At 37.3% G+C, this 72,089-nt stretch overlaps 1 protein-coding gene across 3 annotated transcripts; it reads left to right on the top strand.

Annotated features, from left to right (window-relative positions):
- The first annotated feature begins 35,805 nt into the window (after positions 1–35,805).
- On the top strand, positions 35,806–66,508 carry LOC122022436 (uncharacterized protein At2g33490-like). 3 transcript variants are annotated; one of them, XM_042580437.1, is made up of 11 exons: positions 35,806–35,939; positions 36,026–36,223; positions 36,877–36,949; positions 51,317–51,391; positions 51,897–51,958; positions 52,052–52,120; positions 55,410–55,438; positions 55,516–55,723; positions 55,790–56,014; positions 62,369–63,353; positions 66,165–66,508. In XM_042580437.1, exons 2-11 carry the CDS (start codon positions 36,107–36,109, stop codon positions 66,173–66,175), a joined length of 1,854 nt encoding a protein of 617 aa, XP_042436371.1. In that variant the 5' UTR covers positions 35,806–35,939; positions 36,026–36,106; the 3' UTR covers positions 66,176–66,508. The 3 variants fall into 3 exon arrangements, with proteins under 3 accessions (XP_042436371.1, XP_042436370.1, XP_042436372.1); XM_042580438.1 differs by having other exon boundaries at positions 35,836–35,931; XM_042580436.1 differs by having other exon boundaries at positions 35,820–36,223.
- The last annotated feature ends 5,581 nt before the right edge of the window (positions 66,509–72,089 follow it).

The raw sequence follows: 72,089 nt of genomic DNA, 5'->3' as shown, positions 1-72,089 counted from the left end.
CAATTTTAAAATGCTTTTAAAACCATTTGAATTTAGGATCATAATCTTAGGGCTAAATGTACATGACTTGTACACAAGCTTTCCCTATGATCCTCCATTTCTTGAATTAGGCTCATCTAGGTACAAGAACTATGCACCTTGATCCTAATTCATGATCCTAATATCTCACACACATCTAAAGTGTATCAAACACATCCATGGCAATTTTGATGTGAGATATGGGTTTAGGTATCTTAGACTAAGGTCACATGCATTTTCTAAACACAAATTTGATCTCAATATCAAAATGTGTTTTTCATCCTTAAATCAATTCAATTGATTATTAATGCAAGAGATGATGACATGGCATAAAATGGTATCATAAATGAAAACATGTGCCAATGTCATGATGTCATGGCATAAAGTTTGAAACTTAAATAAACATGACATAAAAACTAGCCTAAGCATTATCATGACATTTCAAATGATAATAGAACTAAACATGATGTTATGACATGTGAGGGCAAACAATCATGGCAAGTTAGCACAAATAAAATACCTAAATTCCCTATCTAAGTATCCTTAGCCTTAACTAACTTAAAATCTAACCCTAGATTGCCCATATATCCCTAAGAGAAAACCAAAATCCCAATTATGGTATTTCTCTAGGTTTTTTTAAATTGTGCCAAATAAAATTAAAATCGATATTTTTCAAATATGGCACAATTTACTCTTCAAGGAGTAAATAATAATTCTTTTTCATTTTCAAAGGTTATCAAAACCTTGAAAATGCTCCTTGAGTGTCAATTTCCTCAAAGTTGGGTTAACTACCCTTCTAATTGGAGTTGACACTCTCTAACCCATCTATGGGATAGAGAAGATGCTCCTAGGAACCCAATACCTATTTGAGCTCATTGGGTTCACTAAATATTCACTAGGGATAACTTCCCTAGCAACCCTCCTAATGACCCTCTTAGGCTTTGAAGCCTTGGTCATTTGGGACTCATCAAGATCAACTCTAGGGTGACTCCTTGTGACCTTGGTGGTGGTCTTCCTAGCCCTAGGTTTTGTTCCATAATCGAATGGAACATTATGATAAGTGGGCTTGACCATTTGGGACTTAGGTTTGTAACCCAAACCTTTCTTGTCCTTGGACTTGGGTTTTTGACTCTTAAACCCTAGAGATGACTTCTCCATGTTCTTAAGAGTCTTTTCCAAAGTATCAAGTCTTGACTTCAAGACTTGATTCTTCTTCTCTAATACCTCAATTTTTGATTTATTACTCTTCCTTGAGGTATTCCTAGGCATATGTCTAGTTGATTTAGGATTCCTACCTAGGTTATCCTTAGCCTTAGATGGGTTGATCCTAGGGTTAGCCTTTCTAGAATTATCCTTATCTAGATTCACATGTTTAGCTCCTAAGCACATGTATTGATTCCTAAGGTTATCATGCTTGTTATTATCGACAAGTGCAATAAAATTCCTAGCATGCATTTTACTAGACTTGCACGAATGAGCCTTAAAAGATACCTTAGGGTTTGCCTTAGCTCCCCCTATCGATGTGCCCGGTCTCTTGCCCTTGTGAGGTTGCCTCCCCCTCGGACAATGGCTCCTATAGTGTCCCCGTTGCTTGCATTGAAAGCACACCACGTGCTTCTTGCCTTTGCGTGTTGGGACTCCGGCTACCTTGACCTTTGGCGCCGGTGGAGTCTTCCTAACTCTCTTTGGACATTTACTCTTGTAATGTCCATACTCCCTACACTCAAAGCATAATATATGTAATTTACTTGAAACTAAAATGCTTGAGTTACCTAGGGTTTGAGATGGATGACTCTCTCCTTCATCCCTTCCGGAGGTAGAATCTTCTTCTTGCTCCGATCTTGAACAAGAGGGACTCTCCTCCTCTTCTTCCTTGGATGTTGAGTAGCCCTCAACTCCCAATTCGCTCCCTCCATGATGTGAGCTACTTGGCTCACTAGGCTCCTCTTCATGGCTTGAAGTGGAGCTCTCCTCATGGTACTTGGCCAAGTTATCCCATAATTCCTTGGCATTGTTGTAACCTATCTTACACAAGATATTAGTAGGCAATGAAAATTCAATTATTCTCGTTACCTCTTCGTTGATTTCGGATTTGTGAATTTGTTCTCTTGTCCACTCCTCCTTCTCAAGTGGTTTTCCTTCCTTATCCACCGGAGGAGTAAAACCTTCTTGTACACAAAACCAATTCATTATGTTAGTCATAAGAAAGTACTTCATCCTTACCTTCCAATACGCCAAGTCGCCGATTCGTAGAAGGGTGGAATGGTGATGTCTTCTCCATAGAGATCCATCTCTAGCCCGTGCTCCCCCGTGTTGATCCGTCAAGAAGCGCCTCGCCTCTGATACCACTTGTTGGGATCCTTCATACGGAGGCTAGAGAGGGGGTGTGAATAGCCCCAAACTTTCGCGTTTCTTCCTACGATTAGGTTAGTGCAACGAAAAACGTAGAAAGAAAACAGGAGAAGAAAGACAAACCATATAACGAGGTTCGAGATGAACTCCTACTCCTCGGCGTGTCCGTAAGGTGGATGAAGCCTACCAATCCGGTGGATGAGTCCCGGAAACCCGGCTAATAGATACTCCTTGTGGGTGGAGAAACCTCACCACAATCTTTGCAACAACAATAGGAGTACAAATAGGAACAAGAAAACAAGAACGAAATGTAAACAACACTTGCTTGCCTTCTTGAAGTCAGCAGGAACCTCGTGAAGCAGCAGCTTCTCGGATCCAAGCCTAGCTAGAAAACCAGCAACAGGAGAAGTACGCTTTCTCAAACATCCTTGGAAAAGACAGCTCAAAAAGTGTCACGAAGATTTTTCCTGAAGCGAGGATGCAAAGATTTGATGTGACAGGCTAGAATATTCTAAAAGATGATTAGTAGGCTGGACATGCTTTGTTGTTAGTGACATAAACGTTCAAAAGAGTACAAAACGACATGTATGGGTCTCGCTATAGTTCGATCGGTCGTGGACCGATCGGGAGGATGCCTGATCGGTCTCATGGGGTACAACACCTAATTCGGTGCTCACTCGACACATTCCTCGAACAGAGTGGAGGAAATTGAGCTCGATTGACCTTGAGGTCCGATCGATTCTGACCGCGGATCAGTTCTGATCGGTCACCGGACCGATCAGGGCAAACGCAGTATCACCGGATCGGTCACCGGACCGATCCAAACTTCTCGACCCTAAACCTAAGGCTTCCACACCAACATCCGGTCAACCTTGACCTGTTGGTACATCATCCCTAGCATCCCCTTGACCTGCTAGCACCCCCGCTAAGTGTCCGTCAATCCTTTTGACCCACTTAGACTTCTCCACACCGGATGTCCGATCACCCTTGATCCATCTGGATTTTCCCCCCGCTTCACTCACCGGGACTTTCCACACCGCCTAACATCCCGCTTAGGACTTTCTCCACTCACCAGGACTTTCCAACCGCCTAACATCCCAGTTAGGACTTTCCCATTGCCTAAAATCCCAGTTAGGACTTCCTGGCTTCACTCACTGGACTTTCCACATTGCCTAACATCCCAGTTAGGACTTTCCCGCCAATCCCCTGCTACTTCTCCGTCCAAGTCTCCATACTTGGACTTTTCGAAGTCTCCATACTTGGACTTTTCCCGTGCCAAGTCTCCATACTTGACTTTTCGCGTGCCAAGCTCCCTGCTTGGACTTTTCCAGTTCCATACTTGGACTTTTCGCGTGCCAAGCTCCCTGCTTGGACTTTTCCCGAATCAGGTCAACCAGGTCAACCTTGACCTAAGGTTGCACCTACAATCTCCCAAACACATATTCTTGTCAAACATCAAGAATAGAACTCTCTCACGAGTGTCAAACATCAACATGCAACTCAACTAGGTCAACCTTGACCTAAGGTTGCACCGACAATCTTCCCAAGTCAAACATCAAAATACAACTCGAGTCAAGTCACCTCGAGTCGGGTCAACCAGGTCAACCTTGACCTAAGGTTGCACCAACAATAATAATGAGAGAAAGTAATATTCTATCATTTTAACCCAACAATTGATAATCTTTCATCATCTGAGAGGACCGAGACTAATATATTCATTCCTAATAAGTAGTCTAAATCTCAAAGAGTAGAGTTTGATAAAACTTCTCTTGGACAGGATCTTGGATTACATATTTCGATGTGCCAACATCTTGTTAATCATCATGATGAAAATAGATGAACTTAAGAATTGTTTCTTTGGGCTTTGCTTTATATTTTTCCTTTTTCTTTGGTCTTGTTCTTAAGTTTAGGGTAGTTGTCTTTGATGCATATAACCCTCCTCATCATAGCTGAAGCATCTTACTTTTCGTTTCTGCTTGCTCTTTAACAATTTGGTCATTTGTGTCCTATCAAAATTGCTAGCCTTAAAATATTTCTCCATTTTCCTTGCCAAGTATATTTGTCCATCTCCTTCCATTGATGACTCCGAATCTGACTTGCTTTGCTTTGCTTTTAAAGCTAAGTTATGATTTGTCTTCTCTATTTCTTTCCTACCTACCATCTAGATTCATGTAATTCCATGGTTGAAAAGAAATCTTCTGCACTATTTACCATGATATTCTTGGAAATGTAGTATGAGTCTACTATCAATACTCACTCTTGAGTTTTCAGGAAGACATTTAGTACATATCTGAGGATATCTCTATTCGAGACAATTTCTCTGAGATTTTTGAGATATGTGAGAATCTTCTTTACCTTGGTATGTAGTTGTGCTACTTTTTCCCTTTTTCTAGTAGAAGGTTGTTGAGTTGACTTCTTGAGAGATCACACCTTCGTGCAACTCTAGGAATTTTTCCTAGAGGTTTTTGGCAGAATTGTAGGTGTCGATCCAATTAGTTCGTCGTATACTGGTAAAATGCTTAACAAATGAAATTCGGCCTTACCATTAGCCATGAACTCTTTTCATTGCTTTTTAGTCCATTTTTGTTCCTCAAGTTCTTCTCCATCTTCATTCTTGAGTACTACAAAATCATATTTAATACATAACATAATATCAAAATCAGTTTTTAAAAATACCTTCATTTTCTTTTTCATATTGTGAATTCAACCTCGAACTTCAGTGGATATATGTTTGATCTGGTCATTTCTCTTATTCTAGTTGTTTAGTCGACGGTTAATCCTTCTGAGTAGTTTGGCTCTAATACCAAATGTTGGTACGACAGAAACGGTTCAGATCACTAAAAGAGAGGAATGAATAGTGACCTGCAATTAAAATAATTTATTTCTCTTGCTAACACACATTACAAATAAAAAGAACACAAAAAAATCACAGCATGGGCTTTGTGGTATGGTTGTAGCGGATGAGCTAGCAAGTTCATGTGTCAAATTCCTCATTCCTATCGAGTCTTGCATAACTTTATAACATCTTCAGACTCCAGGCAAAATAATCATAACATAAAATCATGCAAGAAGTCAAGCATCTTTTAAGAGCGATCAGGGGGTTTGCTACCGAAATACTAATCACATACAGTCAAATGTGCATTGTCTGAAAAAATTTATGAGAGAAGAAGGTTCTCAAATACAAATTATATTCAACATTTTGGAAAAAAGAATTAGAAGATCAAATCATATATGTAGCTTAACCATATATGGAAACAACATGAAAAAGTCTTTTCGAATTCCACAATCTTGAGTTCAACAAGCAAACAGCTCAACATCTGTGGCGATTTCTGAAGGTCTGAATTCGAAGAAATCAATCCCTGAATGGCATTGACTCACTCTAGTCATGTAACTCAATCCACCCATAATACAACATTGGTACAATTTTATGCAGGGAGATGATGTACCTCTAATCGTGTTTATTGTTAATTCCACATAATGAGAAACCAAAAGCTTGCTTGGGCCACTTATGGAGAAAGAAATCAACGTAAGAGAAAGGAGTGACTGCTTGCATCTTCCATTTGTGGGTACTAAGCATCAGCGGCTCCATTCTCTAGATAGTCCTGGATTCAAAACACATATTTTGCATTCCCTACCTTAATGAAACAATTCACAAACGATTCACAACAAATTCACGATCAGAGAAGACCTTATGGAGTTTTTTTCATAAGACTGTTTCTCACTCGCAAGTCCAGAGATAGAGGGATTTCAGTTTCCTCCATCTTGGCAGCAAAAGACAAGCATGCCACAGATAATAGTTGTATCATCCAAGCCTTGTCCTTACGGATCGAAAAATGGAAAAGGAATTATATTAATAAGATTCTTTCATTCAGCCAAAAAGGAATGATTTCACAGGTGAGACCACCCATTAAAGAATGAATAGATGGAATGTATATGCAAAGATCAGATTACAGACAATTGGGAAAGTTCTTACTAGCAGCTCAATGGTAGAGAGGAATCGATCCTAAGTAGTTAACAACTAAATATGAAAGATGTAAAACCTTATCCCGCATGGATTCTAAAAGCCGAATAAGAATTCAAAGAGGAAATACAACAATAAGAGCATGGATCTAGTTTTTACAAATCATGGTATAACAAGAATAAAAGATTTACAGCAATGACATAAACTTGATTGCAGCGGAAGTGTGATCTTGTGCTCGAGGAAGTGGAAGAAAGAGGAGAAGAAGAAGGTTAATCTTCCAAGGGGCTTAAGGGATGACAGTGCTGAAAAGCTCTAAGTTAATAGGGAATTAAAAACTCTATAGGATTTTCCCTAAACCCTTAAAGACCTCCCTTTATATAAACAATCAATCTGTTATCAGTCCATAGATGATAACGGATCCGATTGAAGAGTTCTATACATTTAACCCATATTCGATAACCCGAAACTTAATAAACTTAAGTTAAATCACTTTAATAGATTCGATATACAACTTATAATTAAGCTCATTAATTAGATATAATAACTAATAAAATATGCACTAAGTGACCCAAAGTTGTAACGAGCATGAACTTGTTCGACATACAATAACATTCAGTAATCAGATTTTGCAGCTAGATTACCAAAATTTGCCAAGTGAATAACATGATATATATCAAAATGAAAGGTAAACTAAAAGGGGAATAAAAATATATCAGCTTGTAGCGAGATTGTTAAGAAATCTATAGAAAAAATAACCAATATCATATATAAGAAAAATTTCATGCTAGTGGGAGAGATTAAAAATTTAGGGTTAGGAGAGGGATTTAGATTCTTGATTCAACGACTAATTCGTCATTGAAATGATAGATGAATCATGATCTTGTCCCTATGTGTCATTGAAATCAGTGACGAATCATGAATTCATCCTTGATTCATCTCAAAATCAAGGATGAACTCATGAATTCATCCCTATTTCAATGACAAATAATGAATTCGTCATTGAATCAGGGACTAATTCATGATTAGTCGTTGATTTCAACGACGAACTCTTGATTCGTTGCAAATTTAGAACTAACATAAGTGATACCAACAAATGATTACCTTTTCTGATCGTCTCATCTTGGAAACAATTCTTAGTAAAGAAACTTCTAAAGATATTTGGGATTTCATAAAGAAAAATAGCAAGGCTATGCTAAAGTGAAGCGTGCACAACTTCAAGCTTTGAGAAGAGATTTTTTGGAAATTGCTTGATGTAGTGAGTAATAGACTTTGGTTGTTCACCTACAAGAATTCTTGTTTAGGCAGTTCATATCATCCATACATAGTGTTTTGATCTAAGATTTTAGTTCTTCCATGTTTCAACAATAGCATATTGTACTTTATTCTCGTGATTTTAATTTTATTCTCGCACTACTAATCCAAGACCTAGTCTTGGGACATCTCCTTCTATTTTGTATTTGCATATTAACCAAATGGCCCAGCAAGAAGGATACAACACCGTTCGTCCCCCGCTCTTCACTGGAGAAGATTTTGGGTACTGGAAGGGACGAATGGAAAATTTCCTAAAGATCTAGTTCGAGATGTGGATGATCGTCAAGACTGGATTCCACCTGCCAACCAACGAAGACGGCAAGCCTACACCCTGCGAGAACTGGGAACCAGCCCTAATCAAGAAGGTGGAAGCTAATGCCAGAGCGACCTTCACCCTCCAGTGTGGACTGACCAAGGAGGAGCTCAACAGAGTTGATTCATTTTCAACCGCAAAAGAGCTATGGGAGAAGCTGATCGAACTGCACGAGGGCACCTTCGACACCAAGGTAAGCAAGAGAGATTTATTGTTTAATAAATTATATAATCTCAAAATGCAGGAAGGAGAGACAGCAAGTCAACTCTACGCACGTATTCAAGATATTCTCAACTCCCTTCACGCAATCGGGCAAAAGGTCGAGAACAGAGATATAATAAGGTACGCTCTCAACACGTTTCCGAGGAGTACATTGTGGGCATCAATGGTAGATGCCTACAAAGTCTCCAAGGATTTATCTTCTATAAAATTAGATGAGTTATTCTCTGAGTTTGAATTACATGAGCAGACTAATGCACAACCAACCGAGAAGGGCATTGCTTTGGTTGCAGGTACAAGCAGAACACGTAAACCAAGACCAAGGCGTAGAACCGAACCAGAATCGGATGAAGAACCTGACTCAGACGATGAAGACAACGAGCTAACGGCTGAACTCGTCAACCTTGTAAAGAAGCTCTACAAGAAGAATAAGGGGTTCAACAAGAAGGACCTCAAGAAGGCAGTTCAGTCCAAGGAAGTCCAATCAAGCTCGAAGGTAAAATTTGAAGTGACGTGTTATGGCTACAACCAGAAGAGACACATCAAGGCCAACTGTCCCAACCAAAAGGAGGTAAAGAAACAAAGAAAGAAAAAAGTCCTGAAGGCAACATTCGAAGAATCTTCCTTAGAAGATGACGACAACGAACTCGATCAGACGAGTCTCCTTGCACTGAGGCCCGGGACCAGATCAATACGTCCGAGAGCAAGAGCGAATCAGAAGCTGAATCGGAAATAAGCCACGGATCCATATCCGTTTCCGAAAGGCCTGACCCCACTGTAAGTATTCCGCGTTTGAACAATTTGGTTAATTATTTATTACGTAAATTAGCAAAATCTAATATTCGGATCAAGTCACTTCTGAAAGAGGTAACAACCCTTAAAGAAGTGGCCAACCCCAAATCCTTGTCTGAATCCGTTCAGACTGGAACCTCGACTCAAGTCCAAAAGCTTGAGGAAGAGAATTCCAACTTGAAAATTCAAGTCAAGGATTTGAAGACCGCATTGGAACAGTTCACTTTGGGTTCTAAGAATCTTGACATGATTCTTGGAAAACAAAAGGCCGTATACAACAGATCCGGAATTGGATTCAAGCCTAAAAAGAAGTATAGATCGTATTTATCACTTATACACAGAACAAATAGAAAAGTGGTCCAAGCTTGGGTACCTAAGTCCAACTTGGTCAATCAAGTTGGACTTGATCAATATTGGTTCCCCAAGGATCAAGTACATTACCTTGATAGACCTTATCGAGGCTATGATCCAGGGGGAGCAAAAAGAAAAATTATCTTAATAAATAAATAAATAAAGGAAAATTATCTTAATAAATAAATAAATTTAAAGGAATATAATTCAAAATTAAAACTTTAAATTAAATAAAAACAAGTTAAAAGGAAAATCAATAATGTAGGAGGAGGCTTCAGAATAGCCGGCACCTCCAATAATCTATCCGATAGGGTAACCAAACACAACCTACCCGGCAGGGTAATTAGGGTTAGAATAAAAAGGGACAACAGTTTAACTTGACCTGTGGTACTGGTGAAGTTTTGGATGATAGTACGTTAGGAAAGCTTAGTCTATGCATGTCTAGGAAGATATGACTTCGACCTGGTGCATTTGGCTAAGTGGAACTGACCGAAGCTACCCTTTATGGATCCTAACCAGTTAGACCAAGATTTTGTATTAAGTTCAGTGGATAGGACTATTTAGAAAATCTCGAAGGCATGGTTACGTTACTCTAATGATGTCTAAGTGACTCACCATAGCCCAGAAGTTTATCCAAAGAATGCCTACTTGTTGAGCCCAAAACTTAACCTAAATCTAACACAAAGTTAAACCAAACCCTATAATTGAACCTAATTCATCTCATAAAATTATAGGATTCCCTGATTGTAAAAGTTAGATCGGGTGAGATGATTAAGAATTAAATAAAAATTAAACTGAATTATATAAAATAAAATTCAAATTAAATTAAATTAAAATTAAATTAAATTCAATCAATTTAAATAAAATTAAAATTAAATTAAAATTAAATTAAATTCAATTCAATTAATTTAAATTAAATTAAATTAAATTCAATTCAATTCAATTAATTTAAATACAATTCAATTCAATTCAATTAATTTAAATAAAATAAAATTAAATTAAATTTAAATTAAATTAAATTCAATTCAATTAAATTCAATTCAATTAAAGTAAAATTAAATTAAATTAAAATTAAAATTAAAATTAACTAACTTAAAAGCTTTCAAATTAATTAACTTAAAGTTTCTCAAAATTAATTATTCTTCAAAAAGTTACCTAACTTAAAACAAATTTAACCATCTCACAATCACCCATAGGAATAACTGAGTGTTAACCTACATTGGGTGAGATGAAAAGTTAGGGAGCTTATTTCAATCAAACTATCTTTTGATCCATAAAAAAGAATCCAATTCAAATACTTTGTGTGTAGGAATTGGATCAATGGATGTTAGATAGTGGATGCTCCAGACATATGACTGGAGATTATAGGTTGAAGTTCACTAAGCTCAAATGCAAGAACCTAGGATCAGTTGCATTCGACAACGACGGTAAACTTAAGGTAATCGGAAAGGGTAATATCGAATTTAGTTCTGATTTCATTATTTGAAATGTTTTATTAGTTGAAAATTTTAACTTTAATTTATTGAGTATAAGTCAATTGTGTGATAGTGGCTACTTAGTTACTTTTGATAATTCTGGGTGTTTAGTTAAAAATATTTATAACCCCGAAATCATACTTAAGGTGCTTAGAAAAAATAACATCTACACAATTGACCTACCCATATCCTCAACAAAGTGTCTCTTGACACAACAAGAGGAAACCAACCTGTGGCACAGAAGACTGGGTCACACTCATGTCACACTCATTTCAAAAATGAGTCGAAATTACTTAGTTAGAGGGCTACCCAAATTAAGGAAGTTAGAAAATATAATTTGCCAAGCTTGCCAACAAGGTAAACAAACCAAATCAACCCACAAGTCAACCAATCTAGATGGAACTGACTCCTTACTTGAGCTCCTACATTTAGATCTATTTGATTCACATGGAGCCAAGTCACTAAGCAAGAACCAGTACTGCTTAGTCATAATTGATGATTACTCTAGGTTCACTTGGGAAAAGTTTCTAAAAACAAAAGATGAAACCTTTGAAATTTTTAATAATTTTTGCAAGTTAACAGAAAATAAAAAAGATACCAAAATTTAAAGAATAAGAAGTGATCATGGGGGTGAATTTGAAAATCATAGGTTTACCCAATTTTGTAAAATTAATGAATACAAATATGAATTTTCATGCCCTAGAACCCCCCAACAGAACGGTCTAGTGGAACAGAAAAATAGAACTCTATAAGAGACCGCTATAACCATGTTAAATGAGTATAACTTAAATCATCAATTCTGGGCCGAAGTAATAAATACAGCAAACTACATTCAAAATAGAATTCTGATTAACAAATTACACAATAAAACCCCCTATGAAATATACTATAATAAAATTCTCAACTTGAACTATTTAAAAGTATTTGGATGTAAAGTTCACATTTTAAACACTAAAGATTACTTAGAAAAATTTACACCCAAATCAGTCCAAGGAATATTTTTAGGGTACTCCTCAACCAGTAGGGTCTATAGAGTCTATAACCAAAATACCCTAAAAGTTGAAGAAACAACTAATGTAATCTTTGATGAAGAAAATAACCAACCTAATATAAATGAAAATATTGACATTATCCCAAGAATTATAGAAGATGATGAAAATCAACCTAACACTAGTAAACCAGAGGAATTAATTACTGACCCAAGTATAAGACCAACAAGAATAAGGACTTCTCATCCACCTGACCAAATTTTGGGTGACCCAAACCTAGGAGTTAGAACTAGATCTTCTTATAGAAACCTTAGTCAGATTGCCCTTATTTCTAAGATTGAGCCGAAGACTATAGAAGAAGCCCTTCCTGACCCAGATTGGATCATTGTTATGCAGGAAGAGTTAGCCCAATTCGATAGAAACCAAGTCTGGAAACTTGTACCTAAACCCATAGATAAGTCCATAATTAACACCAAATGGGTATTTAGGAACAAATTGGATGATCAGGGTGATATAGTAAGAAATAAGGTTAGACTAGTAGCCAAAGGATTCAGCCAGGTTAAAGGGTTAGATTATGACGAAACCTATGCACCAGTAACTAGACTCGAATCCATTAGGATGCTGCTGGCCTATGCAGCAAATAAAGGATTTATGTTATACCAAATGGATGTCAAATCGGTCTTCTTAAATGAGTTTATTAAAGAAGAGGTATATGTGAGCCAACCGCCAGTATTTAAGGACCAAGACAACCCAAACCATGTATTTAAACTGAAAAATACCTTATATGGACTAAAACAAGCACCTAGGGCATGGTATGAACAATTATCTAACTACTTAATATCTAAGGGTTTTAACCAAGGTCAAATAGATCAGACCCTATTTGTTAAAACCTTAGAAAAAGACATTTTTATAGCCCAAATCTATGTTGATGATATAATTTTTGGCTCAACCAACACTAAACTTTTAAAAGAATTTGTTAAATTAATGGAAAATGAATTTGAAATGAGTTTGGTGGGAGAACTTAATTTTTTCTTAGGCTTACAAATTAAACAAACAAGAGATGGAATCTATATTTATCAAACTAAATCTGCTAAGGAACTGATTAAAAAATTTGGCATGGAAAATTCAAAAATTAGAAATACTCCAATGGCAACTAATATCAACATTGATTCTAACCCAGAAGGAAAACCAGTAGACCCAAAGTACTATAGAAGTGTAATAGGTAGCTTACTCTACTTAACTGCAAGCCGACCCGATATATTATTTGCAGTAGGTATGTGCGCAAGATACCAATCTTGTGCAAAAGAGTCGTACCTAACATATGTTAAAAGAATACTTAGGTACATTAAAGGCACCTTAAATGTAGGACTTTGATACCCTATAACTTGCACCTTTGACCTATATGGCTATTCTGATTCAGACTATGCCGGGTGCAAACTAGACAGAAAAAGTACAAGTGGTAGCTGCCAAATTCTAGGTCAGTGCCCAATAAGTTGATCAAGCATAAAGCAACACGGTGTTGCTTTATCCACTACTGAAGTTGAATACATAGCCCTAGGAGAGTGTGCTTCTCAACTTTTGTGGATGATGCATACACTAAAGGACTATCAAATAGAATATAAAAATATAAAAAATTTTAATTGATAATATAAGTTCAATCAACCTAACCAAAAACCCAATTCACCACTCAAGAACTAAACACATAGAGGTAAAACACCACTTTGTAAGGGATCACGTAGCTAGGGGAGATATTGTACTTAACTATGTTAAGTCCAAATCAAACCTATCCGACATATTCATAAAATCCTTACCTGAACTTGAGTTCAGTGCACTTAGAAGACAAATAGGAATGTGCTTAGTAGAATAGAACTTATTCAGCTTGGTTTTTGTATTTTTCAAAATTCTAAGAAAAATGTTGATTTCAAAATCCTAATTTTATTAGACTTTCAAAATTTGGCCTTAGCCTAGGCACTAACCCTAGATATCATGTTCCCTAGATTTCAGCCAGAGCATCTCACAAGTACACTAGGCTTAACTTGCTTGTGTTTGAAATAAACTTAGAACAGCGTGAGATGTATAGGGTACAACCTAGACTTCAGAATACTTATCTCTGTGCATTGCAGTAAGTCTGGGCTTTAAAAACCAATAATACAGTAATCAAGTTAAGTAATCTTGACTTAGTCAAAATTAACTGGATCAATTAACTTAACTTGACTAACCAAGTGAAAGTTACTATCTTCTGACAAACAGCTAGTAGCTAAAGGTTAGACAGTTGGTTAAGGATATTAAAATTTGGTTATCCAACGATTAAGTGTACTCATGCTTGGACTTTAGGGCTTTGATACTTCGATAAAGGAATTCATGTTTTTCAATAAGCCAGTTATCATAAAAGTCTTTTTAAAATTTTTTTTTGGAATCTCAAATTTCATAAAACTTTTTTAGCCAATTTTGTTTTAACTGTTAAATTATCTAAGTGTTCTTAAAACTACTATTCTTAAAAATTTGGCTAAGTCTATTTTCAATATGTCTACTTTCAAAAATTTATCTACAAACTTAGCTATGTCCCTTTAAAACTTATTCTCTTCAAAAACTTTAGCGAAAATTTTTTTACTACTGTTATCAAAATATTAGCTAAAGTCCTTTATCAAACTACTATTTTCATTTTTGCTAAGTTAAACTTTTTACTCATCTTTTAAATGATCTAAATTCTTTTAACTAAAATTTTAAAGCATTCTTTTAAAGTTAGCTAAACTTAAGTTAATTTACGAACAACAATTTTTTGAAACTTTAAAAGATTAACTTTTCTATCTTACATAACTTAAGTTTTCCACACACTTAACGACATTTCGTTTATCTAAAGTTATTTTCCTATAACCAAGTATCGGAAAACAAAAACATCATACTCTTTCCCTCTGTAAGTTTTTGATATATGGTAAAGGGAGAGAGTAGCATAAAATTCAAAAGAAAACTCTAATTAAGGGGGAGCCTCACACTTTAAAGTTTTAGCTTAAGCTTTGGTTGCGTCTAAAATTGCTTACTTATGCTTGCTTATACTAAAACTTTAAAAATCGGTACTTATACATCTGTTTACTTATGCCTATTTGTACTTAACTTTGAATTTCAGTTGCCATAATCAAAAAGGGAGAGATTGTTGGTGCGGGAAGCATCCGACGATCGAACCCGTGTTTTGATAATAGCAAAGGGTTCAAAGTTAAGTTGTTTTGTGATCTAATAGTTTGAATGAGCTTGCAGGAAAGTCCTAAGTGTACTTAGGCAAAATTCCTAGCTGCGGTTAGGCAGGTGGAAAATCCTAGGGGGTGGTAACCCTAGGTCATAGGGGGTGGTAACCCTATGCGGAAAGTCTTGGCGGGTTGAGGACTTCAGGTAAAAGTCCTAGGGGTGGTAACCCTAGGTGGAAAGTCCTGGTGTCGCGAACCAGGTAAAAAACTAGATGGGTCGAGGAGCGGGTGTCCAGCAAAAAGTCCGAAAGCATCGAGCGCTGAGCAAAAGTCCAGTCGATCTGTAGGATCGCACTGGCAACAGGTAACTCTCCTTAGAGGAGTAGGTGAGGATGCGTTCCCTGCAGAGGGAACAGTAGGCGTCGGGTCGACCTAGGGTTTCCGGTCGAAAATCCGAAGTCAGACCCGGACAATCCGGAGACTGTTAATATTTTATTTACTATGACTATTATGTGACAACTTTATTTTGCAGGGTATGTGTTTGGGACTAACACATTTTGCAGGAACAAAGGAGCAAGTCACACCTCGGATGAACAATGTCCGAGGCACCTCCATGGAGCTTGGAGGCGCCTCGGGTGCAAGGCTGAAGCTAGTTGCGAAGTGGAGCTGGAGGCGCCTTCATGGGGATTGGAGGCGCCTTGGAGTGGTGTTGGAGGCGCCTTCAGGTGGATAATGAGCAGCGAGTAGAGGCTTATCGCAGAGTTGATTTCGAGATATAATTTCGGGTTGGAGGCGCCCTAGAGCTTGATGGAGGCGCCTTGAACACCCTATATAAGAGGGTCTTGACCAACAGCTAGAGATATCACATTCTAAGCTATTCCTCTGCTACAAGCTGCTAACGAGACGATCCCGAAGTGCTGTAACAACATCTTGACAACCCGGAGCTTTAGTTTTCAGTATTCTGTTGTTAGTATAAAGTTTCTTTACTGTTTTTACATTGTACTTAGTTTGTAATAACATTTTCTGAGCTTATAGTTGTTGCCCACCGGAAGCGATCAATGATCGCGGGCCTTGGAGTAGGAGTCACCACAGGCTCCGAACCAAGTAACCAACTTGTGTTAGCATTTGTTCTTTTCCTTTCCGTTGTATTTATCTACTCGATATGTTTTAACTCTAACGAAATAGCCACGAGCACTTTTCACCTCCCCCCCTCTAGCGCTTCTCGATCCAACATTATTATCAAAATACACTGTAATAATTTTTGGGAAAATCAGGAATCACATCTAAGTCCATCAGCTTCTATGGCTGCCATAGAGGCTGCCACATACTCAGCTTCCATGGTGGAGTCCGAAAAGCATCTATGCTTATCACTCCTCCATTATTATGACTTTACCTCCTAAAGTAAACACAAAACCCCAAGGTTGACTAACTATTGTTCCTATCTGATTGGAAGTCAAAATCCGTATAACCCACAGGGATCAAATCATCTGCTTGATAAACCAGCATATAATCTCTAGTCCTTCTTAGGTACTTCAATATATGCTTTATAGTAGTCTAATGTCCTTATCTAGGGTTACTTTGATATCTGCTAACCATGCCCACGATAAAACAGAGATCTGGTCTCGTGCACAATATAACATACATTAGGCTTTCTACTGCTGAAGCATAAGGAATGTCCTTCATTTCTTTTATCTCTTTTGATATCTTCGGAGACATCTCTTTAGATAAAGATACTCCATGCCTAAAAGGTAGACAACCTTTCTTGGAGTCTTGCATGCTAAAACGAGCTAGGATTGTATCGATATATGAAGCTTGGGATAAGCACAACATTCTTTTCTTGCGATCCCTTATTACTTTGATCCCAAGAATATGTGCACATTCTCCCAAGTCCTTCATATCGAATTTCTTGGACAACCATACCCTTACTTTCGACAACACTTTGATATTGTTTCCAACTATCAAAATGCCATCTACGTATAGTACAAGATATACCACCACGTTTCCATCACACTTCTTGTATACATAAGACTCATCAGACACTGAATAAATCCATACGACTGGATTACTTCATTAAACCGGATGTTCCAAGACCTTGAAGCTTGCTTTAGTCCATAAATCGATCGATTGAGCTTACACAATAGATGCTCTTTACCTTTTTCAATAAATCCCTCTAGTTGCTTCATATGGATGTTTTCTTCAAGACTTCCATTAAGGAAAGCTGTCTTGATATCCATTTGCCAAACCTCATAATCCATATGAGCGGTAATAGATAAGAGTATCCGGATAGACTTAAGCATGACTATCGGCGAAAAAGTTTCCTCATAATTGATTCCCTCTTTCTAAGTATACCCCTTCGCAACAAACCTTGCTTTGAAGGTTTCCACCTTCCCATCTATCCCTCTTTTCCTTTTGTAGATCCACTTACATCCAACGGTTTTTACACCATTTGGTGGTTCTACAAGCTCCCAGACCTTATTAGAATACATAGATTCTATTTCAGAATTCATCGCTTTTTGCCAAGATACTGCATCTTTATCTTGGAGTGCTTCGTCATATGTCCGGGGATCAAGTTCATGTTCACCAGGGATCAAGTCCGAAGACTCTCCCAAAAACATGAATCTTTCAGGTTGCCTCACAACCCTCCCACTACGACGAGACACTGTCTGTAACTGTGCATCATTTGTGACACGTGTTGCAGTTTCTTGTGATATTTCATCTTGTACTGTTGGTACTAGAATAGACATGTCCTCTCTAATTTCTTTTAGAACAATTTCACTTATGGGCTTATGGTTCATTACATAATCTTCCTCTAAAAATCGAGCATTGGTGCTAACAATGATCTTCTGATTTTTAGGATTATAAAACAAACCACCTTTCGTTCCCTTAGAATATCCTACAAACAGACAAACTTCTGTACGTGACTCCAACTTGTCAGTATCTCCCTTCAGCACATGTGTTGGACTACCCCATATCTGAATATGACTCAGACTAGGCTTACGCTCATTCCATAATTCTATGGGAGTAGAGGGTACTAATTTAGAAGGTACCATATTCAGAATGTACACTGCTGTTTCTAGAGCATATCCCCAAAACGAATCTGGTAATTCTGAATAACTCATCATCGATCTAACCATTTCCATAAGAGTTTTATTTCTTCTTTCTGTCACACCATTTTGTTGGAGTGTACTAGGTGCAGATAATTGGGATTGAATCTCGGCCTCTGATAAGTAATTCCTAAACTATCGAAAGAGGTATTCGCCACCACGATCAGACCGTAGTGTCTTGATACTTTTACCATGACGTTTCTCCACATCAGCCTTGTATTCTTTGAACTTATCAAAGCATTCAGACTTGCGGCGCATCAAGTAAATGTACTCATATCTCGAATAGTCATCTATGAAAGAGACAAAATATTCGAAATCACCTCTTGCCTGGATAGACATAGGACCACATAAATCAGAATGAACTAGTTCTAACACATCTTTGGCTCTATACCCCTTGGCCTTAAAAGGTCTCTTGGTCATTTTTCCTTCTAAGCAAGATTCACAAGTTGGAAAGTTTTCCAACACTAATGAACCCAAGAGTCCATCGGCTATAAGCCTTTGAATCCTACTCAAGTTAATATGACCAAGCCTTAGATGCCAAAGATATGTTTGGTTCATTTCTGAAGGTTCCTTTCTCTTATTAGAATTAGAAGATGTGTTATTAATCTTCATTTGTTACTTTGTAGGAGTAATTGGATTTAGAGTATACAAATTGCCTATTAATATACCAGAACAGATAATAACTCTATTTTTCTTGACAACCACTTTGTCATCAAAAGAAACAACATATCCATCCAAAAATAGTTTAGAAACTGAATTAAATTCTTTCTAAAACTTGGTACATAAAGATAATTTCTCAAAATCAAAGTTCTATTCCTATCGAATGATAAGTAGACGTCTCCCACTGCAACAGCCGCCACTTTCGTAGCATTGCCCATGTAGACTGTTATCTCTGCCTCATATAGTCGTCGGATTTCCTGGAACCCCTGCAATGTATTATAGACATGATCAGTTGCTCCTGTATCTATACACCAGGTACTGGTAGATAACACCGCTAAACATGCTTCAACTACAAGAGAATAAGATATACCTCTATTGTTCTGATTCCTACGAGAACAGTCCGCCTTCCAATGTTCAGACTGCTTGCAAATAAAGCACTTGCCCTTCGGCTTCTTTACTCCAGCTTTTAGTCCAGTACCTAGTGATCTATTCACCTTCTTTGCTGAGCCAGCCTGTTTCTTCTTCTTCTTGCCTTTCGACTTAGAAGTAGAAATATTTTCAGCAAAGTGAATATGAGAACTATAATGAAATATGCCTTCTGCTGCCTGAAGTTCTGTCAGAAGTTCCGCCAATGTATAAGCCCTTTTGTTCATGTTATAGTTCAGGCGGAACTGCTCAAAACTTCTGGGTAGCGTTTGGAGAATAATATCGATCTGAGTTTCCCCATCGATTTCAGCTCTAAGGATTTGTATTTCATTCAAATAAGTCATCATCTTTAGGATATGATCCCTTACGGGTGTCCCCTCTGACATGATGGTTGTCATTAATTTTCTCATTGCCTCTTGCCTAGCAGCCTGATTCTGGTATCCGAAGAGTTTCTTAAGATTGTTCATCATGTCATAAGCAGTTGGTAAGTCCTGATTCTGATATTGCAACACATTTGACATTAAAGCCAAAATATAACACCGCGCCATCTCATCTGTCTTTACCCATTTCTTATGATACTCAATCTCCTATTCACTAGAATCACTATTAGGCACATTAGAGCAAACCTCTAATAGTACAAACTTATAGGCTTCAGCAGTTATGATAATGTCCAAGTTTCTTTTCCAATCTATGTAGTTGAGACCAGTAAGTTTGTCCTCTCTCAGTATAATAGCCAGTGGGTTGAAAGTCATCCTAAGAATCACAAAATAAACTTTTGGTCAAGATTCTAAATTTAGAATAATATTGATTCCTCAAACAATATTATTTAAATTTACCAACACTTCAAAACACCGTCAATTTTGCATGCCACGTTAGTGTGGACGTATATAAATTCAACATTTGTAAGAGGAGGTTTTACCCATTAATTTTATTATCTTGTCATCCTAACTTTATGACAAATAAAATTAATAGTTGGTTTTCCTTTGGCCACGTAAAAAATAGTAGTGACTCCGTTGGGGAGGATACTATTGAATGCGTCTGAGTGTATACCATACTTGATACTTAGTCCATTAAATACGATTGTGTCCCTTTAGTTGGAGAAGATCACACGCTCCTAAACAATTTCCTATAACCATCCATAAAGGAAGTTTGATCTAGTGATCCACAAACAAACTCATCCGTTGTGGAGGGAATCACTCAGAGCCAACACGCAAGTTTGTTGCATCACTTACAAACCAGTAATGGAGACCGTGGAATTTATTTACTAATCCCTCTCCCACTTAGTTATTTAAGGTGAGGAATTTTAACCATGCAAGCACACATCACAGCAAATAAAAGCAATAAATATGAAAATTAATTTTTCAACTATTATGGCTTCTTCCATCACTGTCCTTCGTGTGCTGCCAACCCTAGCTGTTGCCATCTTTAGCCACCGCAATCGAGTCTAGTTGTCACATCTATCTTGCTTCTTATTCCGCTGCACCTCTGGTCCTCAAATAGTACCACACCTCGCAAGTATATGATCCGCGACAAAAATAGAATTTTACATTTATCGATCCTATATTCCACAAGGGAATGTATATATAATCTAGATTGAAACAAAAATGTAAAATCCTAAAACTAATACAGCTCCTGCTGTATTTAATACATATAATCATGCACACACATAAAATGCCCTCGACATGTCCGAGGGTCCAATCACACACAATCACAATAAGTCATAATAGTTGGAGTTTACAATCATAGAGTTAGCATATCCTACTATTATCCTGCCTAAATTATGTATGACATGTGCATAATTAAACTGAAAACCAAACACACAGAGGCAAACCCTAGCTCTGATACCAATTGTTGGTTGCTACTTAGAATATCGTACCGGTTCCCCTGTACAAATTTTTTTTACAAGTCCTGAACCTTTCCTAACAACCTATTGTGTTCTTTAGAAATTAAATTTGGAATCACAAACAGAACTTAACATTATTGATTCCAAATTCAACTTATCTATTCTTAAAGGTTTAGACTTGGATAGCAAACGATGCTTAACATTATTAATCCAAATCCACCTATGTTACAAATTTAATTAAATATTTATTTCAGAGATTGGCTTCCAGATTAAACATGGTGAGGCACTAGGCCTTCTTGGATATGAGATCATCCATCACTTCCTAGACAAAACCTTTTAATGAAATTCAATATTTAATCTCCTTATAGTAACCCTAGGTCTAACCACTAAGAACAATCGAATCACAATATCAAAAAATAAAAGAAACACAAAATCGAATCATAAATCCGAAACCTAGAATCGTTAGCCTCTTGTGTTTGGTATTTCAAGATCAAAACAAAAGAATAAACTAGTTATGATACAGAAACTAATAACTAGTTATACCTTTTGTAGCTTATAGACCTCACAATCTTCTGTCGTATTCATCTTCTAATCTCGGACGTCGTGTGGGCAACGATCTACCGAGATGAGAATCCACCCAAGCCTCCTTCTTCTCCCTGCAAGTTTCGACCACTAACTCTTCTTCCAGGGAAGCTTTCTTTCTCTTCTTCTTCTCCACAAGCAACCAACCACCAAGATGAAGTAAGACCTCCAAGTGTTGTTGACCTCAACAAAAGGAGAAAAGAGAAAGAAGAGAGGAGAGGGTCGACCACCACCAAGGAAAGGAGAGGAGAGTAATAATAGATGTTTTTTTTTAAAGGTGAGGCACCTCTATTCTCTCTTTGATTTTCCTTGGTTTTAGCAAATAAGGAAATTTTTAGACATAATTAAAACTTCCTTATTTTCCTTGCCAATAAAAGAAAATTTTAATTAAAAAATTCCTTCTATTCTTTTAATGATCGGCCCCTACATGTCCTCCAAATAAGGAAAGTTTTAAACACAAAATTAAAACTTCCTAATTTGTTTCCGGAAATTTTTAAAATAAAAATCTCTCTTTTAAAATTTCCCTTCATGGTTAGTTATAAAAGGAAACTTTTATAAATTAAAATCTCTCTATTAAAACATGTGGATGATTACAAAAAGGAAAGTTTTCTCTAAAGTTAAAATCTTCCTTTTAACTACAAATAAGGAAAGATATCAAACGTTTCTCTTAATCCTTTGTAGAAACTATAAAAGAAAAATTTTAATTTTAAAACTCTCTTTTAAATCATGGCTTCCGCATAAGGAAAAATTTTAAAATTAAAATCCCTTTTATTTTTATTGTGGTCGGCCACCTTCTTAGGCTCCAAGCTAGGGACGACCACCTACTTGAACCCATCTCTCCTTGGTTTGACCGGCCCTAGCTTGGGCTCCAAGCTAGGCTTGGCCGGCCACCTTAAGGTGGGTAGGAAGTTGAGTTTAGGTGGGTATAAGACTTTATAAATAAGAGGCTACGACAGGGACCGAGAGGAGGAACTTGAGCTTCCCGTGTTCGCCTCGAACACCCAACTCGAGTTCATCAATAATAACTCATTCTACTAAAGAATTATTATTGAACTACCGCACCAATCTCATATTACTATATAGGCTCATTCTTATTATGAGTGTGTTATTCTCCCTATGTTTAAGATATCGAATGTCCACTAATTAAATGAGTTACTGACAACTTACTTAATTAATATCTCACTCCAAGAGTAGTACCACTCAACCTTATTGTCATGTCGGACTAAGTCCACCTGCAGGGTTTACATAACAATCCTTATGAGTTCCTCAAGGGGGCATCATCAACCTAGATTACTAGGACATAGTTTCATTCTATAATCAACAACACACCATATAAATAACATCATTTCCCAACTTATTGGACCTATTGATTTATCGAACTAAATCACACCCTTTGATAAATTAAAGAAATAAATATTAGGTATACGTGTTTGTTATTATATCATGATTAAGAGTACACACTTCCATAATAACAGAGGTCTTGTTCTTTTAAAGAGACAGTATAAAAAGAAACTACCTCAAATGGTCCTGCTCAATACACTCAGAGTGTACTAGTGTAATTTTATAGTCAAGATAAACTAATACCAAATTACACTACGACTATTCCAATGATTTGTTCCTATCCATCTTAGTCGTGAGCTACTATTTATAATTTATAAGGAACTGATAACATGATTTTCTGTGTGTGACATCACACACCATGTTATCTACAATAGAAATTAATTGAACAACTACACTTAGCATATAAATGTAAACATTTGACCAATGTGATTCTTTATTTCAAAATAAATATTTACAAAAAGGTACGCCTTTATTATACACTCTAACAGAAGCATAGCCGAAGGTGGGGCGAATTTGTTTCAAGGAAACTGCGACTTTCGCAGGCCTCGGTCTATTGCTCGCTCTGTTCTATTGGTCCCGCTCGGTGTCAAAGCCCAGCCGACCATTTACTCAGTCTCTACGCCCGCTCAGAATCTTCGCTCGACCAGTACCTGTTCGCCCGACTAGTCTCTTTACTCCTCGACTTGTCAGCTCACCCGGTCGGTCACTGTCCACCCGACCAACCTCTCTGACAGCCCGACCTATCTGCTTTGACCGGCCTGTCTGCTTCGCTCGGCTTGTCTGCCCGACCGGCCTGTCTACTTCACCCGATCTAGTTGCCCAACCAGCCTGTCTGCTTCGCCCAGCCTGTCTGCCCGACCCGTCAGTCTGCTCGACCACTCGGCTCTACTGTTAGAGTCTATACTAAAAGCCTAGCTTTTGTAAATATTTATTTTGAAATAAAGAATCACATTGATAAAAAATATCTACATTTATATGCTAAGTGTAGTTGTTCAATTAATTTATATTGTAGATAACATGGTGTGTGGTGTCACACACAGAAGATCATGTTATCAGTTATTTTAAATTATAAACAGTAGCTCACGACTAAGATGGATAGAAACAAACCATTGTAATAGTCATAGTGTAATTTGGTATTAGTTTATCTTAACTATAAAATTACACTAGTACACTCTGAGTGTACTAAGCAGGACCATTTAAGGTAAGTTCATTTTGTACTGACTTAATAAAAGAACAAGACCTTAGTTATTATGGAAGTGTGTGCTCTTAATCCTAATATAATAACAAGCACATATATTTAGTATTCATTTTTTTAACTTATTAAAATGGTGAGATTTAGCTCGATAAATCAAAAGACCCGATAAGTTGGGAAATGATATTACTTATAGTGTGTGTTGTTGATTATAGAAGGAAACTGTGTCCTACTAATCTAGGTTGATAATGTTCCCAAGATGAGCTCATAAGAATTGTCATGTTAAACCCTGCAGGTGAACTTAGTCCGACATGACAATAAGGTTGAGTGGTACTACTCTTGGATTAAGATATTAATTAAAGAGAGTTGTCAGTAACTCATTTAATTAGTGGGCATTCGACATCTTAAACATAGGGAGACTAACACACTCATAATAAGAAGGAGCCCAAAATGTAATTTGGGATTGGTGCGGTAGTTCAATAATAATTCTTTAGTGGTATGAATTATTATTGATGAAATTAAGTTGGGTGTTCGGGGCGAACACGGGAAGCTTAATTTCATCGGGAGACCAAAACTAATTCCTCCTCTCGATCCCTATCGTAGCCTCTTGTATATAGAGAATTATACCCACTGCATACCCACCTTTCTACCCACCTTGAGGTGGTTGGCCAAGCTAGCTTGGAGCCCAAGCTAGGGTCGACTAAAGCTAAGGGTGGAGCCAATTTAAGGTGGTCGGCCAAAGCTTGGATCCCAAGCTTAGGTGGTCAACCACTAGAAAAATAAAAGGAATTTTATTTAAAATATTTTCTTATGTGGATATCATGGTTTTAAAAGAGAGTTTAAAATTTAAATATTTCCTTCTACAAAAGATTAAGTGAAAGATTTGATATCTTTCCTTATTTGTAGTTAAAAAGGAAGATTTTAATTTTTGATAAAACTTTCCTTCTTTGTAACCATGTTCATGATTTAAAAGAGAGTTTTAAAATTAAATATTTCCTTTTATAAGTTTCTACAAAAGATTAAGAAAAGATTTGATATCTTTCCTTATTTGTAGATTGAAAGGAAGATTTTAATTTTAAAGAAAACTTTTCTTTTTGGAAATCATCCACATGTTTTAATAGAGAGATTTTAATTTATAAAATTCCCTTTTATAACCAACCATGAAGGGAAAAATTATTAGAGAAATTTTTATTAAAAATTTTAGAAACAAATTAGGAAGTTTTAATTCTTGTGTTATTAAAACTTTCCTTGCTTGGAGCTATGAGGTGACCGACCATGATGATTTAAGAAAAGGAAATTGGTTTTAATCAATTAAAATTTTCTTTTCATGACAAAGAAAATAAAGAAGTTTTTATTTAAATTATCATTATTTGCCAAGACCAAGGATTATAAAAGAGAGAGAGGGGTGCCTTCATGTGACGCGACTCTATTCTATTTTCCTCCCCTCTCTTCCTTGGTGGTGGTCGGCCATAAGTTCCTTGCTCTTCTCCTTTTCTCTTCCTCCTTGGTGGCCGGCGGCATCAACATAAGAGGAGTCCTTGGTGGTCGGTTCTAGCTAAGAGAAGAAGGAGATAAAGGAGGTTTTGCTCTTGCATCCCTTGGAGCTTGAAGGTTGGTGGCCGAATCTTGCAAGAAGGAAGGTGTTGGTGGTTCTCATCTCGGTAGATCGTTGCCCACACAACGCCCGAGATAGGAAGAGGAATACGGTAGATGATCAAAAGGTTATTGCTTACAAAGAAAGGTATAACTAGTAATTATTTTCCGCATCATACTAATTTTCTTTGTATGAATTCCAAACACAAGAGGCTAGTGATTCTAGATTTTCGGATTAGATATTCGAAGTTGTGTTTCTTTTGTTTTGTTTTTTTGAATTTGTGATTTGATTGTTCCTTTTGGTTAAACCTAGAGTTATATAAGGAAATTAAATATTAGGTTTCTTTAAAAGGCTTTGTCTAGGCGGTGGTGGATGATCCCATACCCAAGAAGGCTTAGTGTCTTACCATGCAGTCCTGGAAGCCAATTATAGAAATTAATATTTAATTAAATTTATAACATAGGTGGATTTGGATCAATAACGTTAAGCATCATTTGCGATCCAAGTCTAAACCATTAAGAACAGATAAGTTAAATTTGGAAGCAATAATGTTAAGTTCCGTTTGCGATTCCGAATTTAATTTTTAAATAACACAATAGGTTGTTAGGAAAGGTTCAGGACTTGTATAAAATTTTTGTACAGTGGAACCGGTATAATCTTCCTAGGACCAATCAACAATATCCTGGTCAGCCTCTCTACTCGCTCTGTCAACACTGTGTAGATTACCTTCATCACTTGGCAGAAACCAACCCGTGTTGACAGCCTGAGATTATCAGCTCAGGTCATCTCAACTGTAAGTTGAATTTAATTCGAGTATTTAAATTCAACTAATACCCTGTATATCTCTGGCAACAGATCATTTATTTCGTCCAACAATCTTAAAACAGACTCGGTTCTGTTGAGATAATCATATAACAGAATGTTGAGATGCAATAAACTTAACACCTGAAGGCTCCCTCCGCCCCGATTAGAACTATGCCAATCAATCATGGGGAAAAGCCAGAGAAGTTCAATGGACTGAATTTTAAAAGGTGGCAATAAAAAATGCTCTTCTACTTGACCACACTCAATCTATCTCGGTTCTTGACCAAGGGCCCTCCCAAGTGTGCTGAGGATGCTGATGCATAAACCATCAGTGCAGTGGAGGCATGGACTCATTCTGAGTTTCTTTGCCGAAACTACATCCTCAACTGCCTTGCCGACTCTCTATACGCTGTGTATCACATGAAAAGAACGGCTAAGGAGCTGTGGGAGTCCCTGGCCAAGAAGTACAAGACGGAGATGTAGGAGCCAAGAAGTTCAACGTGGGTTGATTCCTGGACTACAAGATGGTTGACTCCAAGACGGTGATCAGCCAAGTCCAGGAGCTTTAGGTGATCTTGCACGAGATCCACTCAAAAGGGATGGTTCTAAGTGAAACCTTCCAGGTGGCTGTTATCATTGAGAAGCTGCCTCCTGGCTGGAAGGACTTCAAGAACTACCTGAAGCACAAGCGAAAGGAAATGAATGTAGAGGAATTCATTGTTCGACTTCGCATCGAAAAAGACAACAAGAGTTCAATGAGAAAACTGTTCTTTTAGGCTACTGTGAAAGCCAACATGGCCGAGCATGGTCAAAGCTCGAAACGGGAGAACCCTAAGTCTTCCAAGATGGGACCCAGAGGAGGCATCAACAAAAAGAAGTTCTCTAGGAAGTGCTTCAACTGTGATTGAGTGGGTCACAAATCTTTAGAGTGCAGGAAGCCGAAGAAGAAGCAGGAGGTCAACCTGAACGAGGGACCAGAAATGGACGACCTTTGTGCAGTGGTCTCAGAACTAAACCTCGTCGGTTCAAACCCACGGCAATGGTAGATCGATACTGAAGCCACTAGATATGTGTGCTGCAACAAGGAGCCGCTCCACAACTTTGAAGAAGTCACTAGAGACAAACTGTTCATGGGGAACTCAGCAACCTTGGACATCATGGGCCAAGGAAAGGTGGTGCTGAAGATGACCTCGGATAAGGACCTTACTCTAAACAATGTGTTGTATGTTCCGGAGATTCAGAAGAATCTAATGTCTGGATCACTGTTAAGCAAGCATGACTTTTGCATTATTTTTGAGTTGGACAGAGTTGTATTGTCTAAGAATGGAATGTTTGTAGGAACGGGGTATATATCTGATGGGTTGTTTAAGCTCAATGTAATGGCGATTAGGCCTAAGATAAATAAAACTGAAAGCTCTTCCACTTATATGCTTGAGTCTTCATGTTTGTGGCATGGTAGACTAGGACATGTTAACTACGATGTATTACGTAGATTAAATAATATGCAAAGCATACCCACATTCCACCTTGACCCAAAACACAAGTGTAAGATTTGTGTTGAAGAGAAATGACAAGGTCATCATTTCAACATATTGAAATAAGTAACAAACCACTTGACCTAATCCACACTGATGTGTGCAACCTAAAAGGTACGCCAACACGTGGTGGTAATAAATACTTCATCACTTTTGTAGATGATAACACAAGATATTGTTATGTATATCTTCTCAAAAGTAAGGATGAAGCTATAGAGAAATTTACTCTCTATAAGAATGAGGTTGAAAACCAACTTAATAGAAAGATTAAGGTGGTTCGAAGTGATCGAGGTGGTGAATATGTATCGCTGTTCGCCTAGTTATGTGCTGAACATGGAATCAGACACGAAACAACAAATCCTTATACTCCTGAGCAAAATGGAGTTGTTGAGCGGAAGAATCAAATTTTAAAGGAGATGATGAATGCTCTTCTATTGAGCTCTGGATTGCCAGAGTCCATGTGGGGGGAAGCTTTGTTAATAACTAATTACTTTTTAAATAAGGTGTCCCGGAAAAAAATAGATAAGAGTCCTTATGAGTTATGGAATGGAAGATAACCGTCCTACAAATATTTACGAATGTGAGGGTGTCTTGCCAAAGTGTTGGTGCCTGATTCGAAAAGGATTAAGTTAGGACCAAAAACTGTTGATTGCGTATTTATTGAATATGCACAGAACAGCATTGCTTATCAGTTTATTGTGTATGAATCACAAAAATCGGAGATACACAAAAACTCAATAATAGAATCGAGAAATGCCTCGTTCTTCGAGCATGTATTTCTGTATAAGACCTGAGAGGACGCTAGCTCCTCAAAGTAGGTATATGAAACATAAGGCGAAGAAGATGATGATAAACCAGTCGAGGTTGAGTTTAAACTGAGCAAAAGAGCTCAGGTAGAAAAATCCTACGGATCGGATTTTATCACTTTTATATTGAAAAGTGAGCTCCGAAGTTACTCAGAAGCAGTAAGCTCATCTGATGAATCTCACTAGAGAGAGACAATTGCATTTGAGATAGAGTCTATCTTGTAAAATCACACTTAGGAACTTGTGGATCTTCCTCCAAGAAGTAAACCACTAGGGTGCAAGTGGATTTTTCAAGAAGAAAAAGAAGTCAGATGACACAATAAATAAGTATAAGGCCAAATCGATAATCAAAGGATACTGACAACTAGAAGGCCTCGATTACTTTGATACGTATTCTCCGATGTCGAGAATAACTTCCATTAGAGTACTGTTGGTTATCACCACTCTATGAAATCTTGAAATACATCAAATGGATGTAAAGACAGCTTTTCTAAATGGAGATTTAGAAGAAGAAATCTATATGGAGAAACCTAAGGGGTTTTCTGTGCTAGGATAGAAAAATGAGATTTGTAGATTAGTGAAGCCATTATATGGCTTGAAATAAGCACCAAAGTAGTAGCATGAGAAATTTGACAATGACATGAAGGAATGTGGATTCAAGATTAATAAATGTGATAAATGTGTCTACATGAAAGCCACAGAGAATGAATACGTCATCTTATGCCTATGCCTATATGTAGATGACATACTTATCATTAAGAGTAATGATAAGATAATCAAATCTACTAAAGATATGTTGAACTCAAGATTTGACATGAAAGACATGGGTCTAACTGATGTGATTTAGAAATTAAAATTCTTAGAACGATAGAAGGACTTGTTCTTAGTCATTCCCATTATATGGACAAGATTCTTGAGAAATTCATCAAGGGTGATACTCTTGAGGGATCACCTATGTGAGAAAGAAGTGGGACCGTTTCGAAGAGAATTGGAGGCACAATCCTTAGAGCTTCTCACAGAACCAGGCATGTTCATGGCTAAGAATGAACACACTCATGAGAACTGAGTTGTATCAGGGAGAGTCTTGGGTGAGATTTGTCACTGCTTACACAGACAATAATATAGTTTAAGGACATCGTGTCTACTATCAGCCAGTAAACAACTAGATCTTCATAAGGGAAGGTTAAAAGGATGAAACCTACCTATCCTATACTTGGCTAAACTATTGAATACTATCACATACCATTTCTCCATTCATGTGGGGGATTGTTGAATATGTGTGAATGGAGAAGAGGTGGAAGAGGATAGAAGCTTCATTGTGAATGAGACCTTAGTCCCATATTGGAAGTTTTATGGTATGTTGGTTGGTTTATATTGATTCACATGCATTAAGGATGTGAACAAATGCATGGGGAGAGACTCTCTTACGCATGAGTGTGCAGGGGGGTGCAAATCTAGGGTCCAGATTGCACTGAACCATGTTAACTTGTGTGTGGGCACGACTTGTGCGCGTCGAATGCCGAACCGGTCGGGGAAAAATTTTCCCCAAGTAGAACAACCAACATTTTGCCACGTAAATATTTTTGCTACTGTATAACAGATTAATGCAAAATCAAAACGGTCGAGTGATAATGAGTGAAACGGTGGGTATTTCATTGCTCGGTGAGTAATGGTCATTAATCGATTATTAACATTGTCGTTGATCTAAGCTCCTATATAAGGAGGCTGAAATCACAGGCAGAGGATACACACAGAAAAACACAAGCAGAAGCTCTCCACCTGTGTTCCCTCCTCCTCTGTCATGCAACTCCTATTCGGCGGAGAGCCCGTGATAACAATCGGGTGCCACTCAGTTCGCCGTGACCACAAGTGTTTGGTGGGAATTATGGTCAGCCGTTGTATTCAGGGAAATGGACGACCCTAGTAAGTCTTGAAGCACAGCCGGAGGTGGAGTGAATCTGTTTCAAGGAAACTGCGACTCTTGTAGGCCTCGTTCTGTTGCTCACTCTATTCTACTGGTCCCGCTCGGTGTCAAAGCCCGGCTGGCCATTTGCTCGGTCTCTATGCCCGCTCGAAATCTTCGCCCGACCAGCACCTGTTTGCCCAACCAGTCTCTTTGCTCCTCGGCCGACCTATCTACTTCGCCCGACTTGTTTGCCCGACCGACTTGTCTGCTTCGCCTGACCTGTCTGCTTCTCTCGGCCTATCTGCCCGACCTGACCTGTCTGCCCGACCCGGCCGACCTCTCGCTCGGTCAGTCTGCTCGACCGCTCGGCTCTACATCCCGGTTAGCTGCTCTACCCGCCCAACTGATCTTCCTACACAAACTTTCTGCTCGACCAACCTGCCCACCTGGCCGCTCAGCCCACTCTATTAACACTGTACAGACTGCCTTCATCACTTGGCAGAAACCAACCTTTGCTGGCAGTCTAAGATTATCAGCTCAGGTTATCTCAACTGTAAGTTGAATTTAATTCAAGTATTTAAATTCAGCTAATATCTTATATATCTCCCGCAATAGATTGTTTGTCCAACACAAGTAAAGTTGGAAAAAATTGCTAGGTCTTTTGCAAGTGAAGAGAGAACATCCTATGAAGATAAGGGATTTGACTTGTGGAATATGAGGAGTTGTTCAAGGTAATCGTTCATTTCATCGGCAAGCGCAAGATTCATAAAGCATCTGAAATTGTAAGTGTTTCATTTTTCATAATAGAAATTGTTCATGCAATTAATATCTACACATCTTCTATCAATGTTTGCTGTCTCTGATGTTTCTTAGCCATCATGTGTGTTTTCTTAAGTCCATGTACACTTAAATACACATATTAAAACTCAACAATGACCTAACTTAAACTTATTTAACAATACATTAAAATACAGTTAGTGATTCTAACAAATCATGGTACCGAGCGACTTCTTGGGTGGGATGAACTTATTTCCTAAGGGAGTGAACCCAAGAGGATTCAAACATGATCCTGTCCAAATGCTGACTCAACGGACGTTGGGCACGTGACACTCTCCGAACTGCTGACGTAGATCTTCGACTGGTCGTGTGGACCTCCGGCGAACCTGCAAGGAAGTTGGGCCGGGAGGGGGTTCCCGGCGATGACCCTCTGACGCTCAAGTCAGGTAAGAGGAAGACGAGAAAGTGACTCTGAATATGCGAGAATGTGTACCTCAGGCGAAGTGTGAGACCCCTTATATAGAGCTGTGAAGAGGCTCACACACACATACCGAGGCGAATACGTGTCCTCTAACCATACCTCAGTATGGGCTTGTCAGAAGAGCTTACCTGACACCATACTGCTACAGTCCGAGCACATCTCTGATGGGACAGCGGAACCCTCTGTCGTAAGATCCTGCATATGGCCTGTTCGTTGAACATACCCGCTGTCAGAAGATGTTCCCTTGTCCTTTTGTTTCTACTTACCCCATGCCGAGCGTCCGTCCGGTCGGCAGTCCCCTCACGCCCGGCCAGTCATATGTGTTCTTCCGCTCGGGCGATTCCCAGTCGTGTGCTCTGTGGAGACTGTTCGCAGTATTACGACTTTAGGCCTTCGGCCGAGCGGGCTATCCGCTCGACCATACAACCCTGTTCAACATGAGCGTCGGAACCCCGACTCCCCGCCGGGATGTCTTTGCTTCCGTTCGGTCCGTTCGGCCGGTCGCCCCTATCTTTATCCGCTCGGTCAAACCCCTGATTGACCTTATACTTTTCAACCTTCACGTGGCGTTGACTCTGCTTAAAGGGGGGTCCCTCCTTACTACCGGATCAAAACATTTTTCCTCTGTTATAATTCTTCTATCCCATTACTAACTCAGCTACGCTTGTGGGGGCTGCTCTACTTAGTCCTATGATATTAGACTTGGATGAGTTACCCATGTAGAGCTATTGCCCAAAGATCAAAGAGTTGGAAGGGAACATATCTTTTTTAGCACGTGTGTCATGTCACTCTTATATGGATCTAGCAATCCTCCAAGGTATTTGGCCATATTGACCTCAAGTAGTACCATGGTGAGCGTTAGGTCAGGCATCTCAGTTATAAGAGAGTTTGCCTTGGTGAGATACATCTAACCTTAAGGCCTTTGCTTTTGGAGGCATGATCTTTTATTTTCTTGAAAAGTAACATTTGGCTATGTGGTTAGATTTTCCGCAATAGTAGTGTTCCCCTTTACCTCCTAGATTATGCCATCATAGGGTGTTTTCTCTTGTTATCGGTTCCTAGTTCTTCTTAAGTGTGTTGGCCCTCTTGTAGGATCTCTTATTCTCCTCCTTTATTTGAAGTTGATTGTAGATTACAACAAAAAAATTCATTATTTTTGGCTTAAGGCTGTTTACAAGCTAAACTAAGTAGTTTTTACCTAGCTTTCCTAACATCATCCACGATGATTGTGCCTAAAAGCATGAACCTTGAGATCACAATTTACACAAAATCTATCATACTCATCAATTAGCTTAAGACTTCATATCTTGTTGGGCAAAGGCTTCGCTTTTAGGGCTCTATGTGTTCAAAAGACGTAGCTCTAAGGATTCAACCATTTGACGAAAAGTCTTGCTCCTAGGACTTCACATGCCCAAAAGTTTCATATCTAGATCTTCAATATATGCTCAAAAGTTATGCTTCCAGCGTTTCACATCCTCAAAAACCATGCCTCCTTCAACCATTTGCCCCAAGAGTCTTACTTCCAAGACTTTACATGCTCAAAGGTCATACCTCTCTTTGATCATTTCCCCATAAACAATTTATGCTTCTAGGTCTTCACATGTTTTAAGGCCTTGCCTATTGGTCTTCAATTATTTACACAATAGCATTACTACTATTACTTCTAGGACTTACCCCTAGATGTCCTTGCCACTTGTTGAGTCCCTTAACTTAATGCGCACAGATCAATAATACAGACTCATCAACTTTATTTATTTATTGTCAAATATATTAAAACATTCCAATCTAAGTTAGCCATTTTGAAAGTATGGATGGACTTCAATAACCTTTAGAATGCATACATCTACTTAGATTCAAAATTTAAGGGGGAAAAGACTCAAACTGCTTCATTCATTTTTTGTTGTTGTTGTTTGTTCACTTTAAAAGAATGAAGGACTTCAATAATTTAATGGTCACTTAGAATATGTTTATCTATTAATATACACCAATTATAGGAAAAACTCTCATATAATAGTTTTGGTTAAAATTGTTAGATTATCATTTTGGAGTTGTTTGGTCATTTTAAAAACATGTATAAACTTTCATGAAAAGAGGGCCTAAGAATGTTAATAATCAAAGATTAAGATTTAAATCTTAATTACGATATATTACAGGGAATTTTTTCCTTCAGTGAAAAGAGGGCCTAAGAATGTTGATTGTCTGAATGAGCCTCTATTAGTACTTCCGTGGGATTAAAGTGATCACTCCACGATTACCTAGATACTTGACACAATTGATCCATGTAAGGATGTAGCTGTTAATCAGCCTAAGGTCGATTCCCAGTTGATGTGAAATGTCCTATTAATTGTCTCAATCCCTTCTTTATGCAATGTTGTTATCGGATGAAATCCTTTATAATTTATTTTCCTTTCAAATAGTGGAAGACCATACTAGAGGAACCATGGACGATTTCTCCTTTTATTGTCAAAAGTAATCAAACAATTAAGAAAGTCATTTAGGAATTTTTGATCCAAATCTGATCAATTTAACATTTAAAATAAAAAATTAAATTAATTTTTAAAAGGGAGGATCCATTATAGGAACTTATGGCTAAGTTTGTTTAGATTTAGATACTAATTTATATATATTCAAACATTATATTATACATATAGCATGTATATGTGATGACTACTTATATTATACATATAAGGTATGTGTGATGTGTGATGACTAATATTTATTAAACAGTTTGATAAATAAATCGAAAATGAATTAATCGTCTATATATATATATATTTATTTATTTATTTTGAAAGTGAATAAATCAGGAGGAGTTATTTAATTTTAACTGAGCAATTTCAATGGACCTGAGATAATTTAAAATCATATTTGTGATAGTTAAAAATGAATCATGCTTTGTTGATGACCTATTCTATCTAAGAGTGAACATTCGGTTAATTCGATCCATAAATTAACTGAATTAACTGAAAATCGATTTAGTGTTAGCTAACCGAATCAAATCAAAGTTTTACTAAACCTGAATTAGTTATTTCAGTTAATACCGAATTAACTAAATTTATTTAAAATAACAATAAAAAAATTTATACAAAATTAATATCAAATTAATTGAATTAACTGAATTAACCGAATACTTACTCCTAATTCTATCAACAACGAGATCTAGAAGATCCCTTCTATCTTTTTTCACCTTTTGAATAAGTTCAGTGATTAAAAGAATATTTAGTAGATAGAAATTATTAAACCTTTCCAATCAATATAGTGGATCAAGATTTGGTCCGTTAAACGGACCGAGATCCCTCCTCTTTTATCTGAATACCAACTCCACTGCACTCACGGAAGCAAAGTTTTCAAGGGTAACCTGTTCCCTAGTCAAATTAGGTGATTAATACCATGTATGATTAGACGATTTGACCAGATTTTTATTGCCTCCATCAACCTTTTCTTTGACCGCCACTTGCGATGGCTGCAGACGGTTGACCCGGGGCCCACGTTGAGACCACGATGCTTAATTTCCACATCTTTGACTTTTGTGATTTATGAGATAGGGATTCCCTGCAGCATCACTATCATCCGACTCCTTCGGCAATCCATCGAAAGTCCACACGTCGGCACCATAACATCTGTCAACGCCTCCAGTTGGAGGTGATCCTGGAGAGGATCCGGCCTCAAGACTGGGACTGTTATTTTGAACCGGTTCAGACCGGCAATCGAAAGTGCTCCGTTTAAACCCGACGAGCAGTTTGTTCGGTTGACAATTATTAGATCGGCCCGGTTCGCGACATTCCCTCGTTATTTCTCGAATAAAAATAAAACCTCTCTTTTTTGACCATGGATCAAAAATGAAGGAGCAAGAAAGAAGAACAGAAAGCAGCAGGAGAGGGCGATCTCTGCGGAAATCGATCCGTTTCGCCTTGCCTTCGGTTCTGTCGTAGTTTCTTAGATTCCATTCTCCTTTGTCCTCTTCTCTCGGATTCGCTCCTTTTTCTTCTTGGTAGCTACGTTTTCCTGTTTCAGTTAGGGATTTGGAGTTGCAATTTGGTTTGTGTGAGGGTTTGATCTCGTTCGATTGGCCGGGATAGAGAGAGGGGGACAGAGATGAAGTCTTCTCTGAAGAAAATGCGGGGCTTTGCGTTCCGTAAGCACGACCAGCATAAGCAGAAGAGGGAGACACATCCACCGGCGTACCAGGACGAGCTCGTACAGGCCTCCCAGGTTTAGCTCCTCCCCTGATTTTTTTTCCCCTGAAAATTCCTTTATGTTCGATTCCTCTGCCTTCCTGAGTATTTTCAGCTAGGATTTCGAGGGAAGGGGGAATATTTAGATGCTCTCCATTTCATTGTGAAAAACTGTTAATTTGGCAACAGCAGTAATTGTCCTCTGGCCCTTGTACTTGATCCGTGCCATTACTGCCTATTTGTTTTTTCTTGTTTCCTCAAAATGTTGGTTTGATGACACTTACAGCATAAATGAATGCCAGAGAATACACTGTGATAGTGACGGTGAGATCGCATAACTCAATAGGCCAAACCATATTAGAAATCTGGCTAAGAGGTAGTTTTGTATAACACTTCTGATTTTTCTTCAATGACATAATTCCTAAGCAGCTTGATTCACTTCTCTTCTTTCAGTATCTATATGTTGGTTTTGTCCTGAAGAAACTTAGGTCTTCATTTTATAATTCTTAATAACAATCTTAGATTAATAATACTTCAGAAACAACTTTCCTGCTACTAAATGAACTCCATTGCTATAATTTAAACACCATGTGTTCTCTTTTTTCCCCTCTAAAGTATGAATACGTGCCCAGAAACAGGCTCGTGTGTTCTTCAACTGATAACTTTAAATTTGGTATTTAATATTTGCAGGATATGGTTGATATGAAGGACTGCTACGATGGGTTACTTTCTGCAGCTGCTGCTACTGTCAATAGTGCATATGGTATCTATTTCGATCTATTTTTAGCCTGGTAATTTTGTTTATAGTACTTCTTTATTTTATACCATCTGTTGTTCATCTGGCACAAATTACTTGAGCATAACAGAGGAGATGATGAGCGGAGGGAGAAAGAAACCATTCAACTCTTGATTGAATCTCAAAGAGGGGGCGAGTGCTTGAGGGGAGAGAGGGTGAGGGTCAATCAACTTTTGGCTTGTGGAAATGCAAGTTAATCAAGGGGTGGCCAATCACCCGTATGTATTCCCAACCAAGTAAAAGGAAAGAGGGAGGAGACAAAAAAACTCCAAATTAATCTCAATCAATCCATATCTCCATAATTAAGTTTCTTTCTTCCAAGTGAGAACAATCTTCTGCTCAACTTTTTACACAATTAATCCCATTGGAATCCAATTCCAATTTAAAATTTCTGCAACAATCATAACGAGAGTTGTTAGGTATTTAATTTATCTCCAATTGAAAATCCATTTAACTCTTAATTATTTTTCAATTAAGTCCTCCAATGTTTAATCAAACCAATAATATATAATTTAAATAAATTAAACCCCTTAAATTTATTTGGTTCAACTAATCATTTAACTAACCCCAATTAAGTTCCTTTCATTGGTTTATTACTATGCATCAACATGTCTTGGTTTCGTTCCTTTTGCATGTGATTTTATAGTCTCCCAAAATTAATGGTAGAATACCATAAATGACTGAACTCTTCAATCTTACATGAATATATATGTCAGCCATGAGTGACCTCTAACAAGGCATCATGACTACCCATATTTTGGAAGATCATGACAATCCACAAAGTCTATACTTAAACAATGACAGTTGCTATGCCATTTGGTCCTCTTATTATCTCATGTCACAGCATGGCCTTTAAGTTGTGTCTCTCTTGTTGACCTACATCACATTATCATTCTATGATTCACTTATCTTCCACTTCCACTTCCACTTCCACCGTGCATTTATTCATTGAGTGATCTTCATGAAACAAGTCTAGCACCTCTCTCTTTCTACTAGAAGTGAGAAATTTTATTGTAATTATCCATCCATCTTCATAAGATTAGTACAACGACAAGTATATATGCAACATTTAACTAGGTCTAATCCACAAGTGTCAGGCTATCTTAATCCCCATTTGATATGATTGTGATAGTCTTAAGTCTTGCACCCATGTTATATGAAATTCTTGTAGATAGTTGGTAGCTACCAAATGAGCTCATAATGAACCATGTATAGTGGTTTGTTCACAATCAACCTCATATACTTGTCTAAGCATCACTATACTTTAGGTGTCGAGATATTTATTGCTATCCAATAGATGAAACATGGTGTCTAACATTCTATCCATAATTGTCAATGTCCGATCCCAAATTTTGTTATCATCAATACATTTATAGTACTAATATGCATTATTATTACCTTACACACTGAGTGATTGATACACTAATGCATTAGTATTGTATGTTTGAAATTATTCAAATACACCACATAAATGAAATATGTAATAAAACAGTAACTTTATTTATAGTGCAATTCCATATTGAGTGTCCATACAATGTGATTCCTCTTGGACACCTTCAGTAACAGTAGATAACAATATTATTTTTGAATTTCAATTCCAGTTCCACATAGGACAAACATGATTTATTTGGGTACATAAAGAAAAGTCTAAGTTGCAATTTGAATTTGATTTGAGGAGAAAATGTTGTAGAGCCAAATATAAAATATAAACTATTTCTACTCAAAGTTGGGCATTTGGACTTTGAAGTAGAATAAAAACTCCAAATTGATTTTTACATATGGTATAATCATAATATTTGATTTATTTAAATAACAATCTAACACATGATTTGATACTGTTATAACCACTACATATTTGAATCTCAAAAACTCTATGCACCTCTTTGTATCTTATCTTTTGTTCTTGTTTATATTCATCCAAAATTATTATGCCTCCTTATCCTATAATGCATAAGGAAGCCTTGAAACTTGTTGCTTTGAATTTCCTTCATTCTGTAATTCTAAGTTGAATTTCATGAAACCCGCTACACCAAATAGGGGAAATTAAATAGCATTAAGATAATGTTTCATTAAGGACAAAACCTTTCTACCTTGATGTTCATATTTAGAGGGTCATGGTTAGGCATGAGCTTCTAGTTCATTATACCAGAAAGGGATTCTCTTTACCTTGCTTTTTCATACTATGAAAGAATGTTCTTGATGTTTCTATGCTTCGCCTTATTTTGTAACTTAGAAACTAATTATTAATTAGATTTGAACTAGAATTTTTAGTCGACCCCACTTAGTGGGATAAATATATGATTATTGTTATATTTGAAGTAGAATTTTTTGAATAAAAAATTGTTGCTTTATTGGATTATCTTATAGTTGTGCTTTATTTTCTTATATCTTTAATATTTAAATACTATCATTTTCAAACTTAATTCGGATTTGTTATCTTTCTAAAGTTTCTTCTTCAAAAGTATTTTTAATTTACATTATTAAAGGTTACAAGTATAGTTTAAAATCTCGAGTCGTTTCGCTCGATACAGACAAAACATTTAGTTCCGCTTGCGGATCAGCACCGAAGGCATTTCGGTGTAGGCACGTCTTGAGGCCTCCGGATGCGTCATGACCTTCTGGCAACACGTCCAGATGCGTCACGATGGCCCTCCGACATGTCCCGACGTGTCACGATGGCCTGACAAAAAGTCCGGATGTGTCACGCTGGGCGCGTCCCGATGGCTGATGACACGTCCGAACACTTCATGATGGCTTGACGATGCATCTGGACATGTCATGATGGTTCAATGACACATCCGATTGGAGTCGCACGCTGGCAGAGCATAATAGGGAGCAATTTTAATTTAGGTTTATTAAGTTAATATTAATCAACTTCTAGCTATGTTTGAGATAATTTAAAGCCTAATAAAATTATCCAATTATATATATATATATAATATTTTATTTTTAATATATATTTTCTTTTTAATATATATTTTATTTTTAAATATTTAGATTATTATTTTTATTTTTAGTTATATTTAAAATTATCAAAACTATATCGGTACAACACAATATGGTCTGTATTGTTGGACCAAAACTGCTGCAATGCTCGAGATTTTAAACCTTGGTTACAAGATTACATGACATATACACACATATTTTCCACATTGTACACTTTTGTTAGGTTATTTTTTGTTTATTTGACTTGATTACACTTGGTTATGTATTTGATAGACACACTCCTAATGATGCCATCACAAAATTTTTTAGCCAAGTGGCCCTAGATATTACATTACAATTACAAGGAAAAAGCTCAAGTGAGTCATATATTGTTTGATTCTTGCAGGATAAATGGTTCTCTTTAGGATTCGAGAAAGCGCTAGAGGGGGAAGGGGGTGAATAACACGTGTCGTTTCTTTTCACATTTTTCGAAAACTCATTTTAACATATAGTAGTGGAAATAGAAAATAAACACAATCACATAAACACGCATACTGGGTTCACATTCTATGGCTATTAGATTAAGGCCCGCGGTCTTTTTGATCGTTTCCGATGGATAATTCACTAATAGTCTTCTCCTCCGATCAATGATTCGGAGGAAAGACTCATTTTTTACAAAAAAAAAGAAACTGAGGAACAATAACATGTTTACCATTCCTTTTCAAAATTAAGTAGGAAAGACAATAAAAACAAGTTATACCAACAACTTTAAGAATTTGAGGTCGAGCACGATTGTCGGAGCAGCATGTCAGCATTGCGTCAGAATTTCGGAGCGACATGTGCATAAGAGCACTTGAAAATCCAGCCTCATTTCGCAAGGCTTTTTATAGATTTTCTTCAGACACCTAGACCAACCCCGAGCGCCCTTAGCTAGGCCTATACGATTTGATTGAGTTGTAGTTTTATCTATTTTCGGGTGCCTGAACTCCTTTCGGGCGCCTAAACTCCTTTCGGGCACCTGAACTCCTTTCGGACGCTTGGACTGTTAACGTGGCGTGTTTTGGGCGAAGCTTTATCCTATTCAGTCTCAACTTATCCTTGGTCGGGCGCCTGAATGCTGACGTGGTGAATCCTTAATGAAATCTTATCTGACTTGTTTCGTTGTAGCTTATCTTGATCCGGGTGCCTGAAGCCTTTATGGGCGCTTAGATGCAGACCACCTCTCGAGTTGTCTGCATCCTTTCCGCTTGGAGATTCAGTTGCTCAGAGTTGGTCTGGTCGCCTAGAGTAAACTGACTTCGGCCAACTTCTTGATTTTAGGTCCCTACACGACAGAGTTAGTATAATAATAGTATAAACAAGTTAGATAGTATTGCAACTGTCCAGTCTTGACTTTGAATTTTTCGTGAAATTCTAGATCGGACCAATGCCTACTGTTCCCTCAATAGGAACAAAATATCTGATCTTCCTGATTTGTTTGTACTTTTTCTCAGTATCCGATCTGACCCCATGATTTCCTTCGATGGTTCTCGCTGATCCATCGTTCTGCTAGATATCTGGTTCACTGACCTGCCTAGACTTCTCTCCTAGTGTCTTATCGGGCAATTCTATTATCCGGCCAGCTTGACCTACTAGGACTTTCCATTTGACTAGCTTCTTGCACAGTGAGATTATTAGAACACAACATAGCTTAACTTTGAACTTTGCCAACATCAAAACTTAGGTTTGAGCGTATGGTGCTTCCTGCACTAACAATTTCTTCCTTTTTTATTATGACAATATGTTCAAAGTTAAGCAAAAATAGGCTTAAAGGAAATACAAGCAATATAAGCTTTAAAGGAAGTACAGGCAAAATATACGCAATAAGACCATGTCTTCTTCTTAATTCTCTCTCTCCCCTTGAATTTTATGACCTTGTGTCATGTTTTAAAGTTTATCTTAACTTTTACTATTCTCCCCCTTTGTCATACATCAAAATTAATTTAAGGAGATTTCAAAGAATGTGTAAAAAATATGATTTTTCTAAAATATAATTTTGTAAGGGAGAATGATGAGTTTAGAAGTATTTGATAATTATTTTGAAAAATAATCTTGAAAATATGTTTCCAAAAATATTGTTCAAATAAATTTGAAGTAAAAGATTTTTTTTAAAGAAATTTTGAAGTTAAAAGATATTTTGCAAAGAAAATAGAAGTTTTGAATTTTTTTAAAAAAATTTAAAGAAATTTTGACTTGTAGAAGATATAACATTTTAAAAGGAAATTTTGTAAAAGAAAATTTTAAAAGAGATTTGAGAAAGAAAAAGAATTTTGAAAACAAAATTTAAACGAGATTTTGAAAGAAACTTTTTTTTTAAAAAGAAAATTTTAAAAGAAAAGTTGAAAATGATTGTTAAAAGATAGAAAATATTAAAGAGGAAAATAAATGTTAATCAATAGAAAAAAATTTAAGACAATTTTAACTTAAATTTTGAAAAAGAAAGGAAATTTTGAAAAAAAAGGAAAAATAATAAGATTTTAAAAGGGAAAAAATAATAATATAATTTGGACAATTACTTGAAAAATAATAACAAGAATTTGAGGAAAAAAATGTTTTCAACTTTTCTACCCCTTTTTGGAACCCATTTTAAACATTGCAAAAATATTGATTAATAATATTTGCAATGAATATTTAACAGGGACTTTAAAATTTATAATAAAATATTAATTTAAGAAATTATAAAAAAATAAGTAAAATATCCTAGAGTCCAAACATGTATCCATTTTAACATAAATTTAATTTGGACAAGCATATTCCTAAAAATACTCCTAGTTATACTGTTTGGTTAGGAAAAACCTACTAGGTTAGTGTTGAGTCAACAAAAGTCAATACGATGTCAAATCATAATCAAATATAGTGCTCAGTACAATAGAAGCGTCAATCTGTATGCTGAGGAGATCTCCTAGTCTACTGAGGGAGGTGGAGAAGAGTGACTCGTGCTCCAAGATATGAACATCTCAATCATCTGAATATGTCGGGCTTGTTGTTGCTCTTCTAGTGTCTGGAACTTACTAACTCTAGTATGGTGAAGACTAATGACTGACTCGAAGACTGGCGAGTCTCATTACTCTCTTCTCTAGAGTGAGGGTGGCTGAGGTTGGTCTCCCTTTCTCCACGACATGACATTGTTACTATCTATATGTATCTTAGCTAATGAAAGCTACCTAACACCTATCATGTCAAACTCATTCAGGGGTGGTGACATTAATCCCCAATGAGGTTAGTAATGATGTCAGAATATGACAGTAGGCATATGCCCCTTCTGTTAGTACTGATACTAGATGAGTAGATGATGAAATGAAACATGTATAGACTAATATCTATATCTAACCTACAACACAATGCATACAACAAAAAATGTATGAAATGATTGCATCATTGCGACATCCCTAGTATTCAAAGGAAAAATGCAGGTCACTGAGACCCTAATAGAGTTGAACTGGCTCACTGTGGGTACCCTCTATTCAAAAAAATATTAGTACATTATATCTAATGTAATATGAGTGTAGGGATCACCAAAAAGTAAATTCGTAGGAGGGTACACAAAAATGTGGATGATGAATATCTAAGTCCTAGATGATTCCTAATGACAGTAAGAGAAAGTGTAAGGTTTCTTCCTCCACTCTAGTAGTGTAGGTGATGTTATAAATCTTAACCAGGTTATTGTACAACTCGACACACAATCTTGTGTTAAATAAACAAGTTTATCTAATCCATAATAGTCAATAACCTTGATAGTAAGTATGCATGATCTCATATAAAATGATAGATATCTAGTATGCAGAGGCATGAATGATGTAGATAAGAACTTAATCCTGAGTTCCTTCATAGGGAACCAAATGTCAGTGCTAGAGGTACCAGCCTTAGTGGCTTTTCTCTTAACCCTACCAATATAAATAAATATTTTTTTCTACAATAATAATGACAAGTTGAGATTAGAGTATTACCTAGGTAATTTTTTGACGACTAATATAGAAACTAATGACCTAGGTGGCTAGGGATTGGATCAAAGTAGAAAACGGGGGAGAAACGGCTTGGAAACATGCTTTGAAGGCACCTGGAGCCAAAGCTTCGCCTTTTATAAAGGTGGTCCAGGAAACTAATGACCTAGGTGGCTCAGGACTGGATCGAAGTAGAAAACGGGGGAGAAACAACTCGGAAACATGCTTTGAAGGCGCTTGGAGCCGAAGCTTCGGGTTCCCTTTTATAAAGGTAGTTCGGGCGCCCGGACCACCTTGTTTAGGTCGAGGTCGCTATGTGCCGACGTTTAGGGGTGCCTGGTCTGGGCACCTCATCCAAAACAACAGCTTTTTAGGTGGGATTTTATAGGGCGCCCAAACTGGTACGGGAGTCTGAATTCGAATGGTTTAGGGCGCTTAGATCGGTAAGTTTTTGGATTTTGAAAAATTAACTTAATTTTGAAAAATTTTTATTTGGGGTTTTACAACTGTTCTTGAATTGAATTTAAATTCTAAGATTTTGATCAAGTTTAAACTCTGAGAGACATGTTTAAGATTGCATAACTAAAATTCTAAGAGACACATTTAAGATGGTATGCTCCAGTTAGACGATGTAAAATTATGACAAACGCATATATCAAATGTGGAAGAGGAAGACAAAAAAAAAGACTTGGTTAACAACAATAAAACAAGATAAAATTTATTTAAGTATAGATGATGATATAGTAGAGATATAGCTTAATTGCGTAAAAGGATCCATATAGCCGACCCCATTTAGTGGGATAAGGCTTGGTTGTTGTTACTGTTCCATTTCACCTATTTCTAGATTATCAATCAAGCTAACCCTATAGGTTTGATGAAATGGTTGTTAATTTTATCTTTATTAATTTAGTTTGAGTTCTAAGAATTGTTTAACCTTGTGTTAAATTCATTTTAACGGTCTTTCAAGTCATGGTGAGGCAACCTTCTTGGGTATCAGAACAACGACCATTTCCTAAGATAAAGTTGATTCGAGAAATTGAACACTTAGCTAATCTATTGAAAAATCCTAGTCTAACTAGCCTAGGATATAGCGAGGTAGCTTCAGTCAATTTCACTTAGGTAAGCAGACTAAGTAGGGTACTTCTTACCCCGCCTGACTACCTAGACTAAGCTTTTCTAATATACTATTATCTTGTCCCACCCTGGTATATTGGGCAAGTATCAATCAAACCTATATGCTTATCTAAGTTAAGCCTAAGTCAAGTCTAAGTTAAGCAGTAAAGCAAAACTAAGCATGCATAATATGAAAATTAAGCAATCAAGCAACTCATTTATTCAATTGCGAAAACATTTTTTCTATTGGCCCCCCTTCGATTATAACTCAGATAAGGTCTATCTAAGTAATGTACTTGATCTTAAGGGATTCAATATTGATTTGGTTCAACTTGATTAATTAAAGCTGATTTGGGCATCCATACTTGGATTCTAGGTTTACTATTTCGATTAACTAATGACAAATGTGATCTATTTTTTGTTCTTTAGCCTTAAACTAAGTCTGGATTGGTTATGCACAGCCCACTGAGATCCAATTAGCATATCTAGACTTTTAGATCCGTGAACTTTTCCAACGACCCCTTTGAGTCTTTTAACTTGATCTTTCAAATTGGAATTTTCTTCCTCAAGCTTTTAGTCTTGAGTTGAGGTTCCAATCTGAACTTGATCGGTTAACAAACTCAGTTTTCTCCTCGAGGAATTGAATATCCTTTTGGAGCGACTTGACCCAGACATGAGATTTTGCTAATTTGTATGTTAGATATCTAATTATATCATACAATTTATCTACTAGGCTAGAACTTACAATAGATTCAGACATTCGGAAATGGATACCAATCCGTGGCTCGATTCAGGTTCAGCTTCGGATTTGAACTCCGATTTGTACTCAGTCTCGGACGTGGTTCTTGCCATCATTGCCAAGTGACTCACTTGCTCTCCTTCCTCCGACAATGAAGATTTATGCCATATTGCTTTTAGAGAATTTTTGTCCTTCGTTTTTTTTAACCCTTTTTCTATTTTGGACATTCGGTTTTGAAGTGATCCTTCTGGTTGTACTCATAGCAAGTTGCTTCAGATTTGGACTTTATGGTTCGGTTTGATCCAGATTTTTGGATTGGACCACCTTTTTGATATCTTTTTTGGTAAGTCCCTTCTTCTTGAATAATTTTCAGACTAGTTTGACCAACTCTGGTTTCGTCGTTGTTGTCTAATTCCAATTCCTTCGGTTGCAGTTTAGGCTTGGTTTCTTTCTTCAGTTGCCCTGCAAACAAAGTCATACCCTTCTCGACTCGGCTCGTATTAGTCTGCTCATGCAATTCAAATTCTAAAAAGAGTTTGTCAAGTTTGATTTTAGAAAGATCTCGTGAAACCTTTTAAGAATTGACTATCAATGCCCAAAGAGTTTCTCGAGAATGCTCTCAAAGCGTACCTTACGACGTCCCGATTTTTCACGTGTTGTCCAATTGACGATCTACTGGATCCTTGTGTGCAGCTGGCTCTCCGTTTCTTTGTCCTGCATAGTTATATTGTACAATTTATTTAATAACAAATCCATTTTACATACATTTGTGTCGGACGTTCCTTCGTGTAGTTCAATCAACTTCTTCCAAAAATCTTTTGCATTGATGAATGGCTTGGCATAGTCCAACTCTTCTTTTGAGTCCACATTGAAGGATCTACATTGCTTTTGCATTGGCCTCTATTTGCTTTTTTAGATTCCCTGGCCACTTGTCGCATTCGAGAGATTCTCCTTGTTCGTTGACGGGAAGGTTGAATTCAGTGGATGTTGATCTATACTTTTAGTTGAGTCTTCAGGAAATATTCCATTTGATTCTTCTGAAAACCATCCTCGAAAAATAACGGAGGTCAAGTGGTACTAAAACCTGCTTGATATGCCATCGGAAATCTCGCACAACAAAAACAAAGATATGTATCAATATTTGGTATTGGATTAGTAGTGTGGGAAGGAAAGAAAAGATACGAAAAAAATTGAAAAACGAAAAACAAATGCTCGAACGGTAGTTGCACCAATTCGCGCGCTGATATCAATTATAGGATTGGAGAAAGCGCTAGAGGGGTGGTGAATAGTACGTGTCGCTTTTTCACATTATTTGAAAACTTGTTTTAACAGATGCAGTGGAAATAGAAAATAAATACAATCACAGAAACATACTTTGTTTTTAAATGGTTCACATTCGGCGGCTGCTAGTTCAACGCCTGCGGTTTTTGATCGCTTTTGATGAGCAATCCACTAATAGTCTTCTCCTTCGAACAATGATTCGGAGACAAAGACTCGTCTTTTACAAATAGTCGAGGAATGGTAATACATTTATTGTTCCTTTTCAAAATCAAGTAAGAAAGATAAATAAAAACAAGTTATACCAACAACTTTAAGAATCCGAGGTCGAGCACAATTGTCGGATCACGTCGGCGTTGCTTTAGAATTTCGAAGCGGCACGTGAGTAAGAACACTTGAAAATTTGATGATCATAGTCTCTATTCAGATGGCTTTTTATAGAGTTTCTCTAGGCGCTTGGACCAGCCCACGCGCTCCAGCTAGGCCTATCTAACCCAATTGAGCTTATAGTTTTATCCATCTCCGGGCGTCTGACTCCTTCTGAGTGCTTGGACTGCTGATGTGGCACGTTCTAGACGAAGCTCTATCTGACTTATTCAGTCTTGTCTTATCCTTGTCCAGGCGCTTGGAACTTTTTAGGCGTTTGGATGCTGACATGGTGAATCCTTAACGAAACTTTATTTGACTTGCAGCTTATCCTGATCCAGGCGCTAGAAGATCCGATCGCCTGCACCTTTTCCAGTCGCTTGGAGATTCAGTTGGATCGATTCAGTCTCCTAGAGTCAACTGACTCGGACCAACTTCACGATTTTAGGTTTTTGCACTGTAGAGTTAGCATAATAATAATATAAACAAGTTAGATAGTATTACTACGGTCTTGACTTTGGATTTCCCGTGAAATCCTAGGTCGGATCAATTCCTACTGTTCCCTCATCCTCACGATTCTTCCTTCTCTCCACTTAGGAGATTTTACTTGATGTCAAACATCTAGCCCTCCTTCTATGGTCCTCATTGACCCATCGTCTTTCTACACGTCTAATCCACTGACCCGTCTAGACTTCCCGCTTGGTGTTCTTGATTTGCCAAGACTTCCTTGCCTAGTATTCGATCGAGGACCTACTATGACTTTCAACTGTCTAATATCCAATCAGCTTGACCTACTAGGACTTTCCTTTTACTAGCTTCCTACACACTTAGTGAGTTCATTAGAACACAACATAGCTTACTTTGCAGATTCGATCGTTTGGTGCTTCTTGCACCAACATTTTCATTAGCCAACTTTATGGGATTTTAGTGCATAAGACCACAAGGGGGTGAATGGGGGCAAAGCATACTTTCTTGATGAATTTATTTGTTGTTCAAGAAAACTCTAACATGAGCATTTTGCCATGCTATGAATGGTTAAATGACTAGTGTAATTTATCATAGAGCCAAGTACTACCACGATACACGAAACAATAGATGAGCCAATTCTTTCTCATTGTGGCTTAGCTTGGTTCTAATAGACTAAGGTTGTGTTTTGATGTTTGAGCAATATGTTTGTTATTTAAATATGTCAAGTCAAGTAAGTTAGATATGTGATGTTGGATGAAGTATAAATAGGTCAGGTCAACTAGACATTTGGCATGTGATGGAAGGGAAATCCTAATTGATCAGAGAGAACTAGATGTTAGATATGTGATAAAAGCCCTAACTGGTCAAGGTGAATTGAATGTTAGATATGTGATGTTCTAATAAGTCAGGGAGGATCGGATGATAGACATGTGATGAAAGTAAATGGTTAAAGAATGAATGTTAGATATGTGATGGAAGCTCTAATATGCCAAAGAAAATTGGATTTTAGGCATGTCGTGAAGTTCAAGTAGGTTATGGAATGGAGGATTGAATATGCTTGGCAAGTGATCAAGTCCTTGCAGGTTGGATGCAAGGCAAGGTTGAGATCTTAGAGGAGTGAACTCTAGGTAATTGGTGAATTCGGAGGCTAGGCCATAGGTACTGGAAGACCCGACGAGTCAAGGTTGGTTGACACCGGACAATGGATGAAGTCCTAGAGAATTCATTTCTAAGCATTGGAAGTTCGAGAGAATTTGGTCTCTTAGCATTGGAAATCTAGGAGGTGAGAAATCTCAAGCATTTGAAGTCTTGGAGGTGAGGAGCCTCTAGGCCTTAGAAGTCTCAAAGGCAAGGAATCTCTAGGCAAAAGAAGCCTTGGTAAGTTAAGATTAACTGAATACTAGACAAGGATAAAGATTTAGTAAGACGAGGTCGACTTGTACTAGGGAGTTTGGAGACATAGGGTCTCTTAGCATGATGAGATTTGATGTTAGAGTTGTTAGAGTATTAATCAACTTGATTGATATAGGAATTTTGTTGACTAATAGTGCACTTGATTGATGGAACAGCTGAGTCGACTGATAAACTTCAAACTCCAAAGTAAACTTGTCGGGGGTTTGTGATTTTGGATCAATTGACTAATGTGGAATTTAGTTGATTAATGGAGTAGTTGACTCAGGCTGTAATGTTAACAAACAAATTGTTTCTATTCAGTGATCAGTTTTATTGGGTGAACAGGCAATTGGTGCATGACCACTTGATTGGTGATGGTTACTAGTTGATCGATGCACTAGGAAAAGTAGCCATTTTTGAAAAGATTCTGCAACAGTTGGTTGACAAGACGACAATAGAATGGGTGCATGCTAGTTTGATGGGTGATTTCCAAAACAAGCAGCAGCTTATAAAGGGAGGAAAGTTTGAGATTTTTCTTTTTGGAGACGAATCTTAAGTGAATGCAAGAACATTCCTAAACCATTTTTCAAGCTAGTAAAAGAGAAAGAAAACAAGCAAAAGAGAAAAGCTCCATTGTTGTAATTCTTTGTTCACATTGTATTTGGGCACTTGGCTTCTTGTATTCCTCTTGTATTTGGACAACAACTATTGTAAGAGATTTATCTACTCTGGAAGAGTTCTAAGAGGGAGAAAGATAAAGGGATTGCGGGAGTGATCTACTGATGGATCATAGCCATGGAATAGGAGTCTTGAGTGTGCATTGCTGAACCATGTAAAACGCATGTGTTTGTATATTTATCTTTGTGTTTGAGTTATTATTTTGTTGTCTACTATACTAACTCAAATTGTAGATGAAACGATGAACTAAGATGAGCATGTATTCAACCCCTAGCTGCATCTAACAATCCAACAATAATAGGCTAAACATAGTTATCACCTTTGAAAATTGTTTGCTTTAAAATAATAACATTGTTCAAGTAGTCAAATGCTCTACCATTGAGCTAGCAAATAATGCTAATATCCAAGGTAAAAAGTACGAAGTTGAGATTATAGTCCCTGGTCGAAATCAGACATTACTAATGTCATGCCAGATGTTATTGACATGCCATATCAGAACCACCAAGGAGGAGGAGAAGAACCACAAATCCTTATGAATGTCATGTGACCTCGTGGAACCCTTATGTGACCTTGCCAATGTCGCAAAATCCAGTGCCACCTAAATGTTGTTGTCACCATGTCGTGGTCATTGCAAACCTCGCTGTAGCTTGTAGCTTTGTGCGAATATCAGTTGTAACTGTAGCTCTGCACAAATGTGTGTTGCCATGCTGTCATCTTGAGGTTGTTTTGCATGCCGAATGGCAACTAGAACAATAGATTTTGCCTTTGTCGACTTGCATAGAATGTACTGCCCATCCATGGTAGTATCTAAACTATAATTATAGAGTCTACTATTTTGTACATATGCTATGCTATGCTGATGAAGGATCTTGGCAGTTCTCCACTTTCTCTTTTTGATTTCTTTGTTCAATTATGTAATCTCCTAATTGCTTTATCATATGTCAATGATGAGGTTTTGGAGAAAATATTCCTTATCTGAGAGAACAGAAGATTGGATAAGTTGAGTTATTTATTTCTTTTCAAATTTAAGGTCCATGATAATAATTTATTATTTCATTAAGTACCACATTATCATATTATTGTCATCATTGTCTTGTTACTATAACTTAAAAAAATCCAAAAAGTGTTGCCTACATTTTTTGGTTTTTGGAGCTCATCCGGTGGAGAGTACATCCGGTGTATACTCTCCAACGTCAGGAATCTCCTGTAATCTGGAAGATCTAGAGGATTTTAGCTTCCCATAATTTTAGCCTTTGAGACAATTTTGAGTTTGGAGTCTAGACACTCATGAGTCAGATGTTCCCATGCTTAGATAAAGTAGTGCAGCTCCCTTTGTAAATGCCTTTTTACATGGATACAAGAATGTTTCTATACATTTTGTGTTTTATTTTTCAGAGTTCTCTGAAGCCTTAAAGGAACTGGGTGCTTGTATTCTTGAAAAAACTGCACTAAATGAGGATGAAGAAAGTAGTAAGTACATCAAGGTTTTCTTTACCTCTCATTTAATCTGGGGATTCTAGTACCACTTAATATCTGATTTCTTGTGAAATGAAATATGCCAATATTCCATCCTATCTTCCTCTCTCTCAAAATGATGTTATCTTCAGTGGATATTAGCCAGACATGGTTACAGTAAAACATTTCATAGTAGATAATATATACATTTTCAGTATCTTCTATGCTTAACTAGAAAGTAGATGGTTAAGGGATCTTCTTTTCAATCATTGCCTATGTTTGGTTAGGGTAATATAATCCAGCTTGTAATGTAATTGGATTACATGTTGTTGGCCTTGCAACTCAGATTATAAAACTTTATTATATGTTGTTGGCCTTTTGTAATTCAGATTATATTACATTATAGCTTTAAAATTGTACCAAACAAAGTAATTAATTTTGTAATGTAATCACAAGACTGATTATCCCTCACCAAACATAGCTTTAGTGGTCACAATTTCTGACTCTTTAATTAATGCAGGAAGCGTATTGTTGATGCTTGGAAAAGCACAGTTTGAACTTCAGAAACATGTTGATAGATATGTGAGTTCTCAATTTTGTGCTTTTTCAATTTGATTTATATTCTTTTCAATAGCATCTGAACATCTACACTAATTAATCTCTCTTCACTCCTAGCGTGTGCATGTCCTAGAGACCATCACAACCCCATCAGAATCTCTTCTGAAGGAACTACAAATTGTAGAGGTTTGTGCTTTGTTTGAAAAAAGGCTTCTGCATTCTAGCCATTCAACTGATGTATTTATAATTCAGTGCCATTGTATGATTAGTGTATTTGAGTGTTACAGATTTGTGCTATTACAAACCACATAAGCAAATATCACCAAAAAAAAAAAATCTGAAAAACACACAAGGCTGCTAATTGAGTTAAAGTCTTGTAAAAAGTTAGCATATTGCAATTTCTCTAGATTTAGTTGTAATGTGTGTGTGTGTGTGTGTGCATACACATGTTCCCTAACCCACATGGATTACTCACTTGGAGCATTGATACAATGTATTGCTTGTTACAGGAACTAGACACTGTGGAGTAAGATGTGGACAGAATGAAAAGAAAGCAAAATACTCTCACTGCAAAAAAAAAAAAAAAACTTAAGGAGTTAATGGAGAATACAATTAACAATCCATTTTACTGTAGATCAGCATACAACCAACAATGTCGTTGACCTTAGATCAACATATTGACAAATAGAATAAAGAGAGAAATAATAAAGAGTGATCTTAGGAACTAATGTTAATGGACTTTCCCTTGAAGAGGCTTATACAGTAGCACACAATTGACTGATGGAAAAAGGAAAGCATCTAAACATCTTGGAGGAGAGATACAACTCAGCCCTTTGCAAGGGATCACAATTTAACATTGCAATTGAACAAGTTTTTTTCTTTGAAAGAGGCGGTGCAAGGAAACAACATATTCTTCAATGTCATTTTGTTGACACATATGTGCAACATAAATAGGAAATAAGAAAACTAGTAGAAGTTAGCAAACAAGATAACAAAGGCAAGATATGAGGTTAACGCTCTAAGATCAGATGTCAGCCACAACTAGAAAATGAAAAAATTGAGCAAACAGAGGTTCATAGTAGATGAAAAATGATGTCTCCAAATCAAGAAGATTAAGACTGCTGAAAAAAATGATCCTGAGAAGGCAATTGAAGGGCAATCACCATTTGTTCTCATTCACTGCCAATAGGAACAATGAATCTGTTTTTCACATCAAGATAGGAGCTATGCAGAAGTGATCTGATAATGTGAGGATCAACATGGATAAAAACCAAACAAGGTAGCAGATCATGGAGATGCACCTCCAGGTGGCTGTCATAACATTGGCCAGCTATCTGTTGATGTGGCATTTTCTGAAGGTAGAGGCGCAGAAGCATTGTGAAGAAGGTGCAGTGAGCAGAAAACAGATTTAGGGATGGTCACAGGCAGATGTCGTGGATTGAAGAGCACAAGGAGGAAGGACTACCTGACATCAGCTGCAAAATCTAGAATTTGGGTATTCAAGCCTCTGAGGTGAGCTTATCTCCAGCAGCTTCTGTTCATGGACTAGCCCACCTAGATGTAAGCACTAAAATCGAAAAAAGCTCTATGGTAAAGAAGAAGAGGTTCTATACAAGGTTGGATAGAGGCAATAGGCTTTAGGTCCAATAGATTAGGTTGAGATTTGTAGGTAGACATTGGTCATAGACAATGACTGAAAAGGATGACTGTAGAAGATGGTGACGAGGCTGCTGCTAGGATGAGCTCCTATAGATGAGTTGAAGAGACACATGACTCCTGATCAGTCAAGATAGAAAATAGTAGCAGTGATGGATGTTCTTTGTTTGTTGGTGGAACTGTAGCACCTAGACACAGTCTACATGTCATGCCAGAAGGGTGCACCCTTAAAGATGGTGCAGAAAGAAGATAGTATGGAAATTAACGAGGTGGTGGATTTCCACATGGAAGTCAGCGAACCACAATGCCTTAAATCAGCACATCATTACTCCTCTTTGCAAAACTTGATTCCTTCAAAAAAGAGGATAGGAGGAAGATTGGCACAAGGATCTCATAGTTGTCGTTAAAGAAAAGATCCTTAATCCTGGATGACTGAGGCACAGTGGGATGGTGGGAGAGGAATTCAACAATGCCTGCATCCTAAGAACCATAGTTGAAAATCACCCAGGAGAGAGGCATTCTATACACAGAAATAATGCTTCTCCCTGTTGGAAATAATGCAAGGTGAGGGTTGCAATAGGCTTCATGGGAAGAGGCATGAGGGGAGGCCATTTTCATCACATTGGAATCCCTTGGGTGAATTCTTTTAAAACTCTAACCATAAAAGGGGCACATATTAAATTTAGGAAAGAGAATGTTGTATTGCTTGTGTTTGCAAAGAGATATTTACATAGTATTTATATACATGACCTATGAATCCTAAACTGAACACCTGATGTGGGATTAAACCCACTACACCAGTAACCCTATACTCTTAACCAAGGTTTAAAATTTTGACCCGTGTCGAGATTTCGGTCCTGGATCGGAACGATATGGTTTCGGTACCGTATCGTGCCATGCCGATATAGTTTCGGTATTTTTTAAATATAAAATATATTAATTAAAAACTAAAATATTTAAAAAATAAACAAGATAAAAAATAATCTTTTTAAAAAGGAAAAGATATAAAAATAGATAAATAAATAAATAAAAATTTTATTATAATTTTTAAATTAAAAAAAATGAAATATAAAATTAATTAGATAATTTTATTAGGATTTAATAAAGTCTCTTTAGATTATCTCTAACATAACTAGTGGTTGATTAAAAAAATTAACCTAAGTTTAATTAAAAAAAATCTTAAATCCGACACAACTCGCGAGCCCGCACGACTTCAGTGTTGTCGCAGGGTTGTGCGACCAACCATGGCCGCGGGGATTGCATGACTCCTTCGACGCGATCACGTTGGTCGTGCGACTCCTCTGTAGTGACCGCAGGGTTGCACGATGCCTCCACGGCGGCAGCGGAAGGGTTATGTGACCTTTCTGCTACTGTTGCAGGGCTCTGCTGTGACCACAGGGTCGCGCAACATGTCACACCTGTCGTGGGTTTGATGCCGGGATCGTGCCGGTGTCGGTCGCCGAGCGGAACGAGATGTTTCGTCCGTTTCTACCGTTTCGGCATGATACTTTAAACCATGCTCTTAACAAGATACATAGGAATCAAACCTTTAGCCAACTTATGAAGAGATGGACTGCTTTGATACAAATAAATCGGCAAACAGTTCCAGAAAACATTTTCATTTAGGTGTCCTAATTTTTATTCCCTATATTTTCCATCCTGTAAACATCAATTTTTTTAATTAGTTGGGCTATGACATTCTTGTATTATCTGCAATTCCTATTAAGGTCTGCATGGAAATACTTCACTGTTTTTAAAGATTAAGTTATTTCTTCACAGCGGTATTTTAGCATTATAACATGAAAATTTGCTAATGCAGGAGATGAAACGTCAGTGTGATGAGAAAAGGTGCGATGCTAATGCACTTCACTGTTATTTTTTCTTCTGCACTTTTATGGGTAATCACATTCGAATGCTTTCCACAGAGATTTCTATAATGGCATGATAGCTGCACAAAGACTAAAAGGAACTTCAAGAAATCCCAAAGCTGAAAGTTTTACTATAGAGAAGTTGCGAGAAGCTCAAGATGATTACCAAGAGGAGGCAACACTCTTTGTCTTCCGCTTGAAATCACTGAAGCAAGGTCAATTTCGGAGTCTTTTAACTCAGGCTGCTCGGCATCATGCAACACAGGTAGTTTTCATAGCTAAAATTCACATTTTCTATATGTAAAACTCACAGTGTGTCCTTTTGAACCAGCTAAATTTCTTTAGAAAAGGGGTCGAGTCTCTTGAGGTGGTAGAGCCACATGTTAAAGTTGTTGCTGAACAACAGCATATTGACTATCAGTTTATTAACCTCGAGGATGATGATACAGAGGAGGAAGTGGATGATTTTGTCTATGATGATGGAGAAGTGAGCTTTGGATATGGACAATATGAAGGAGGCCAAGAAGCTGCTTCTGTAGCTAGAAACTCAATGGAGGTGAGATGTTCTGCTACTATGAGATTTTGAATGTAGACAATTGCCCTCTGTTGCTTTGAACTTCTGGGATTCAATTCTCTATTTTGCTGTATTAGTTAGAATTATGAGTACGTGAAGGACAGGAAAAATCTAGTAATTGACCACTATTCTAAAAAGCAGTTTATACCGACTGTCTAGGTGGAATGGAATTGAGACCAGTTGACCTAGTAAGTGGTCCCCTCTAGGCAGTTATTACAAAAAATTTAGTCATTGGGCATTGTTTGCACACGATGAATTCCACAGTTCTAAAAAACAGTTTAGGCAGCTGTTAAGGTGGAAATAAAACGAGACCGGTTCACCTAGTAATGGGTCCCCTTTACGCAGTTATTACAAAAAATGGTTTGAGTTAGCGGATTGACTGCCCATGCAAACCCAACGCCACTAGATTCCTCCTGTGTTTTTATATGCATATAATTTTGTTGTATATTTTCTTTGTTGCAATGCAAAATATGATAGTTTTATTATTGTGATATGATTACTTACTAATTATTACTTCGTTAAATTTGATTATGAACTGATTCATTAATACACTTTGTTAATGATAGTTCATGCAAGATATATGATGTTGTCTTGTATGACATGGTTGTCATTCTTATTGTACCACTGCTGAATTCATGGCCTTACTATATTTACAATTTTGGACCACCAAATATGTAAAATCAATCAAAATTAATGTATCAAAAAAGTTACTTCAATATAGTGCATGTTGGTATATATATATGGAAGCAACTATCAAATCTGTTGATTCACACACGAATACCGGAAGCGATCTTCTATAATCGGTTGATTCGAAGGGGAATATTAGGAATAGGAGAACACCATGTTCCAAAGAGGAGACAACGATTAAAAATAACATTAATAAAAAATGCCATCAAAACATGAAACAGGACACTTATATAGACCTTATACCCTAGGACTCGAAGAAAGGAAAGAAATCCTCATATATGGATCTCATTTCCCATCTTTTACCAAAAGAAAAGAAATCTTATCAAAAAAGGAAATTTCTTAACAGAAATCCTAATTAACAAAACAAGATGCTAATATAGACAAATCCTAACCCTTATATATACTAGAAATACCAAAAATACTCTAAATACTATAAAAATGAAAATGATCAAAAATAATAAAAATATGTTTGGAGGCTTGGTTGAGAGCCTAAACGGTGGATTTTGGACCCGAGGCGATTACGATTCCCAACAAACGTAGATCTTTGAATTCTACACACATGGCCACCGACAAGTCTGATTCCGAGTCCTAAGTCAAAAGTTATGGCATCTAGAAGATTGTGCTATCGAACCCGTATCATTCTCAGGCTAGAGAAACTTCACCCTCGATTTGCCAGCCACCTCATCATTAAAAGAATTACCATGGAAGGGAACCAAATGCTTCACATTAGAAATTTCGGCAGTACAAATATGACTAGGTAGTTTTAAGTGATATACATTGGGGTTTATCTTTTCAATAATCTCAACTGTGCTAATTTTCTTGGCTGATAATTTGTTGCAATCCCCAATGGCAAAACAATCCTTAGTTAAAACTAGGCACACAAAATCCCCAACCTTGAACTCCAAGTGTTGGTGCTTCGGGTTTGCAGTGTATTTGTATTTTTGAATTTGAGTTAGATAGATGCTCACGAACAGCTTTATGGACTCCTTACAGGCTATTCACAAAATTCAAAGCTTTACAATAGATCGTCGTCTTACTGGGCAACGACATTAAATTCAGCAGACCTCGAGGTTGAATCGAATAAATCACCTGGAATGGGTTGATACTAGTATTGCGATTCATTGCATGGTTGTGAGCAAATTCTGCCTGACATAGCTTTTGATCTCAACTCTTAACATGATCTCCCACTAAGCAACGCAATAAATTGTCAAGTGATCTATTCACAATCTCTGTTTGACCATCTGTTTGAGGATGATAAGCACTATTGAAATTTAATTATGTATTAATCATCTTTCATTAGCTGCGCCAAAAATGATTAAGGAAACGAGTGTTCTGATTTGACACAATGGTTTTCGGAAGGTCATGAATACAGTAGACATCTCAAAAGAATAGTTGTACCCAATTAATAGCATCAATAGTCTTCTTGCGAGGGATAAAGTAAACCATCTTAGAAAATCTATCAATGACAATAAAGATAGAATCACTACCTTGCTGGGTACGTGGAAAATATAGCACAAGATCTATGTTGATACCAACCCAAGGTCGAGAAGGGACTAACAAATGTATGTACAGTCCTACATTAGTGGCTATTTCCTTAGAGACTTGACAAATTGGGCTCCGCTGTACATACTTCTCGACTTCTCTCCATAGTGAAGGCCAAAAATAGGAAGTCTGAAATAATTGCAACGTTCGATCTCGGCCCACATGCCCCTCATTGGGCAACTCCTTGATTATTTGCAAGTGGAGACTACAATTTGGAATACAATTGATTACCTTTAAACAAAAACCCATCTTGCAATAAAAAATATGTTTTCTTCCCGGCTTGTACATCTTGCATTACCACATAAAAGTAAGGAACATCAGCAAGCAACTTGCGAAAAGAGTCAAAACCTGGTACCTCAACACGCATAGTAACCAGTAAGCTGCTCATGCGACTTAAGGCATCTGCCATCCAATTAGCATCCCCTACTTTATGGCTCACCACATAGGTAAACTGCTCTAAATAAGCAACTCACCTCGCATGTTGGGGTGACATTTTGTTTTGCTGGTGTAGGTGTCTTAATGAATCATGATCCGTATACAAGATGAATTCCCCGTGGAACAGATAGTGATGCCAATGTCTCACTGCTTGCATGATCACATAAAACTGAACGTCATAAGTATTGTAGTTTAGTTTTGCTCCAGATAATTTTTCACTGAAAAATGCTATAGGTCTGGTGGTCTGACTGAGTACTGTGCCAATATCAATTTTAGAGGCATCTGTGTGTAACTTGAAGGGTTGAGAAAAATCCGGGAGCACTAAGATTGGTGCTATTGTGAATCGTTCTTTAATCAATAGGAACGTCGATTCTATCTCTATAGTCCACTCAAATCGACCACCATTCATGCAGTCTACTATAGGAGCCATGATGGTCTTTAAAGAAGCAATGAAACGCCATTAAAAGGCCAAACCATGAAAACTCTGCCATCGGCGTAGGCTAGTTTTTTAGTATTTGAACCTTAGACATGTCAACTGCCAAACCTGCTCCTGAGATCGCATAACCCAGAAACAATACCTCGGGGTCATAAACACACTTCTTCATTGCAATGTAAAACTTCTCCCTGTACAACACAGTAAACACCTCCCTCACATGCTAAATGCACTATATATCAGAATATCATTAAAGTACACCACAACAAACCTACCAATAAACGGTCATAACAAGTGACTCATCACTTGCATAAAAGTGTTAGGGGTATTAGATAACCAAAAAGGCATCACTATCCATTTATATAATCCTTCCTTTGTCTTAAAGGTTGTCTTCCACTTATTCCTATGCCTGATACGAATCTTATAGTATCCACTCTTCAAATCCAATTTAGTATACACAGTAGATCAACTAATATGGTCAAGCAAATCATCTAATCGAGGAATGGAAAAACAGTACTTAACAGTGATTTTATTGATGACTTTGTTGTCCACACATACGCCAATAGCCATCATTCTTGGTACTAAAAGGGAAGGTACAACACAAGGGCTCATTCTCTCTCTGATGTGACCCTTAACTAACAATTCTTCAACCTTCGCCGCAGCTCATGCTCCCGCGGGCTCATCCTGTAATGTGCTATGTTCGGCAACGTCGCTCCAGGCTCTAAATCAATATCATGCTGAATATCACACGAAGGAGACACTTTGCTTGGTAGCTCTTCGAGAAAATGCTCACTAAATTCGTCAATGAGTGGAGCCACAAATTTTGGAATAGTGCTAGCTTTGGGCACTTCCTTTTGTAGGATCGTAAATTCGTAATGAAGCGATAGAGGGGGGGGGGGGGGGGAATATCACTTGTCAAAAACACTTTTCTTTTACTCATAAAAACAGAAGTAGTGCAGCGAAAAATAAAGAACTCGTGTGGTTACTTGATTCGGAGCCTATGTCGACTCCTACTCCAAGACCTTGCGATCCTTGATCGTACCGTTGGGCAATCCACTAATATTCTTCTTTCCGAAACCTTTGGAAAGAAGCAATGTGTACAAATAGATGAGTAAGATAGTAACAGCCTACTATCTTACAAGTAAATAAGTACAATGCAAGCTAATAAAAATATACCAACAGAAGATTAGAGATGCAGCTTGTCGACACTTCTTGGAGCAGTAGCTTGCTTATGAAGACTAGTAGTTGTAGTACGAATAGCAGCTTGAACAGAGATCAACTTCAAATAGATTCGTTCACAACCTTGGACCTCAAGCCTCACTTTTATAAGAATGGTCAACGTTCAGTCGACCAATCCTTGGGTTCGGTCGACCGAACCTGCTCCCTGCCTTCTTTGTTGAGATTCGATCCTCAGGCACTAATGATGTTTAATGGTTCGGTCGACCGATCCCATTATTCGGTCGATCGAACGGTGAGCTTTCCCTATTCGTCGAGATTCTTCATTAATGCACCATTAATGTCTTTGTTGTTTGGTCAACCAATCCTCTGGTTCAGTCGACCGATCAGGCAATTTTCCTTCTTTGCTTCAACTCGATTTGATCTGTGCTGAGTCATCAGGGTTCGGTCGACTGATCAGCTTGTTCGGTCAACCGATCATGCTTAGATCGGAAGCTGTGTTATGTTCGGTTTTGATCTGGTCTGAGTCAACCTAGTTCGGTCGACCGAGCCTTGGCCGGATCTACAAAATAGTGTTAAACATATAATCCTGCAAAAAAGAGGTTAGCATAGTAATAATATATTTGATGCATGAGTAGTATTAAACAGTAGAACTGTTTTAATCTCAACTTGTAAATCTTCCCGGTTTCTTCAGTTGGATCAGCGACCTTAGGTTGTTCTTTTCAAGAACACGATCTCACTGTCGCTCTTCCAGTTGCTTACCTCAACCTACATGCCAAACATGGTCCTCCAAACTTGTTTTGACTTTCTTTGCTTAGTGTTTGATCACCTGATCTACTAAAACTTTTCCTGCAATAGTACATTAGCCAGCAGCAATAATAGTAATATAGAATGCTATGGTAAAACTAAACTTAGAATCACCAAGATCTGCTGATCCAGTCGACTGCACGCGGCTGACCGCAAACCATCCAATCAACCTTGCTTGGAGTTCACTCCTCCAAGACTTCTCGCTACCTAAGGTTATCTTCCCCTAGGATTTTCACTATCTAGCTTCACTTACCATAACCTAAGGTTACCATCCCCTAGGGTTTTCTCCACCTAGCTTCACTCACCAAACTCGGTATTCGGCTACCCAGGGATCAGGTCCTCCAAACCTATCGAATCCACCTGGCTTCCACGATCTGCTGATATTTCCCTTGCCTAGCCTACAACTAGGACTTTCCATGCATAACCAAGACTTGGTATTTGGATACCCAGAGATCAGGTCCTCCAGACCTATCGAATTCACCTGACTTCCACGATCTATCGAGATTTTCCTTGCCTAGCCTACTACTAGGACTTTCCATGATCAAGTTCTTAAACATATTTGTCGGACATTAAAACTTTGGAGTTCAATTGCACCAACACCTTTCCCATCAACATATATCCATTTTTTGGCGCGCCCATTGTGATGAACACCTCTATCATACTGGCACAGCCTGCCTAACAACAAATAGCAAGCATCCATCGCTACGACACCACACCAAATAGCATCCTTATATTTTGAACCAACAAAAAATGGAATTTTGCACGCGTGGCCACTGAAAAATCCTGATTCCAAGTCCCGAGTCAAAGTTATGACTTCCGAAAGATTGTGTTGTCGAACCTGCATCAAAATGTTACCTAATTGTCTTTTATAAAAACTTAAAAAGCCTAACAAACCACAGATGTGGATAATTAGGTGCTCTTCTTGTTAACTATTAAGTATGAACTAATGGAGTTGAAATATGCAGAAGTAAACAGCACTAGATGCAGAATACAGTAAGCCACAGTTAGTATGTTCTGGATCTTAATTAGCTTCTAGCATTGAAGCTTAAAATTTGCTTAAGCTTAAAACCTCACATTGAATGTCTCCCCCATGGACTCACAACTCCTCGTGTCACAGTTGTACACTTGTACTAACAGAAAATTTAGTGTTATTATCATCTATTTGTACTTTGAGCATCTGCAGCCAAAATCATATATAGATAGTTGTCCAGCATTTTTCATTGTTCAAGTATTATGAGTTACTTTTTTATTTGCAGGAATATTCAGATAAAACACAAAAAGATAGCCTTTATTTCAATAAGGAGCCTAGGGCTGTGAGCATGTCAGCACCTCTTTTGGCCAATAAGAAGGTTGATTTTTCTGACCGTATTAGTCAATTGCGACCTGCATCAACAAAGAAATATCACACATATGTTCTACCTACACCACTTGATGAAAGGAAGCCATCCTTAACAGATGATAAAACAATTTCTGCATCTAGAGTAGAGACTACTGCAGGCTTAAGAAGACAACTATGGTATTCCTCCCCTTTGAAGCCAAATATGCCTGGAAAAGATTCTACAGATCTTCAACTTCCAAGCCCTATAAAATTACCAAAAGCACATTCATTGCTGAAGGAGAATATCAATAGTGGACAACTTAGAATTCCTCCTTTGCACGAAGAGCTGTCCATGTCACAGTTTGCAATAAATGCTTCAGATGCTAAAAAGATCAAGAGACAAGCTTTCTCTGGTCCACTGACAGGCCACACACCTTCAAACAAGACATCAGTATTTTCAGCATTTCCAACTCATACCATTGCACCTCAGCCTAGCATGGCTCAGAAGTTGTCTCAGAATGCCTCACCTCCTATATCCTCGCCAAAAATCAATGAACTTCATGAACTTCCTCGACCTCCTGTTGGTTCAAAACAATCTGCAAAGCCTTCATCTTTAGTTGGTCATTCAGGGCCATTGATGTACCGTTGTAATGAGTTTAGAGCAACTAGCAAGCTTCCATTGCGGTCATCACAAACAGCATCTCCACTACCTACACCTCCAGGTGCTATGGCACGGAGTTTTTCTATACCCTCTAGTAGCCAAAGATCTCCCACTGTATCAGTTTCAGAATTGTTGGAAGTTCCTACAAACCAAAACATGACAGCAGATATTTCTTCACCTTCTTTGACACCCATATCACTGTCACCTAGTCAACCACCATCAAGAAGCTCTGAGTCTGTAAGTCAAACTTCAAAGCCCAGGGGTAAGGAAATAGTTTAATAGATTTCAGAGATGATAATATTTGAATGGCTCTCTCATTTCTTTGTATGCTTTTGTCTTGCCGTTTATGCTTTTAAATTAACCACATCAAACAAGAATTGCTGTTAGTGGTATTACATATCTGAAAGTTATATGCCTTTTGCATAAGCATGAATGTGGGATCACATCCTTCATATTTTCTCATTGGTACTTGTTCAAATGTTGCAACTTTTTTATAGGTAATAAACAGATATACTTGTACATGTTTGAATTGATAAGCAGAGAACTTCAACAATATATATTTTTTGATGAATTATCATTAAAATTGGATCTCTTAGGGTGTTCAAGTACCATTGCTTGTATTTTATCCATTTGGTGCCAAAAAGTTTCTTGTACTTGATGAAACATTATTTTGAACGTTTATTTTAATTGCACATGTAGGTCACCTATGTTCACAATTTGGTATGCTCTTTTTCAATACTTTACTTTTAAAGTTGTTGCTTTGTGACCTAAAAGTCACGGGTTCGAATCCTGGAAACAACTTCTTACAAGAAGCAAGGTAAGACCAAGGTTTAAAATTTCGACCCGTGTTGAGGTTTCGGTTCTGGACCGGAACGATACGGTTTCGGGATCGTATCGTGCCGTGCCAATATAGTTTTAGTATTTTCTAAATATAAAATATATTAGTTAAAAAATAAAATATTTAACATAAATATTTAAAAAATAAACAATATAAAAAGTAATCTTAAAAAAAAAGATAAGATATGAAAATAGATAAATAAATAAATAAAAATTTTATTATAATTTTTAAATTAAAATAAATAAAATATAAAATTAATTAGATAATTTTATTAGGGTTTAATAAAGCCTTTTTGATTATCTCCATCATAGCTAGGAGTTGATTAAAATAATTAACCTCAATTTAATTAAAAAAATTTGAAATCCGACACCACTCGCGAGCTCACGCGACTTCGGCCCTGTCGTAGGGTTGCACGACTCCTCAACCATGGTCGCAGGGATCACGTGACTCATTTGGCACGACCGCGGTGGTCCTTTTGCAGCGGCCGCAGGGTCGCATGATGCCTCCCCGGAGGCAGCGGAAGGTTACTGCTGTTGTGGGGTCGAGCAACCCCTCCGCTGAGACCACGGGGTCGTGCAACATGTCACAATTGTTGCAGCTTTGGTGCCAAGGTCGTGTCGGTGTCGGTCGTCAAGCGGAACGAGATGTTTCGCCCGTTTCTACCGTCTCGGCACGACACTTTGAACCATGGGTAAGACTGTGTACAATGGATCGTTTCCCGGGACCCCGCATGGTGGGAGCTTCGTTTTACTTTTTGATCTCTGTATAAAGTCTTCAAAATACGCACAAGGAAAATTTTCAGAGACCCATGTAAAATAACTAGCAGCTGGAAGACAAAAGGCGGAAGATTGAGAAACTAGAAGGAGTTCTCTTTGAAACAGTATACATTTATTTCCTTGGAAACCAATCCACCTAACATGGCTAAAAAAACACAAAAGAAGGGAAGCAATTATTATGTTTTAGAAGTTTTTTTTTTTTCATTATAAGCCTCACCAACTTCAATCAAATACTTATTTATGTCAAAGCATAAGAATTATATTCTTTCCTTTTTGTTTATTATCATATATCCTTAAATCCCTATAACCCAGAAACGCTTGTTATCCTCATATGATTCTTTTTTTGCATACATATTTTTGAATACATAAATTATAGTTAACTTTGTTAAATACTTTGACCTTATCGTTAACTGTTAAATATTTGGACAATGAAATATGATATAAATATACTTGTTTTTGTTTGCTTTTCTGGAAAGGAATATTTGATTGTTAGATAAAATCAGAAGAGATAACTTAGTCCAAGGCACCACCTAATCTAATGCCCAAATTTTAGATATAGTGCCCCCACGGGCTTAGCTAAGTTGGTAAGTGGCAGGTTGATTGCCACATGAGGTCTTGGGGTCGAATCTCAGGACTGGCGGAGCTTAAATTCCTGCAACCTGTGTAAACTCACCCCACTTGCCACTTGCCTTCTTAGTCACCGTGATTTACCTCCTCCGTATTAGTCCTGGGGCAAGCTGAAGGCTGAGGCTTTTACATGGTCAACCTTGCTATTACATGTAGAGACAGTTCAACTTGTATAAAACAGAAAAGGATTGTAAGTTGATTTTGATGGCTCAAGTTTTATGATAACAAACAGTTTTTGCACCTACACAAGTATTATTCTCAACATCTTGAATGCATTGACACCTGATTTTAGCCATTTTATCTAGAGGCAAACAACTCTATAGAATCAACCTTACAGACAGGTTAGGCCGAGATGCCACTTCCATGATTTTGATTCAGCTATTATGCTCTGTCATCTGGTTTAACTTGTCCATTTTTACCTATGTTGCGGTGTGATATCATATGGAAGCGACGATGTCTTGGCATAACGTATGAATACACATGTAAATTCAACCTCAAACTGTTCTATATCAATGTCTTCAAGCTACAACACATTTTAGGAACTTGTAAGTAATGTCATCATATGGACTATTAGTAATGGCATCAGAATGTATGGCTCGGTATCACAATTTATAATCAATAAAAAAATAAGGCAGTGTTTGGTATAATTTGATCATTTGGGTCCTTACGATATATTTTTCTTTCTTACTCATCCGATAGATCTTTGATGATTGCTGCTGCTTTTAATGATAGATTGGATTATTAAACTACTCTAATGGATGTTTCAGATGCTTCTGTAATTATTTACTTTTTTGCAAGTTAAAATTAACAATGCATGATGGTTTGGTTGCAGACTCTGCATAAATCTGGCAACAGCTAATGCAATGGCCTTCCCAAATGGACTGTGTACAGACTTTTCCTAGTTTATCCCAAATTTTCTCTATACTAATTGTATGTTAGTGAAAAACTATTGGTTCCTCCAACACACGTTGTGGTGGTGGGATTCACTTGATGAAATTTTTTGGCTTTTACAACCCCTGTTAGGTTCATTCTAATTCAATTTCAGGGTCAGTAAGTAGTATGCTTCTGTAAAAGTAAACTTGTTTTCATCTGGATTACGCTTTTGCTTTTGCTTTTGCTTTTGCTTCATTCGCCTCCAATAACACCTATGCAATGATATCTTTGATTCTTTCTCCATCTTATGATTCATTCCCATTTTACTTGTTGCTTCCAAGCATGATGAACATTGCCAAAGAGGTAGCTAAACTTTTTACCTTGTCAGTACCTCCTATTCCACACAACACTTTGACACTACATCTATGTTTACAGAAGACTCTACAATTCATTGCTTGGTTATAATCATATATCAACCTCGAATAAAGAATTTCTTACTATGCAGATGGATAAAAAGCATTTCTGAAGGGAGAGAAGTTGAAGTTTTTCTTAGGGCAAATTTTCACTGACATGAATATATATTTGTATGGCTAGTTGATTAACTTGTTGATTCCAAGGACTTTGATTTATTTAAAAGAAAGACTATTTTCAACTCCCATCATTTAGAAGTCATGCATCACTATATAAGAACACTAGCACAAAGGCATAGACACACTTCATGAATATCCTTCATTTTAAAACAAAACACATTTTGATTACACCAAATTAAGTTTTGAATCAAAAATAGAACATTGAATTGTATTTCCATTAAAGTCTAAGTGTGCGTTTTATGATGAAAAGAAAATGTTGTAACAATGCTTCAAATAACGTCATTTCTTGAATATTTATAATTAAACTCTTAGGGTGTAGTGCAGACGGTGGACGCATGGTATCTCTGGCATAATGATCAGGGGTCGATTCTCAGGAACTGACGACCTGGGGTTTAACCCTGTCATGCGCCTATGACCTGTGTACCTGCATGAACTTCTTTCCATATCCGTGGGGCCGGTACTAGGGGGGCCGCTAAGGTAGTGGATTTATTTTTTATTTTTTTTTAATGTCTATAATTGACTTTTTGAAAGAGTAAACAATAGGGTTGGTTTGATTCGATTTAACGGTAGTGAAATTTCATAAAATTTTATATTATATATCATATCGAAAATTTTGATATATGTAAAAATTATATTAATAGAGTATCAAAATTTTGATATATTGATTTTTAATATAGTATAAATTTTATATTGTTTACATTTAAATTTTAATATTAGTATGGTATATTGAATATTGAACTATTAAATTGTATATTAATATCGTATTGAAATTTTTTAATACGGTATAATATTATATCAAAATTTTTGATATATTAAATTTTTAATATAATTTGATATATTTTGATATGTTATGTGTGGTATGTCAAAATTTTTAATATTTTTTTCACCTCTAGTAAACAATAACAAAAAAGAAAACCTCTCCACTTTTTATTTGTTTCAATTCATTAAAAGAACATTTTATAAATTTTGATTCCACATGTAAAGAAATTTTTGCGGGGATTGCTAACTAATATTCATCTAAAAAATAAAAATAAATAAAAAAAGTACCGCATGCCGCTTGTATATATCCATGATATCGCACAGAAGAAAAATCGTAACTTTTAACCCTTTTAAAGTTGATTCCCCCAATTTCAATATTTAAACGTCATCTAAGTCCTCTTTTCAAAACAAAACAAGAGTAGGTTCCCATAATCAATAATCAAGGAAGAAAGCGAACAAGAGTAGGTTCCCACATTCTTTAAGAACTCTCAATTCATTGTGTTGCGCAAAGAGAGAGAATACCTCTCAACCTCTAAAGCACGGAAGAAGAGGAAGAGAGAAAAGAGATTGCACAGAGCAATAAGACAAAAACGTATAAAAGGAGAGCAAACACAAGGAAGGAGAAGAAGAAAAAGAAAAAAAGTTACTGTGATTCGGCGGTGTGCCTACTCTACAAAAACGGCCGAACCTTTATTAGAATTCTCTTTACACATGAGAATCATATTACATGATTCTTATGATTGTTGTTGTACAATAAGTTTACAATGATCCCTATAAATAATGCTAAACCCCAGACCCGGTAAAATCATAACAGAATTTTATTATAAAAAATCACAACAAAATTCTGTTATATAAAATTTTAACATAATTTTATTAAGAAAAATCTTAACAGTTTTTTCTTTCATAACATCCCTCATATTAACCTTCATCCAAATATGAGTCATCCGTCAACAATCTCCACCTTGGCGAATATTCACCCCTTCGAAGAACACGAGTATCTGAACAAAACTCCATTTGGATCTCTGGGTCTGGGCTTCCTTCTTCTAGCATCTAGAGATATGGATCAAATTCAAGCAATGCTTAAATTTCTTTGTAGTCACTAGCTTTGTCAGCATATCTGCAGCATTGTCTGCAGTGTGAATCTTCTCAAGTTAAATTTCCCTGGAAGCAATCAACTCTCTGATTTTGTGAAATCTCACATCAATGTGATTGGTTCTCGCATGATACACTTGATTCTTCACCAAATAGATAGCACTATGACTATCGCATAACAACTTGACTCCACCTTGCTGAACACCCGCTTCTCTGACCAACCCTATAAGCCATAAAGCTTCCTTCGCTGCTTCAGCTGCTGCCATGTACTCAGACTTCATAGTAGACAATGCAACAATAGATTGTATCATAGATTTCCAACAAATATGTCCTCCTGCCACAGTGAATACGTATCCTATAGTAAACCTCCTGTTATCTAAATCTCTTGCATAGTCTGCATCTACGTACCCAACAACTGAAAGATCTTCCGGTTATCTACTAAACATGATGTCATAATCAGTTGTATTTCTCAAGTATCTGAAAATCCATTTCACTACATCCCAATGTGGTCGACTAGGATTTGAAAGAAACTTGCTCACCATACTAACTGCTTGTTCCAAATCTAGTCTTGTGCAAACCATGACATATATCAGACAACCAACTGCATTGGCATAAGCAACCTTTGACATCTTTTGGATCTCGTCATCTGTCTTTAGACACTGTGTACTGGATAACTTGAAGTGATGTGCCAGGGGTGTGGTCACCGATTTTGCATTCTTCATGTTGAACCTATCCAGCACCTTCTCCACATAGCTACATTGAGACAACCATAATCTCCCTATAGCTCTATCCTTGTGAATCTCCATCCCAAGAATCTTCTTGGCCTCTCCTAAATCTTTCATGTCAAATTCCTTGCTCAGTAGCCTCTTCAATTTGTCAACTTCTTTCATCTTCTTCGCAATAATGAGCATGTCATCTACGTATAGTAGTAAGAAAAATAGCGATTCATCTTCAAGGCTCTTCACATATATGCAACAATCATACTCACATCTCCTATATCCATTTTGAATCATGTATGAATCAAAATATTTGTACCATTACCTAGGAGTGTTTCAATCCATAGAGTGATTTCTTCAACTTGCAAACCAACCGCTCTTGTCCGGGCTGACTAAATCCCTCGGGTTGTGATATAAAAATCTGTTCCTCCAAATTTCCATGAAGAAATGTCGTCTTCACATCCATTTGCTCAAGCTGCAAATCGTGATGTGCCACTAAAGCTAACACCACTCTAATTGATGTATGTCTTACCACCGGAGAGAAAATTTCTTCATAGTCAATCATCTTTCTCTGTGAATACCCCTTTGCTACCAACCGAGCCTTGAACTTCACTTCTTCTCCCTCTAACATTGCTTCTTTCTTCTTGAATATCCACTTGCACCCTATAGCTTTCTCTCCTTCAAGAAGTTCCACTAGATCCCACATTTGGTTCTTATGCAACAACTCCATCTCCTCTTCCATAACACCCGTCCACTTGTCCTTCTCAGAGTTGTGTATCGTCTCTTGAAAAGATGTAGGGTCTCCATTACTAGTGATAAGCGCATAAGATATCAAGTCTTTGAATCCGTATCTAGTGGGTGGTTTTACAACTCGTCTCGTTCTACCACTAGCTATAGTGCGATGCTCCGTGTGTTCTGAGCTAGAATCATTGAAATTATGAGTCTCTAGCTCTACCTGCACAATATCTTTCTCCATGTTGCTTTGTGGTGTTTGCTTTCCTTATTCCTGAGTACGCTGCAACATAGCTTTCTCGTCAAACATCACATCTCTGCTGATCACCACCTTGTTTGCCTTAGGATCCCAATGCTTGAAGCCTTTAACTCTTTTCTGATACCCCAGAAAAATGCACTGCTTTGACTTTGCATCCAGCTTTGATCTTTCCTCACTAGATATGTACATATAGGCTGAGCATCCAAAAACTTGAAGATGAGAGTAATCTACTTGATTCCTTGTCCATACTTCCTCTGATACTTTGCCTTCTAGTGCTGTCCTTGGTGATATATTAATGAGATAACATGTTATGTTAACCGCTTCCGTCCAAAAAATTCTTTGCAAGCCCCGTATTCAGCCTGAGACATCTTGCCTTCTCAATGATTGTCTTGTTCAACCTTTCCGCTACCCCGTTCTGCTGAGGTGTCCTGCGAACCGAGAAATGCCTCATTATCCCATGCTGCTCACAAAATTCTTGAAACTTTGAATCTGTGTACTCAGTCCCATTGTCTGACCTAAGGCATCTGATCTTTCTTCCTGTTTGGTTCTCCACTTCAATTTTCTATAATTTAAACTTTGTAAAAGTTTCTGACTTGTGACGCATAAAGTATACCCAGACCTTTTGTGAGAAATCATCAGTAAAACTCACAAAATACAAGTGCCCTCCACGCGATGTTACACTGGCTGGTCCCCAGAGATCCGTATGTACGTAGTCTAGAATCCCCTCCGTCTTGTTTACTGCCGTCTTGAATTGCACTTTGCTCTGTTTCCCAAGAACATAGAATTTACAGAATTCAAGCTTACACGTCTTGACACACTTCAACAAATCTCTCTTATGAAGTTCTAACATCCTACGTTCACCCATATGCCCTAGCCATATATGCTACAAGACAGTACTATCTGATTCAGACTCCATTGAGGTGGCTCCACCTACAACTGTAGTCCCTATCAACTTGTAGATGTTTCTTGCTACCTTTTGTCCTTTCATTACCGTCAGAGCTCCCTTGCTGACCTTCATCACCCCGCTCACTGATTTGTAATTACAACCAATACCATCCAGTGTGCCCAATGAAATCAAGTTCTTCCTGAGCTCTGGTATATATCTGACATCACATAAAGTTCTGAACACACCATCAAACATCTTGATTCTAACGTTTCCTATGCCGATAACTTTGCATGACGCATCGTTTCCCATCAACACTGAATCAGAATCCACTGCCCTATAGGTGTCAAACTACTCCTTGTTTGGAGTCATGTGATATGAATATGCAGAGTCTAAGATCCATGCAGCTGATCCATGCATCTGTCAGCTGCTCCAAACTTGACATAACTGATAGCATATCTTCGTTACTGCTCTCTGAATTTTCTTCTTCAACTATATTTACAGACTTTGCCGAACTACCTTTGTTCTCTGCAACATATTTCTTTATCTTTAGAGAATCTCTCTTGATATGACCTTTGCCTCCACATTTGTAGCACATGATCACCTTCTTCCTTCTTGATTTAGAACGAGCTTTGTTGTTACCCGATCCATGTCGAGATTTACTCCTACCACGCTCTTGGTTGCTATTTACCACAAGTCCTTCTCCTTGAGAAATTTCATCGCTTGTTTTCTATAGGACCGTTGGGCCGGCTAGGAGGGGGTTGTTGGATATCCTGCTAACACAAAAAAGAAAACAAACCCTTCTCGAACTCTTTAGGCTAACACTTGCATAATTAAGTTAAGCAGATAAATT

The sequence above is a fragment of the Zingiber officinale genome, chromosome 9B (genome assembly GCF_018446385.1).
Source record: "Zingiber officinale cultivar Zhangliang chromosome 9B, Zo_v1.1, whole genome shotgun sequence".
NCBI lineage: Eukaryota > Viridiplantae > Streptophyta > Magnoliopsida > Zingiberales > Zingiberaceae > Zingiber > Zingiber officinale.
Note: the sequence above shows the minus strand (reverse complement) of the source record. Positions and strands in the feature narration are given on the sequence as shown.

Excerpts from the sequence above, each read along its gene's own strand:
- LOC122022436 (XM_042580437.1), top strand. The coding sequence starts at position 36,107 with ATGAAGTCTTCTCTGAAGAAAATGCGGGGCTTTGCGTTCCGTAAGCAC. Across the intron at positions 55,724-55,789 it reads CTCGGCATCATGCAACACAG|CTAAATTTCTTTAGAAAAGG; the intron begins GTAGTTTTCATA and ends CTTTTGAACCAG. Across the intron at positions 56,015-62,368 it reads TAGCTAGAAACTCAATGGAG|GAATATTCAGATAAAACACA; the intron begins GTGAGATGTTCT and ends TTTTATTTGCAG.